Source organism: Stenella coeruleoalba, assembly GCF_951394435.1.
Source record: "Stenella coeruleoalba genome assembly, chromosome: 20".
In the NCBI taxonomy this organism is placed as follows: domain Eukaryota; kingdom Metazoa; phylum Chordata; class Mammalia; order Artiodactyla; family Delphinidae; genus Stenella; species Stenella coeruleoalba.
This window is the reverse complement of record NC_137166.1, coordinates 32,651,641-32,723,729: the sequence shown is the minus strand read 5'-3', so window position 1 is coordinate 32,723,729 and position 72,089 is coordinate 32,651,641.

The window sequence follows — 72,089 nt, the reverse complement described above, 5'->3', positions numbered from 1 at the left end:
GTCATGGGGGTGCGGGACCTCTGAGTTGCCACCCAGCCCTGGTCCTGCTGTCAGGCAGCGAAGCTAGCACGAGAGATCTTGGGTGTCTGACCCCTGAGTAAGATCACGCTTTCAAAGCCTGTGTTCCACTTTGCCACTCTGTCCCTGAGGGCTGCCTTGGAGGTCTGCCCTGGCATTCAGATGGCCATGTGTACCGTCACCGGCCCAGCCAGTTGTCTGTTGCCGTCAGCGGGGGACTAGGGCCTGGCAGTTTCGTGCCTTAAAAGTAGTTTTGTGCAACTCAGCTCCTCCCAGCCCCCTTTCTTTTGGAGCCTTCATGGCGCACAGGATTTCCAGGCACCGGAGCAAAAGAAGCTAGTTTGATTTAAGCACAGGAGGAATCGGGAGCTGGGAGTGGGAGGGTGTGTGTTTATATTTTCCGTGCATCCATTAGGGTGAGTGGCTGAGGGGTGGGGAGAAAGGGGGAGCGGAGGAGGGAGAAACTTCATTTATATGTTAATAGTTGCCAGCAACGGGGGCTAAACTGACAGAACTATTTCATGGGAAACTGACAAATTTTGTCAGCCGGGCTGTGCGGCCACATCTCAATGGGGCAATAATCTTGATTAGCAAAACAATTGGGGCCCTGGGTTCCCGCTCAGGTTACACCCGGCCAATGTGAGGAAGGCTGGTGCCTTCAAGCTTGAAGACATTTTCAAAAGCCACCGAGTTTAGGCAAATGAAGTGAACCGTTTGGGTGGGGGGAGGGAGGCGATGGACGAAAGGGGTTAATTCGATTGACCGAATCTTCATAGTCTTATAACAATCATTTACTTAGCCAGTAATTCCGCAAGAAACCAGCGGTGCTGACAGGAAATTGGAGTATCTGTTTGCCCCAGATGTGTGGGAATGTTAGCTGCTCCCTCCTGACCCTTGCCAACCTTGAAAAAAATCCACAACCCCCTTGGGACCCTAATTACCACGTGCAGAATATAAGTTGTTATCTAAAAATACACACACAACTCAACAGCCACGCACAGAGTCACTGCAGGCCCCTGCTGTTACCTCATCTTGACTCAGTTTGGGCTTTCATTTTTATTCTTCTGTTCTTTGTATTGCTAGTGAAAGCTGAAATATGATGAATTCATTTTGACCAGAGGGAAAATGGTATTGCCCCCCGCCTTCGATGAACACTGGAAAAGCTTGGGTGGCTTTATTTTCAGTGTGACCCCACTGGCCCTGTTTCTGTTTGTAAACATACACTCTGGAAGGGCTCTGGTTCCCCCGTCTGCCTTGACGCCGGGAGAATCCAAAAGAGGAGGATATCCTTGCTCAGGGGTGCGTGAGAGGGACAGAGGCAGGTTTCACACCTCTCCAGTGGGGAGCCTTCATAACTTGTTAGACTCATCTTGCTGCCTTGCGTGGTTCAGGCTTCATGGAAGAAGAGTTGTTCAGTGAGATCTAATTAATTCATTTATTTTCAACTTTCTATTTCGAAATAATCACAGACTCCCAAGAAGTTGCAAAAATAGTACAGGGAGGTCAGCTGGGCCCAGGACCCAGCTTCCCCTCATGGTGACATCTACAATGCATTATGAAAACCAGGAAATTATTGGCATAATGCGATTAACTAGACCACAGACTTTACTCAGATGTCACCATTTTTTGCATCCACTAATTTTCTTTTTTGGTATGTCTTTGTGGATCATCGTGTGACACATTTATTTATTTTTTAATCTAACAAATAAAGCAATCCTGAAATTTCAAAATTGGAGAGGCTGTAACAATCATTTCACCCACTACCTCCTCCAGTCCTACCCCACCCTCCCAGCAATCAATTCTATACCCACTCTGATCCTGGAGTTCCCTCTGAAAACAAATTGCCTTTAGAACACCAAACCACTGCTTGCACACTGCACATGACAGGAGGCTCATTACTTATTGAGGCCACTAGACCTTTCTTGTTTGAAAGTTCACAGGAAGAGCTAAAATTCTTCTGTCTCTAATGGCCCCTCAATGGCTCTAGTTCCACCACCTGACTCTGGATTATGTCAGTCTAATCCAGTGGTTATCAACCTTGGTTGTACCTTCAAATCACCTGTGGAGTGTCTAGACATCCCAGCACAGACTGAACCCTAGAACAATTATATCAGACTCTCTGGAGGTGGGACCCAGGCAACAGCATTGTTTTTAAAGCTTCCCAGCTGATTCTCATATGCAGGGGAAGACTGCCTCGTGCCAATCCTCAAGAAGTTGAAGCTATCCCCCACCCCCACTTAAATAGGGTTGCCAGATAAAATATAGGGTACCCAGTTTATTTGCATTTCAGATTAAAAGATGAATAACTTTTTAGTATAAGTATGTCCAAACATTATGTGGGACATATTTATACTAAAATATATTTGCATCTGAAATTTAAATTTAACCGAGTGTCCCATATTTTTATTTGTTCAATCTGACGACGCTACATACAAACCTTTTCCTCTCCAGGCTCTTCCTTACTTCAGCAGCTGATATGTTTCTAAAACCCTTCAGCAGCCTGTCACCCTCTGCAGTAGTGCACTGGGGTATCGAATTCCTTTTTGAGAGTGGCTCTGGTGACTGGTCTCTTAGTTCTGGACTCCTAGATCTTGGTACTTGGGGGCTGGTCTTGGACTTTACTGCTCAATGCATCCTCTGTGCTCTTCTTTCTGTGGTCCTAGCTCTGGGTCTTTCTGAGTCCCAGATGTAGGAGAGTGAAGTAGTTTGGACAGCCTCAGATATGGGTTAAGGACATCTGATTCCATGTTCTTTGGATAGACCTGCACTGTAGTTTTCCCCTTATCCATATCAGAGCACATGTCCTAAGCCATGACTACTCAAAGTGTAGTTCTAGGATAAGAATCATTGGCATCACTTGGGAGCTTATTAGTAGAAGGCCTGAAACATTTTTCCCCTCCCTCTTAAGTTTAGTCTCTGGGGGTCTGCAAATTAAACTTACAATATAGAGAAAAACATACAAATTTATTAATATGCACAGCATGTCCATGTGAGAGAACTCAGTGTTGAGTAATTCAAAGGGGTGGTGAGAATTTGGGGCCTAAATACCTAATTTAACAGAGAAAAGGGAAGAGGGTGGAAAGATAAATGGACCCTTAGGAGAAGAGACAGGAGATATGATAGACTTGTGATAGTACCAGTTTGGGTGTGATGCTGATATTTCCTCTCAAAGAAGGCTAGAATCGCTTCTAGAGAGGGGATTTATGGTAACTGAGTTCTTTTGAGAAAGGCTCTGCTTTTAGGAAGATAAAGGATTTCAGGAACTCATCTTTAAAAGCATCGTCCAACATACCATAATTCCTCTTACTTAAAGGGTCTCCATCAGTCTTAAATACATGGGTTTTCACGTGGTATAGACTCTGTGAGCCTGTGTAGGCCTCTTGGAAGAGATGGGCATTCTCACTGTCACTCATCCAGGGAGATCCTAGGATGGAAAAAAAGGAATCGCAGAGGAATCCCCAGGAGCAGGAACTCTAGTCTGTCTTTGGCCTTGATCTGGCTGGTATGGACTATTTTGGCGAGCTCTGACAAGGTACTGGATGGTGCTCCTTGGGGAGAAACACCCAGGATGGTCCCTGGCCCCTGGAAGCAGGTCAGAGGAGCTGCCCAAAGTGAGAACTTGCCAAACTGAACAAGCCATGCAAACTTATTCCATGGTTCTCTGTGTTTGTTCCTCCCACCTCATCTTAATGCTATGAGGGATTAAGGGAAGGGTTGGTGCTCCCAGTGGGTGGACAGCAGTAGTGATCAGTGGCACCCCTTTCACCTCACCATGGGCCAGAGTGGGGGTTACACTAGCACCCGGGGGCAGCCACAGGGAAAGGTGGTTCTCAGGCCTAAGAGTCACAGCCGCCAAGTTTCACTCTCCATTCTCACGTGGAGATGCTTCCTTCAATACTAACTTGAAAAACCCAAGTTTTATTTTGTTACGGAAGGTGACAATTTCCGTTTTGAAGGCTCTTCAAAACTTTCAAAGTTAACTCCTGGGAAATACAGATTTGAAGTTATCTTCTATATTTCCCCAGAAGCTGAAGTCAGCCATCTGAAATAGGAAGGTCCCTAAAGTACACGTGCATGTAATTTGCATTCATATTCTTAACCTCTTCTGACTTTAAGGTGAAGAAGATGGTACAACATTCTTTCCAAAATATATGATCCGTCTTTTTTCATTAGCAAAGGCCAGAAAGCTTCACTGTTTCGTATTCAAGGACAAACATTGCACATTGCAAATTGTCAGATTAATGTATTAGTTCAACATATTTTTTGGTTTTGCTTTGCTTTTTACTTTATCAGATTCTAATATGTTAATGCTGGAAGAGGTCTAAGAAGCTGTGTAACTCAGGGATGACAAAAAGTTTTCACCTTTTGGTCCAACTATGGTAGAAGGAGGAGTGTGTTGAGAGAAATGTGAGGCTAGAGAGAAACACAGTGATTGATTAGTGATGTCTGCATGGGGAAGAGGTGTGGGATGGGCAACACTATGCCAGGCATTGGCCAAAGAAGGGTAGGGTCCGTCTCTCATTTCACAGATGAGGGACTGGAGTGCTAGGAAAGGAAAATAATTTAAGATCACATGGGAAGTCATTGGCACAGCCAGCATGTTGATCTCTTGACTTCAACTCCAATTCTCTTGCCGTCATACAACTGAATTCCTCTAATATTCACCAATGTTCATTGAACCTACAGATTAATTGCTAAAACCCTGATTCTCTTGATACCTCATAATCACAACCTTGTTTTATCTATTCAAATATAACCAGGGAATAACTTTCAACTGTCAGTACACTACCTACATAAGCTAAGTAGTCAAAACTTTTTGAATGGATTAAGAAGATGATCTTGGTAATAATATTAAGATGACACACCAAACAGGGCCATGGGGTAAATGTTTGTTAACACAGTTATAACAATGATTTTTAAAGTTACAAATTAATAATGAATGATTTAAAATTATTTTGTTTAATATGCAAAAGGACACTCTGCACCCAAACAAGCTGACTTGAAATTGCATGCCACTAATCACAAAGGAAAGGGGACCAGATAACGAAATAGAAATAAAACAGTACAAATCTATCTCCATTTCTAGGAAAACAGCTCAAAGAGCAGGCCCCAAGAGAGGCAGATGAACAGTAAGATGTTTGTTCAGTATTTTTTTTTAATTAAAAAAAACCCCTGCTGTTTGCATGTGGCACAGAGTGAGGATTGTGTAGGGAAGAATTATCAATATATGGTGATGTCTCGATTACTTAGTTATTTTTATTAATTATTTATGATTATTGTTTATTTTATTAATGAGTCCTCTGGGCACAGAACTTCTTTTAACAAAGCTGGTTCTCCAAGGGCTGAAGGCAATTCCAGCTGCTTTCGCACTGGGTCCCTCTTATTTCCTTGTTTTTTTTTTTTGGTTTTTTTTTTTGCTGTTGTTGTTGTTTTTGCGGTATGCGGGCCTCTCACTGCTGTGGCCTCTCCCATCGTGGAGCACAGGCTCCAGATGCACAGACCCAGCGGCCATGGCCCACGGGCCCAGCCGCTCCGTGGCATGTGGGATCTTCCCTGACATGTGGGATCTTCCCTGACCGGGGCACGAACCTGCGTCCCCTGAATCGGCAGGCGGACTCTCAACCACTGCGCCACCAGGGAAACCCTTATTTCATTTTATAATAAGAAACGTTTTATCTTGGTACAACGTTGCTCAGCTGAAAACTACCTTTCTCAGCTTCCCTTGAAGCTAGGCTTGGCCACACCAGTAGGTTCTGGTCAACGGAAAATGAGTGGAAATGAGGTATGTGACTTCCATGTGGTGACACTAAAAGGAACGAGTGTTCTCTTTCCTTTCCCCTTCCCCCCTTTCTCTGGCTGAAGTGTAGCCGTGGTAACAGAAACCAGGATGGCAGCTGACAGCTATTGTCGTCACTGAGAAGGCAGCTGCATGTTGAGGTTGGCAGGACAATAGGAAAAGAGAGAAAGTTTGTGTCCCTGACATCACTGCGGTGTCATATCGGTTCTCGACCATCCAGAGAACTGCATTTGAGGGCTTTTATTGGCAGAAGCTGAACATGTCCTTGTTAGTAGGGCTGAGGAGAATCCAAGGCATCACCTTGGAGGCAGGTTTCTGTCAGGATCTCTGCACACAATGGCACACCCCACTCACAAACTCCCAATATTTTGGAAGCCATATTGGATCATGATCCACTTTCTTTTGGGTACCTTATGCCATACGAACTACAGGTTGAAAATCACGACTGACAAAGAGAACTGGGAGGCCGCCTCTCCACTATCATTAATCAGATCATTTCACTCCCTGGTTAAAGCACACTAGTGATGTCTCATTGCATTGGACCAAAGTTCAAATTCCTCACATAGCCTTCAAGGTCCCACATGATTTTGGCCCTGCCCACCTTCCCACCATCACCTCTATCATCTCCCTCTTATCCACCTTCTTTGCTTCAGGGCTGTGGCCTTTTTCATTTCACAAATGGAACTTGGCTATTTCTTCTATGTTGTCTTCCCTCCCTTAGATCTTTGTGTGGTTAGTTCTTTCTTCTCTTCAATGGCTGAGTTCAAGTGCCAACTTTTTAGGTAGCAAACCTATCTGGAGACCTATCTAGAATCTAAGTAAAGTCCCCATTCACTTCTCTTCCCATTATTTTGTTTCATTTTTAAAGCCATAGGGTTATCACCATTCATAATCATTGTTTGATCCATTTGCTTATCTCTGTCTCCTATGAGAATGTCAGCTCCAGGATAATGCGGACTCAGTATCCCAGTGCCAGTGAAAGCACCTGGTACACAGTAGGTACTCAATAAATACTCATTGACTAATTATAGAACGAACCCATATGAGGTCTGGACCATTGTTGTTCAAATTGTGCAGATGACGAAGTAGAGGGGCAAGTGTACAGAGCCCCTGAGGGGGGACACAGTATTTTCTTAGAGCCTGGCATGAGGGCATCTACCCACTCTGCCGCTTGCTCTGTAGACACTCAGACTTTGCCTTCTAGGAACTAACCTTCCAGATTCCTCAAGTTCAATGTCAGTAGTTCACCTACATTCCAGCCTCCATGAATGTCTATTAATTTACACTGTGAACCCACCAAAGGGGTATCTGATACATTTACATGCACAAATATAAAGGCAGACAGCTGTGGCCCACAATTTTGTTGTTTTGGCTTTTTTGCATCTGAGTGTGGAAAAAAATATGTTTTTGAACTCTGCTCTTGAGTCAGACTTGATTACAGCTGATGAATGACAAAGCAGTTCTGATCTTATCTGGAAAGTTTTTCCATGAAATACAAAGGGAAAAAGAAGCCAGAATAAAGATGTGAAATAAATATATTGACAGAATTCAAAGAAAAGATAATGGATTTGGTCATGTTCCCGTCATCACCGCTGTGTGTGTTGGGGGGAAGGTTGCCAGAGCTGTGTTTGGTTATAGATTAATAATTCCAGGTACAAATGGTTCAGAACAAATTAGAGAAAACATAAACTACGATATTCAACAAACTGAGGTTCAAAGGTTTCTGGAATTTGCTAAGTGTTCTTGGTCACACATTTTTGAAAAGTGATGACACAATATGGAGTGTTTGAACTTTGACACACAAATAGCAAGTGGATTTTTGCTTGAACCACATTGAAGAATTGGGCAACTATTACTAAAAAATGGTGGGGGGAACCAAATGGAAAAGTTTGAAAGAGCCAATTGCCAAGTTGTTAATAATCAAAGAATATTCTAATAATTCTACTGTAGAAAATGTCTTTTAGTTTATGTTCCTTATTGCACAGTGATTAAGAACCTGGCTTTGGGCTCACTCTATGGACCCCATCTGGCTCTGACACTTACTGGCTCTCTGGTCCCAGGAAAGTGACTAAGCTCATTTAGTAGAAATATTTTTTAAGTTCCATATCCTATGCCAGGCATTTTTAACTTCTCCCCAGATCCACTCTTACTTCTCTGATACATTCTTCACATTATAAAGTGTTATCTTTATAATAAAGATAAGATTATGTCACACCTCTTCTTAAAAACCCTTGCTGTCTATGCATAAACATGAAGATCAAAATTCTTACTATGACCCACAGGCTAAGCATGTCCTTGTTCTGCCTACTTCCCAGTCTGTTCCCATGATTCTCTCCTGCTTTTCTCTTTGCTCCAGCCACGCGGGACATCTCTGAGTTCCTCCAATATGCCGTACTTGTTCCTGCCCCAGGTTCTTTGCATCTGCTCTTCCATCTACCTGGAATTCCACTTACCTTTCTTAATTTATCTTTTTGAGTTCAGTTTAATTGTAAAGTCCTCAGCATATGTCCTTTGACCGCTTAGACTTTTCTGTACTACTTCTTTATTGCGTGTACTCAGGGGGATTCTGACAGTGAATTGTTTAATTGGTGATTATTGTCAGCTCTCCAACTAGACTGGGGTCACCTGAAGACAGGGTGGCATCTGACTTGTTTACTACCCCCCCAAGCACTCAACACAGAGCTTTGTACACACCGAGAACTCAATAACCACTCAGAGTGAGTAGGATGAAGACATCAAGTTCTGAGCTAGTCCATGTGTCCCCTGTAAGCACTGGGATGATACTACCTCCTTTATAGGTTCACAGTGAAGATTAAAAGAGAAAAAAATGTGTGAGTGTTTTGTTAACCATAAAGCACCACACATACCAGTAAGGCATGATTATGATTGTTAGATATCCTTTAGGATCATTTCAATTGCAAGTGACCAGAAATTTAACTTAAGTTGACTTATGTTAAAAAACAAAAAAAAATTTCGGGGGTACATATCACTGAATAGATGAGGCAATAAAGGGAGGATTCAGATGCTAAAATGGCATCATCAGAATTCTCTCTCTCTCTCTGTCTCCTTTCTGCTTTTCTCTTTTCTGTTTCCCTGTGTTCTGTCATAAGTCAGTCTCTCTAACTCTAACAGTCAGTGGCAGAAGATGCAGGTCATATTAAAATATACGAGTCTAGTATCCCCAGAAGAGAAAGGGCATCTCTCATCTATGGTGTCAGCAAAGGTCCATGAAAAGTTCTCTTTGGTTTATCATAATAGCATGACCTCTCTGTTGTGGACTGAATGTTTGTCCCCTCACAAATTCTTATAATGAAACACTATCCCCTTCCAATGTAATGGTATTAGGAGGTGGGGTCTTTAAGAAGTGATTAAGATTAGATGAGGTCATGAGGGTGAAGCCCTCATGAATAGGATTAGTGCCCTTATAAGCATCATGAGAAAGCTTGCTTCCAATCTCTGCTCTGGGCCATGTGCGGATACAAGAAGAAGTCAGCAGTCTGAAACTCAGAAGAGGGATCTCACTAGAACTTAACCATGCTGGCATCCTGATCTCAGACTTCCACCCTCCTGAACTGTGAGGAATACATGTCTGTTGTTTATAAGTCAACCAACCCATTTACGGCGTTTTGTTATAGTAGCCCGAATGACTAAGACACTCTCTGAACCAGTCTCTTTGGAGAAAGAGCTGTGCACTGATTGACTGGCCAGGTTCAGGTCGCTTGTCACCTTTGAAGCGTGGAGATGGGGTTATTCACCCTGAACTTCATGGACTATGAAGAAGGTAGTTTACTTGTACAAAAGAAAAGTGGTGTGTTATTAGCAAAAAGCTGAAATAAATGCAGATTGGAAAAAGCAGCAAGCATCTTCCATGGAGATAAACCAGTTTAAATGAAGGAATTCATGGCTCCCAACTCCTCACTCTAACCCTACAGTGTGAGTGGGCTGAGTTTGTCTTCTCTCCCATACGATGCAGAGTCAACGCAAATCATATTCCACAGGCATTTTCATGTTAAGATGACATGGTTTCCTTCTCACAGTCAGGAAGAAGGAGGCAGGGGAAGCATTTAGGAGAAAGCTAGTGGGTCATTCAGTCTTCTGTGCATTAAAGCAGGTAAGATCAGTTATTCTAATCTTATACATCTGAACCTTCATAACAAGTAAAGTAGACCCTGTAAGGAGAAAAGTGCCCAGAACTTAGGCTTGGGATTCCCAGGAAATAAGCATATTACATAGCTCATTAGTGTAAATAAAAGTAAGAAATATCATCAAGCATCACTTGAGAGTTGACTGTCACTCATTATCAGTGTGATACCATACAAGTATAGCCTATACAGACAGACAGCTGAGCTACTTCCTGTTCAATCTCCTTCTTCATGGGGACCTTGCAGTGATGGTCCTTGGGGTCTCTGGGACAGGAGGAAGTTGTGGCAATGAGATGTAAGAGAAAGTTCCTGGGTGGGGTTTCTGGACGTACAGCTGGTATCTTGTGATTAGGAAGATGAAACACGCACACACACACACACACACACACACACACACACACATACACAGTCTTTGTCTTAAAATCAGAGGATTTTTGCTTATTTGTTGCTTTAGTATTTCCAAGTGTAATTAGCTTTCAAATTAAAACACATAGATAATGGCTACCAGTGTGGTATATAATAAAACTGACTCACAAACTTCTGGCTCCTTTTCCATTTTTTTCAAATTGGTGAGTTTTTTAAAGAGTGTGGAGTAATAATCTAAAAGAAAAAAATCTTTGCCCATCCAAATCCTCTGTCTAATTTTGTAATGCATTAGATAACTTATCATTACTGCTGTTTGGATCCTGAATCTTTAAAAAAAAGTTTTATGGTGATTGGAGGAAGCTTTCCTAAGGAATTTTGTGAAATTTCTTGGAAGTTTACTTTGTTTTGGAAATTGCCAAGTTGTATTAAAATATCTATAAGGAGATGGTGCTTGTTGTTCCCCTTAGCAGTAATATGATTCCAGGCATTATATCTTCACTGTTGAAGTCAGAAGATAAAAGAGACCTTTAGTTTTAGTTGTAAAAATCGTATATTTGTTTGTTGCTGCTGAAGTGGCCAGTCTGCTGGGGGGTTGTGAAGGTACTTAACGATAGTCATCAACAGAACCTGAAGGTATTTCGTGTTTGGTTGGTGCTCTCACCAACCAAACCTCTCACCTAAGAGGCAAATTGAGGTTATGGAGAAGGATGACACATTGATCTTCTGAACTTAATTTGAGAAAGAGAAAGAGAATTTCATGGAAAGGACATTTTGCAGTGGAGGTACCTCCTACCTTATATTGTCTTTTCATATATTTGTTTCTGGAACAGAATCATAGAATACTAACCAGAGGGACATCGTTCTAGAAAAAGAAAAGTAGAACAGTGATGGTAAGGAACCATATAAAGGCTATCTAGTCCCAAGCCCTTATTTTATAGCAATGGTCCTGGAACCCAGATGGGAGAAATGGCCTGACCAAGCTATTTGGTGACAGAGCCTGGAGTAACACTCCAGTCCCTGAGATTTGCTGTTATTTAATCCCATCTGAATGGCTGTGATCAAAGGACATAGTTTCTCTCACACATAAAGAAATAACTTGACTTGAAAAAAAGTTAGTTAGGTGACTAGTGAACTATGTCTACCATGAAGCGGTATCCTTAGTCAACCGCTAAGGTCTGTGCCTGTGCGTGCCTTTATTTCTGCGTGACAAGTCCTCATTTGAATGCACAAGTGAACACACATACCCTGTGGAAAGATCATTAACTGAGCTGTGGTGGGGCTCCTACATAGTCAATCACACGTTTGTGTGTGTGCTGCTGGAAACCATGCTGATTATGAAAGTGCCCACTGCCCAGCATGGGGTTATGGGTTCTGAACACATGAGCTCCTTCTCTTAGATAGAGGTCCCCCCTTGCCTTTATCTGCATGGAAAAACAAAATCTATACCTGTAGACTGATTAATGGATACCATTTAACCATCCATCTATCTTCCTCAGATAAACGTAATTGTGTGTGTGTGTGTAGGTATCATGATAAAGAGTTACCATACTTACTTCCTTATCAGAGGGTTGTATTTATCAGGAATCTTGAAAAAACAAACAGGTGTTGAATTTTTTTTGTCCCCCGTTATGAACGACGGCATCAGATTTGGGTTTTGTAGGGTCTGGCAAATCACAATGCAAATTTTTACTCATCCTGACATTTAAATATGAGTGAAAGTATCAGTAAATTAAAATGGACAGAATGAACATTTCACAGAGGAACATTTACAGAGGAAAAGAAGTGTTAAAAAGGGAGTTGGTGGATCATGTGGAAAGAAGAGAACTGGTCCTATCTAAGTACTTGAGTCTCTGATTGTGTTTACTTTTGATTGATTTTTGTGCCATTCGAATTCTCCTTAAAGAGCAGCATGAGATCCCTTGCCCGTGTCCGTTCTACTACCCAAAGCCCTTCTCATTCTCAGCACCCATAGGGCAGTCCTGCTACTACAGGGAGGTTGGGCCCAAGCCACATAATTTTAGGATCTACTTTAAAAATCAGAGCTCAGGCTTAGAATTTCTGTCCAAATTCCAAAAGTTTAAAAAAAAAAAAAAACAAAATGATAACAACAAACAACCCCAAAGCAAATGTCTCGCTGCTCTTTGTGCTAATTTTGTACCAATATCAAACTTGTAACCTTCTGAATGTACAAAAAGGTTTTTATTTTAGATCCAAGGAACAAATGACCTCTTCAAATTCATAATGAGGTATGCATTGAACGGAACACAGCCCAAGGTGAGTCATTCATTAATCATAAACAAAACAGCCCCTGATCAAGGACACTTCAGAACACACTGTAAAAAGAGGCTAGGTTGCCCAATCTCTTTATTTAATATTAACTACATTATGTTTTTCATGTGAGTTCTGAGAAGGTGATTTTCTCACTTTCTTTGTAGCCAGCTCAGTGTGAATGGATAATTACTTCCCTTAATGTTGTTTCCCCTGAAGGTTAACCCTTGTTCAACAAGACACAATCCAATCTCACCTCTCATGGTGGGGCAGGGGGGCCCCATCTGTTGCTGAAGACTTTTAGCTGGAATCCTTCAAGCATAAAAACACCCGTCGACAGGAATATTTCACATGACACGAATAATATTTGTGATTAATAACTGCTAACCAGAGAAGCACAATCCAAAAAATACATTATTAGCTTATTACAGATATGTGATATGCTAATTATCTACAAAAGTTTCATTGGTGATGACTGTTTTGGCAGAAATTTGAGCAGGGGAAGTGGAAACTTAAACTTTTATATAAGTTGGAAACAAAGCATTGGGGCAATTGGACTCTAGAAGCCCTGGGAATTGTATTTGGTATTTAATTCTGTCTGATGAGAAGGAAATTAAATAATGAGAAACAAAATCAGTGTGAAGATGGAAACTTGAGTCAAGGAGAACTTGTCTTCAGAAGCTCTTCTTTACCTTTCTTGACAAAAGGCTCCTGGGGTTGAAATGGGCAGGTAATATGATAGGGTGTGGCAAGCTTCGCCTGGGTGCCTTTCAAGGGGAGTGTGTGTCACTGCTTCCCTTAGACCTAAAGGATTTGCTCCTGGATCCCAGCATTCCCAGTGGAGACCAATGCACTGCCAGCCATTTTCCCATTGCCCTGGCCTCACCCATGTCCCAACCAGATTCAACACTCGGTGTTAAATGAACAAAGGTAGCTTGGGCACCATCACTGAAGCATCATAGAACATACAGAGCATGTGATACAGGACCCAGGAGAAGGTCAAACACTTACTTGGTGAAGGAACCTGGAGTCAACCCCCTCATTTTACTGATGGAAAAGCTGAGTTCCAGAAAGGGTCACTAAGTTACCCCCAATCCCAAAGGGATGATAGAATTCTGGCTGTAGACTGTCTGCTGAAGGAACAGTGAAGTAGTACTACTCTGGACCTTCTGCTTAATCACAACTATTCTCAGTCTCACCTTCCAGAAATTTACAATCAAGAGAGACATTTTGATGTGGATGGCAAACAAAATATGTTGAAAACACTCCTCAGTTAGACTGTAAATTAGGAGGGACAGACTCTCTGGCATCCGGAGACCCCAACTCTGGCCCTCCTTCCTGCAATCTCACGGCCAGGATGATACTTCCTTCTGCTTCTCTCTCTACCATTGCCTAAAATGGATCAGTTTATCTCTGTATTCTAGATTCTGGAAGAAAAGAAATCAGGTCACATGCAGGGCAACTGCTCAGGGGCTGTGAACAAGACACCCTTACAGCTCCCCAGGTTGGATGTAGGTGGTCTGAGGTTCATGACACTGCTCCCTGGAAAACCACAGAATGTGCTTGAAGCCATGAGTTTGTCATAGCAAACCAAGGATTAATGCAAAGCCCTCCAATTTGCTGTACACCTGAAACTGACACAACATTGTAAGTCAACTATACTCCGATATAAAAATTTAAAACACTTTTTAAAAGCAGAGCCCTCCACCCATTGTGACTTAAGCCCCATGAAGACTGAGATCTTGGCTACCTCATTTGCCACTGTATCCCCAGGATCTAGAACTGGTCTGGCCCCAATTAGACACATATTTATTGAAAGAACCACTGATTTGAACATTTTTGGGCACCTACTGTGTGCAGGACTTGTAGGAGACAAAGCTATCACCCTTGCCCTCACTGGGTTCTCGGTGGAATATAGGCAGAAGACAGACCCAGTAAGTTCATCTTAAGAGAGTGGGTTCCTGGGTCAGGGTGCCCCGATTAGCTCCTTGACTGCCGTTGACTGGTTATGTGACCCTCGACAAGCTACCTAACATCTCCAGGTTCATTTCCTCAACTGTAAAAGGAGGTGAATAATAACCCTGACACACAGAGGGATGTGAAATCGTAGGTGGACGGATTCAGCGCAGAGCCAGTAGGTGCTGGATATAAGCTAGCTGTTGTTGTTGTTGTTATTATTACTGTTGTTTTCCTTCACACTCGCTTTAGCATTTCTGGGGAAGCATCCTGAGTGATACCTGGCATCCCCCAAAATTCTACAGATCTATCTCTATCTACCTCATAAGGGATTGTGATTCTATGACAGGGTGCAGAACTAATCAACCTTGCAAATGTTTCAAAAGTAAGAAAAAAAAGAAAGAAAAGTGTTATTGTTTCTTTTTTTCACCCCATTCCTTCAAATGTGCAACTTTCTGGCTCAAACTCTGCATGTAGTAGGTGTGTTCCAGAAATTTCAGCGAACCAAGATGCAAGCAGGACACTCAAGTTCAGTAAAAGAGCTTTTGTCGCCAGACACTTAGAGCAAGGAAATGGAGGCCAACCCTGGAGTTTTCTCTGCATCGAGGACAGCCAGAAATGCAGAGGAAGTCAGCTAAATGATTGCTTTAGTTGCTGCGAAAGCTGCGATCGTTGTTGCCTACACCAATGTGTGTGTTGTAGGCAGCTTTGATTGAAAAGTTAATCAGCAGCCTTGAGTTTCTATCAATAAAGAGGAGAGAAATTGATTTAAACACTTGATGAAAAAAATTTTAAAGCCCTAAACTCCTGAAAATGTAGAGATATTGAATTAAGAGAATGAAATATGGATTGGGACAGGTTTCCCTCAGAACAATAAAGTTTTCAAGAAGAAAGGGGTCTTGGGAGCACGAATTCAGTCTTGACGTGGGACTTGAGAAGGAAGATGGGTAAAAGAAGGATGAGAGATCTGCTGACGGGTAGGGTGTGTGTTGGTGGGTACAGGATGGACCCGCAGGCTGCCAGAGACTCTCTGGCACCCCCGCCTGCACCCCAAGACCATCTGAGGGCTCAGAGGATGTGCATGAGCTGCCCTTCTCCTGGACCAGTTCACATGAAAGTGTGAACAGCCCGAGATGAGCAACAGCTGGGCAGTCGGTAAAGGGGACGAGCTTGGTGGGCTCAGGTGGTCAGTCAGGGCTTACTTGAATGGGGCATTGAAAGTAGACATTTTAGAGTTGGAGGTACCGTTCAAGTCATCAGGCACAACACTTTAGCAGATGATGGGTAAAGGATGAACATGGGAGGTGGTAGAAAACCAATGTAATGGAGTGTTTTTCTCAATCTCCGTGAAGTCCTTAAAGTGGTTATACTAGCCTTAGTAAGCTGGTGGTGGTAGTGTAACAATAATAATAATAATGATGATGATGATGATACTAATAATAAGCGTTTATTAGGTGCTTACCAAAGCCAGGCCCTGTGCTGGGTATTTTTCATTTACCTAGTCCCTTATTTACTCTTCCCAACCATCTTGCGAGGGCATTAATTTAACTGTATTTCATTTTATAGATGAGAAAACTGAGTTTCAGGAGGGGAGAGTAACTTGTCCAGAGTCACAGAGCCAACAATGTATGGCACTAAGGTGGAAAGCTCATGCGTCCACTTGCCCTGCCTGGAGAATCTTCCAGTGCGTTACATATCTGCTCAGAAACAGAACAGGAAAACAAGTCTCTCACCGGTACCAAAGTTGATGCACTCAGTGATGCAAAATCATATCAAGGCTTTAGCGCACAGCTTAACACAATTAAGTCTTTGATACATCTTAACAGGGATTCGTTTTTGTTCATAAAATCTACAGCAGAGTCTAGAACGCAATAGGTACTCAAGACATATGGGACGTGTTATCATAAAAAAGAATGAAATAATGCCATTTGCAGCACCATAGATGGACCTGGAGATCATCATACTAAGTGAAATAAGTCAGACAAATATGATATTGCTTATATGGGGAATCTAAAAAAAAAATGATACAAATGAACTTATTTACAAAACCGAAACAGACTCACTGACTTAGAGAACAAACTTATGGTTACCAAGGGGGAATGGTCGGGGGGAAGGGATAGGTTGGGAGTTTGGGATTGACATGTACACACACACCACTATATTTAAAATAGATAACCAACATCAATATTCTGTAATAACCTAAATGGGAAAAGAATCTGAAAAAGAATAGATATATGTATATGTATAACTGAATCATGTTACTGCACACCTGAAACTAACACAACATTCTTAATCAGCTATGCTCCAGTATAAAATAAAAATTAAAAAGAAAGACTGATATTATTAACACATAAGCCTGATTCCCCATCACCTTCCCCTATAGAATCAATGTCTTTGCCACACTTGGCTTTGACAATGTACCTTTGGGACTCTGTGCCCTTGATCATGCTATTCCCTTAGCTGTGGGTGCCATTTCTTATTCTTCATTTTTTGCCCATTAAAACCTCTCATTCTGCAATGCCCAGCTCGAGAACTGCTTCTCCTTGGTGTTTGTCTTAACTCTCCTTTACTTTCTCACCTGCCCAGATAACCAGAATGCCTCCTACTTGGTGAAGCCTCCAGCTTTAATTACACCTTGATTAGCCTTTGTTAATTTTTCTTGCATCATTCTGAGGTGTAAACATGGTCATTCTCCCCAATTCAATTCTAAGCTCCTTGAAGTCTGGATGGTGTTTTCTCATAATTATACTCCTCATCCTTCACCCTACCCGGCCTCTGGGACTGTGCTTGGCACCTAGCAGGCACTCAATGATCAACCTGAATTGCAGATTAATTTTGGGAATTCCACCTTAAAATCCTAATGTTTTCTATAGAGGAGCTGTTCAATGAACTGTTATTGGATATTGAGTCCTTACCAGGAATATGCTGATCAGAAAATTAGATCCTCCCTTTAGAAGAGAGGGCTCTGATAGTTTGGGCTAGGGATGTGTTTTGAACAGGAATCATTGGCAGAAGGAGAGGGACAGGATTTTATTGATTGATTGATTGATTTTTGGCTGCATTGGGTCCTCATTGCTGCATGCGAGCGGGGGCTACACTTCGTTGTGGTGCGCGGGCTTCTTATTGTTGTGGCTTCTCTTGTTGCGGAGCACGGGCTCTAGGTGCACGGGCTCTAGGCGCGCGGGCTTCAGTAGTTGCAGAACGTGGGCTCAGTAGTTGTGGCTCGCAGGCTCTAGATCGCAGGCTCAGTAGTTGTGGCACACGGGCTTAGTTGCTCCGCGGCATGTGGGATCTTCCCGGGCCAGGGCTCAAACCCATGTCCCCTGCATTGGCAGGCGGATTCTTTTTTTTTTGCGGTACGCGGGCCTCTCACTGTTGTGGCCTCTCCCGTTGCAGAGCACAGGCTCCGGACGTGCAGGCTCAGCGGCCATGGCTCACGGGCCCAGCCGCTCCACGGCATGTGGAATCTTCCTGGACTGGGGCACGAACCCGTGTTCCCTGCATTGGCAGGCGGACTCTCGACCACTGCGCCACCAGGGAAGCCCTCATTTTTTTTTTGTTTTAATTTACTTATTTTTATTTTTGGCTGCATTGGGGCTTGAGAGCAATACTGTGGCTATCACAACAGGATTGTTGAGGAACCTGCCCCTGAAGAACTGTTATGATAGAAACTAGAACTAGGGCTGGGTAGGCATCTACCCAACTTGCTAGATGGTTATCCTGGGTAGGCTGGGGTGGAAGAGCCTGTCTGGGAACCTCCGTGGTAAATGTATCAAATTCCATTCCTCTTCCCCAGGGGGGCTGTCAGTGTCACGCATGCCATCAGGCGCTTCAACAACCCCCAAATCACTGCATTACAGCAGCACCTTTTGATTGACTCATCAACTACCAACAGGAAAGATATGCTTGTCATCGCGTGTGGAGCAGCAATTAGCAATGGGAAGAAACTCAGAGCCTAGGAGTTTGAATTTTGGTGTGGAGGATAAAGCCAAAAACAAGCTCTCCAGTCAAACACCCCAAACACAGCCAAACACTACGGGGCTCACAGATAGGAATGAAATAGAGTGTGAGCACAATCTGTTGGAATATTAATATTAATACCATAATGAACAGATACTCACTGAGTACTTACCAGTGTTAGGTGGTGTTGTACATATACTGAGAATTTAATTTAATTTAATCCTCAAAACAGCCCAATGGATAAGGAAATAATATTTTCATTTTACAGATAAAGAAAAGGAAGTTCAGACAAGTCAAGCCTCTTGCCCAGAGTCAGACAGCAAGGAAGAGGTGAGGCCGGGACTTGGAGACAAAGTCTTTCTGATCCTAACATGTCAGCATCTAAACATTTTGATTTGCTCTTTGGGGGAGCAGGCTTAGCCAGGATCTGATTACACTAAGAGGATTCAAGTTTGAGGACAGATAAAACTTACCCAGTGAATCCTTACTTTCAAAGTATATATTGTTCCTTTTTTCCCTCCCAGATAGAGTACCTGCCTCTTTTCTCTATAGTTAAGCATGCAAATGACCATCTGTATAACATTCTGTTTCAAACTGCTAGGCACTGGGTAATTACAGTTTATCCACCGGCCATATTTAATTTTTCCAATGTGTTTTTCTTCATTTCCTCCCTTCTGGGACCTTTCTTGGGCTATTCTTTTTTTTCCAAAATAGGAAAATTCTTAGTCATTAATCTAGCATTAAATCATTGAATTATTATTATAGATATTATTTCTTTAACTGGAAGATTTGAAGCATTAAAAAAGATTTTGAAAAAAATGAACAGCAAATCCACAACCATGCTGATATAATTCTATTCATTTCTTGAATTTTTTCTTGGGCAATTTGACTAAAGAGCTAGATTTTCATGTCGGCATTATACACAAACTTTTTTGGTATATCTTCCATAGATTTATGTAATTTTAATTTATTAACATTAAGAATTCCATTGCAATGACTTTCCCAAATGATTGTCCGTTTCCTTGCATACTGAGGTTGGGTCAACTTTTCAGATATTGTAGCTAACACAGTAATATCTTTCACAAACCCTTCTCTTTGATTTCTTAAAGTAGTAATTTCTTTTCCCGGACTACTTTCATATGTCCTTCCCATTTAATTTTAAAAAGTTGGTAAAGAACACTTTAATTTGCTGATAAACTATTTTAAACAATGTTGGGGTTCTTTTTGCTAAGCTCAGCACCACTGGACACCAAGGTGACATGATCCTCAGGTCACTATTGCTCTTGCCCAAGGGATGCCGGTTAACTACAAAAGGCCGGTTTAAAAAAAAAAAAAAAAGGCAGGTACATGACTCTTTTTTGAAGTGTCCATTGACAGATGAATGGATAAAGAAGATGTGGCACATATATACAATGGAATAATACTCAGCCATGAAAAGAAACGAAATTGAGTTATTTGTAGTGAGGTGGATGGACCTAGAGTCTGTCATACAGAGTGAAGTAAGTCAGAAAGAGAAAAACAAATACCATATGCTAACACATATATATGGAATTTAAAAAAAAAAGTTTGAAGAGCCTAGGGGTAAGACGGGAGTAAAGACACAGACCTACTAGAGCATGGACTTGAGGATATGGGGAGCGGGAAGGGTAAGCTGGGACAAAGTGAGAGAGTGGCATGGACATATATATACTACCAAATGTAAAATAGCTAGTGGGAAGCAGCCACGTAGCACAGGGAGATCAGCTCGGTGCTTTGTGACCACCTAGAGGGGTGGGATAGGGAGGGCGGGAGGGAGGGAGATGCAAGAGGGAAGAGATATGGGGACATATGTACATGTATAACTGATTCACTTTGTTATAAAGCAGAAACTAACACACCATTGTAAAGCAATTATACTCCAATAAAGATGTTAAATAAAAGAATATATCAGAACAAATTTGGCAGAAATTGCCAAAAGATTGCTGTAAATAATAAAAGAATTGATTAAAATAAAATTAAAATAAAAAAATAAAATAAAATAAAAAAGGCAGGAATCCCTGCTGGGCACTCGATGATCCCAGCTTGTCTGTGAGACGGTCTATAGGGCACGTATTGCCTGTGTCTACTGCCAAGGACTCTATGCCAGGCACTGTGCCAAGTGGTTTACAGTCGTCCCTTGGTGTCCGAGGGAGATTTGTTCCAGGACCCACCTCAGACACCAAAATCCACAGATGCTCAAGTTCCTTATATAAGATGCTATAGCATGAGCATATAACCTACACACAACTTCCCAGATCCTTTAAATCATCTCTAGATGACTTATAATGCTTAATGCAGTGTAACTACTATGTAAATTGTTGTAAATACAATGTAAATGCTATGTAAAGAGTTGCCACAAGAGTGGCAAATTCAAGCTTTGCTTTGGGGAACTTTCAGGAATTTTTTTCAAATATTTTCTACCTGTGATTAGTTGAATTCGTGGATGCGGAACCCATAGACAGGGAGGTCTGACTGTCTATTCGTTAACGCTTAGCACAGCGCTCTATGTAGTTGGTCCACAGTTGATATTTGTTGAATGATTGTTTGGTCTCCTTTCATCCTCAGAATACCTTCAAAGGCCAATCTAACGATGAGTCCCGTTTTAAAGGTGCAAGTGCCAAGGCTTGGAGCAATTGGGTAACTTGCTAAAGTCACTTGGTTAGTAAATGGTGATGCTAATTTGGACAGGTGCTGCCTGACCCCAGCATCTTTCTCTCTTTCTTAAGAAACAAAATACTATAGGTTGCTGCCTTTACCATGCTGCTGTGCTGCCCATGGTGGGAGTACATCTGTATATTTTTTCCTTTTTTATCTCATTTCTGGAAATCCTTATAAGAATCCAAAATAACCCCAAAGTCAAGGTTTTATTCTATTTTTGCCTCAAGTCTTTAAAAACAGACCGAGAGACCAGGTATATTAAACTGCCTGGTGTCTCTCATCGATATCTAGGAGGAAAGCCTGGCATAACCAAATACTTCAGAAGCTCCAGTCTGTGCCAGGCACAGGGCTAGGCATGAGGGACACAGAAAGGTGGAAGATCTCCTATCAAGCTCACTAATGAATGCAGGGCAGAATCAAGCACATAGTAAGTGGGCAATAGTTACAGAGCACAAAGGGTACACAAAAGAGAAGATGCTGAGATGTGGGTGACAGGATGGGGTTGGAGGGGAGCTAATTTTGATAGGTTGACCAGTTGCTGCTTAACTTCCTTGCAGGGGTGAAATCCTTATAGAAACCTCACTCAGATTTTTGGCATACTTGAAGGCGGTGATTCTCTTTCACTTTTTCAGTTTAAATGCTACAGTAACGAGTAACCTCTCAAATATTCATTGACCCTAAGGCTGGCTTAAGACCTGACCAAGTCAGTGTTTCATGCCCTTACTTTTAGATCAGAGTTTTTCAACCTCAGGGCTATTGAAATTTGGGGACCAGATAACCCTTTTTGTGAGAAGCTGTCCTGTCTATGTAGGGTGTTTAGCAGCGTATCTGGCCTCTACCCACTAGCTGTAAGTAGCACTACCCCCCATCATGACAACAAAAGTGTGTCCAGACATTGCTGAATGTCCCCAGGGTGGCAAAATTACCCCCGGTTGAAAACCACTGCTCTAAGTGTATAGATCATAACATTTTTGATGTCATGGATAATTTCCAAAATTTGACAAAAATTCAGGAAATAATAATTGCTACTAAGTGATCTTTATGTGCTGGATGTTCTATTAAGTGCTTTATGCCCATTATCTCATTTAATTTTTACAACACCCATATGAAGAAGGTATTGTTGCCACCTACTTAGGGGGGGCTAGGATCACAGTCAGTTAATGGCAGAGTCCAGGATTGAACCTCTGTGATCTCCACAACCATGGATGGAGAAACATAGCTCTGGTTCTCCAGCACGATGACGGGCATGGTCTGTCGTCATCGAGTCATCTAAATCAGCACATCTCACACTTTAAAGTGCACATGGATCACCAGGCATCTTGCTTAAATCCTGATTCTGTAGGCCTGAGGTGGGACCTAAGATTCTGCATTTGCAAGAAGCTTCCAGGTGACGCTAGCGTGACTGGTCCATGGACCACACATTGAGTACCAAGGGCCTAGAGCAGCAGATCTTAAGCCTTTCTGGATTACAGATTCAGCCAAGAATCTGGAAAGTTATGGACCTCTGCCCAGAAAGCTGCAATCATGCCCATACATTTCCTAAAATCCCAGCTGAGATCCCTAGCTCGTTCTAGAATCATACCTTAACCCTTGCCAAACAGGTGGATCTCACCTGTTTCAGCAGATTTCTGATAAAGCAGAATTCCAGATACCATTTTGGCTACTCCTTTCTACCCACCATCTCAAAACACTGGCAGTGTGAACGTGCTTGTAACACCTGCATTGCATCTTTCTCATCGTAGTGCAACTCCTTACCTCTCCATTGCCCTTTGTAGAGCTAGAGGGTAGCCATCTATCCTTCTCAAAGCATCCGCCTCAAATCCAACCATTCCTTTCTTATTTTGCCTCATCTTAGAAAATTCTTCAAGTCCTGCATGGCATCTTTCCATAATAATGCTTCCTTCCCACCCATTCCCCCCCCCACCCCCCGCCTTCCATTAACAATGATCTACGTAACGCATATGCCATGTGATACAGTTATCAGAAAGTGATGTTACCTGAACATACACATACAAAACAATATGAGAAGATACTTTTCTAAAAGAACAGATAACCTTAAACATTAATAAGTGGAAAATCTGTGAAATCAAAGCATTTTTTTCTTTTTTTATATAATAGCTTTTCATTCTTTTTATGATTTTGTCTTTGAAAGCTCTTTCTGCAGATGACAGATGATATTGTTCTTCCAGCCTGCTTCAGACAGAATTAAGGGAGGAAGGGAAAAAAAAAAACTATTGTAGAGTCTCTCCACTCTGCAACACGATTTTTATAATTAATATATACAACTGAGCAGAGAAAGGTACGTTATAATGAAATGCAATTAAGAGGTGTTTGTTCTTTTCCCACACAGGATGACTATAATTTCCTTGACTGTTTAGAAGTCAACCATTATCATTATATTTTGCACATATCTTTTCTTTTTTTTTTTGCTCCTGAATTTGTTTATTTTCAATAAAAAGCAAACATGGATTTAGAGCATTTAATATTCAGATAACATCATCTTTTAATTATAGTACGTGGTGACCATTAAATCTAACACCTTTTATGGTATTTCTTGCATTGGCATGCCTTCCAATTTTTAATTAATGGACCTTTAAAAAAAGCTCCAAATAAAACTGTAATTTCAATTTACCAAAAAAAGCTTGGGTTGGATGACAACAGTATGTTTTCCTTCCATGTGGAAAGGAACCAATCTGATTTTACAGTTATCTGTCATCTTGGACTTTTAATTATAAACTCTCTTGTACAACCTGACATTCAGTCATGCACGCTGGGCTGCCCTCTCTACTTGCACCCCATTTTCTTTTTCTTTGGTCACAATCTTCCCCAACTTGAATGGAAAAATAAGGATTGGGAGGATACAGCAGTCACTTGTTGGGGGAGTTGGTGTGTGACGGGGTGAGACGAGGCACCTATCTGGAGCCCGCTCCTGATTCTGCCTGGTTATTTTCTTCTCTGAAGTGTTCGGCCGATTTTCCACCAGCCTCAAGGCCAGAATTCAGTTGGAATTGCTGAGCTTGAGTGCTGAGAAACTCACCTTTGACAGTGCAGACCCCCAACGCGGGAGCCAAGAACTAGCATCTCACACAATAGATGCTTGATAAAAACTTGTGGCTTCAAGGAAGCCAGTAGCTTTAATGAGAAGAACAGGAATAAACACAATTACAGAGCAGGCCCTCTGACACTAAATGTTAAGGCATAATTTTTACTCGACATCTTTTAAGTATCTCGGAACCTAAAATTAAAGATGGTGGTGCATTTGCTCTTATTGAATGTACTGTCTTTTTGAGGTTTGTTTAAAGCACACATAGCAAAGAACAGTTATTGTCTTTAAAGAGCCATGCTTAATACTTCAGAAGCTGCTCTCGGGGAAACGGGATTGCTGCTGAGTTCACAAATATGTTTTTTTCTCCAGGTTTAGCCAATTGGGAGATGTAGGAAGAGCATACAAGGCAGCAAATGTTTCTTTTTTTTTTTTTTTTTTTTTTTGCGGTACACGGGCCTCTCACTGTTGTGGCCTCTCCCGTTGCGGAGCACAGGCTCCGGACGCGCAGGCTCAGCGGCCATGGCTCACGGGCCCAGCCGCTCCGCGGCATGTGGGATCTTCCCGGACCGGGGCACAAACCTGCGTTCCCTGCATCGGCAGGCGGACTCTCAACCACTGCGCCACCAGGGAAGCCCGTTTCTTTCTTTTTATTCTATAGACATGTAATGCTTCATTAAAATGGCAGTAACAGTCACTAAAAAACCTCAGACAGCTCTTTCAGCCTATGAGTAGAAGTAAAATATATAGAGAGCAAGATTTAAAGGAATAGAAAACAGTTACTTGGATGCCAAGTAAGCACCTTCTTCCACTAACCCAGCTGTTGGCAGGTCAACTTAAGGAGCCTTTTATGTGCCAGGTAAAGCACAAAAAGACACAAAGTTGAATAAAACAATCATTTCTGCTTTGAGAAGTTCTTTGACAGAAACGTGCAAAGCAGATAAAGTTCCAGCAAGACAGTGGAACAGACCTCCCACACCTGGTAGACGCTGAGACCCTGGGCTCACAGACCCATCTGCTTCTTTTTCAGACTTGCTTCTGCAAGCCTCCTTCTGGCTCCTATATTAATATTGACTTGGCTTCTGCTTGATTCTTATTGATTACTGGTAAAACAGTTCCTTTCAAATCTAAAAAATAAAGTCAAACTCATAGAAACAGGGGGTAGAAAAGGGACGACAAGGGGCTTGGGGGTGGGGAAAATGGGGAGAGGTTGGTAAAAGGGTAATAAACTTTCCCTTATAAGATGAATAACGTCTGAGGATCTTATGTATAACCTGATGACTATAGTTGATAACACTGTATTGGGTAATTAATATTGCTAAGAGAGTAGAACTTCAATGTTCTCACCCAAAAAAAAGGTAAATATGTGAGGTGACGGATGTGCTAACTAACTCACTGGCAATTCTTTCACAATGTATGGGTGAAATTCAAATCATCATGATCTATGATTTGAATCAAATATCAAATCATCATGTTTACACTTTAAATATCTTACCATTTTATTTGTCCATTATACCTCCGTAAAGCTGAAAAAAAATAAAACAGTTCCTTTCATGAAAGAAAGCTGCTTGTGAATCCTGGGGGTGGGGAGATTTCAGACTCTTTTTTCCTTATACCCCTTATTCCCTGATCGTTTCCAACCAATATAGAAAACAAAAAAGATGTAAAAATGAGCTGCACTGGTTCCCCTGCCCTGTACAACTTTTGCTTCCCACCCAGTGAAATTTCCTCCCAAACAATAAGCAAAGTTTTCCTCAGAAGCTAAGTTAGGCCTTAATTAGCCTTCCCTCCTTGCTTTTCTGCTTTTTATGAAAAGTTAGCATGAAACAACTTCTTTGCTCAGCTCTGAATTTTTACAACCTGCCAGGCCAGGTGTTTTTTGTTTTGTTTTTTAAAATTCTGGCTGTTGCAAAACCGAGTCTGAACCCAAAAGATTTTACAGGTATTTGTGTGGTGGTCTTTCCCTTAGGCTTTGCAATTTGTTTCTCTTGGTCTGTCTGCCTGGCTCTGTTCCTATCCTGCCAAGAGGGTGTGGGTCATGTGACATACCGAGGTCCCTGCCAGCTCTGGGTCCTCACACAGAGTGGCTGTGTGAATACTCAAGTGTTTGTGGTAATGGTTTCACAACATATACGTGTGTTAAATCATCATGTTGTACACCTTAAATTTACATGTGTTTTATATCAATAGAGCTGGAAAATATACTTTTTTTTAAACATCTTTATTAGAGTATAATTGCTTTACAATGGTGTGTTCGTTTCTGCTTTATAACCAAGTGAATCAGTTATACATATACATATATCCCCATATCTCTTCCCTCTTGCGTCTCCCTCCCTCCCACCCTCCCTATCCCACCCCTCTAGGTGGTCACAAAGCACCGAGCATAGTTTTTAAAAAACAAGTTTGTGGTTGCATTAGAATGGGGTAGAGGTGGGAGAAAGGGACAGGAGGATATGTGGGGGAGTGATGGATATGTTCATTACCTTGATAGTGGTAATGGTTTCAAAGATGTGTTTGTATGTCAAAATTTATCAAATTGTGTACTTTAAATACGTTCAATTTATTGCAAGCCAATTATACCGAATAAAATTGGGTTTTTGTTGTTTTTTTGTGTTTTTTTTTGTTTCCAGCTTTTTAAAAATGTTTTATGGAAGTATAATTGATTTACAATGTTGTGTTAATTTCTGCTGTACAGCAAAGTGATTCCATTATACCTATGTATACATTCTTGGGTTCTTTTTTAAAAGAGTGTTTGAGGGCCATGCCCTTTTACTTTCCTTTCGTTCAGTGATGGAGCAATGATTCAGGGACTCAGTTTGGGTTCTGACTTGCCCACTAATTTTCCAAGTGACTTTCAGAGGGGCTCTCTCCCCTTGATGGCCAGGTGCAACAGAGGACTTGGTACAGTGGTCATAAAGAGATAGTGAGACAGCACTTCCCTAAGAAGGGAGTGTGGCATAGTGGTTAAGAATCCAAATTTGTGCTCTGCTCTCTCAGCAGCTGTAGACCTTTGAGCCAAGTATGCAACCCCTTGAAGCCTCAGTGCCCTCATCTTTAAAAATAGGGATAATAATGCTTCCTTCTTTACAGGGTTGTTATGAAGATCAAATAAAAGTTTTTAGTACTAAACCTATGACATAGTACTTACTAGGTCAGTAAATGTTGGCAAGTATTAGGTTTGTACTCTGTGTGTGTGTGTATGTGTATGTGTGCATATGTATATTATGTGTGTGCGCGCGTATGTGTACACGCGTGTACGTGTATGTGTATGCATATGTGCGTGTATGTGCGTGACGTGTGTATGCATGTGCATGTTTTTAATGTTTACAATTTATTCTTAAGTGGTACAGCAAAAATTATATTTTATAGAACATGAAGCAAATATACAAAGTGTAAATGGATGTTCATTATAGAATGCGTTCTATGTTTTTGTCAGAAATTTTTCATAATAAAGTTGGTAAATATTTTCTAGGCAGTTTGCTCTTTGTTATCCTTTTAACGTCTATGTGATTGGTAAAACCTTTCACACCACCCCCTGATGTTTCACCAGCTATACTCTTCATATTCTCACACTCACTAAATCCTTAGTGTTACTTTGCAGCTCTAATTTTCCGGTAGAACTTAAGCGATGAAGTCTGCATTTGATCTTTGTATGTTCTTTATATACTTATGGATTTTATCAAAGATGAATTTCCTGAAATACGATAAGTGATGAATGGCTTTCTAAATTTGTTACCTTCATTATGTCTTTATATTAAGAAACTCACTAAGTATAATGTTGATAATAATAAAAAGAATCATATCCATTATTCATTCAAAGGAGTTTTTTGGCCAGGTAGTTTTTGCAAAATTGTACATGCATGTGTGTTTGTATGTGTGTATATGGGTGTGTGTGTCTGTATGTGTGTATATGGGTGTGTGTGTCTGTATGTGTGTATATGGGTGTGTGTGTCTGTATGTGTGTATATGGGTGTGTGTGTCTGTATGTGTGTATATGGGTGTGTGTGTCTGTATGTGTGTATATGGGTGTGTGTGTCTGTATGTGTGTATATGGGTGTGTATGTCTGTATGTGTGTGTATGTGTGTGTATGGATGTGTGTGTATGTGAAATACAAAGCTTGACTAAGAGCAAGTGATTTCTGGATTAAGTGTCACGTGTTAAATACTGAGCCTCAGAGGGCAACATAAACTTTTAAAAACATCACCGTCAGGCTCATCAACCCAAATTCACAGCTCCCTCTCTCAAATGATTTTTTTTTCTCTTCTTGATCAGCATATTATTATTTAAAACTCCATTCTGACTTTTCCTTACCAATTATTCCAGGAACATCTCAAGAGTTTCTTTGTGGTTTGAATTAGGCTCCCCGTTTCCTAATGCTACTGATCTCAGTGACCATCAGGTAAGAATTTGCTCTCTCATCAGGGTGGGAAGCCTGTGTAGTTGAACAGGGCCCTGCTCCTAGAGGGGCCCTGAATTTGGTTTAATGCCCTGCTGTTGTTGTCTTGAAATTCATAGTCATTTTTGAACAGGGAGTTCTACATTTTCATTTTGTACTGGGCCACGCAATTCCATAGCCAGTCTGGTCTCTATTCCATGCAAACTGGACTTTGGCTTCTGATGGCTGCGGGTCTTTTGAGAGAAACCACACAGGATACTCTGCTTGTTCTCAGAGCCTCCTTACTTCCTGTTCCTGGAGTAGGTTGTTTACTTTCAATTGAGCGAAGCTTAGAAAATGGACAATGGGTGATCTCCTTTCTGGACCTTGTAGGCAAATGCTTTACTATTTTATTTGTAAGGAAAAGGCCCACCATCTTTTTAAACCAACTGCACACACACACTTTACCGCAGTCAACTTCTCTTTGCTGTCTGATAGCAAGACCCACTGATGGCAGGGATGCCTGTAACATTGTTGTGGGTAATTTGATAAAGCTTGCTTTCCACGGTCCTGTGAGCTGTAGGCACCTAATGCCCTCTCAGACCTTTGGGATCACTTGCCCTGCAGTTAGAACATCAGCCCCTGAGATGTGCTCCCTAAGCTCCCAGAAAACATAGCCCTGGGTCACCTTTGTGGACCTGCCCCATGGTGATATATTAACCAGAGCCCCTTGGGAACTCAAAAATCCCTTCTCCCAGCTCCTATGCACTATCAGAATGCTCTTGTCAATTCCACATATTTGCCCTGCATCGTTTTGGTTTCTCTCCTATTTCTCCTTTTAATGTCAGGCTATGCCCAGTGATTGACAATTATAATTATTCCTCAGAGAGCCTCATATTAATAACAGCCATTGATCTAACTCAGATGATTCCAAGCATCTTTATTTCCCAACCTCAAATGTGAGACATTAGCTCCTCCAAGCTTGAATTCTGCAGCTTACAAAAAAGAACTAAGACCAGGTTTCCAAATAATAGGTAAGCTTCTTCTCCATAGCAGCCCCAATATGGAGCTCCCTCTCCTCAGTAGACTTTTTTTCTCTTCTTGATCAACATATTATTATTTTCAAAAATCCATTTTGACTTTCCCTTGCCAGAAAAGGCTCTCCATGCTCTATGCTGCACAGCAGGAAGCTCTTTTCGGCTCTCTCAGATTGGTGGGTGGAGGAGACCACAATTATACCCCATTTCAATGACATGTCTGGGGTTGCAGTGACTCCAGACAAAGAAGCTGAAATGTATGAAAGTTTCTGTGTCTTCAAGACAGAACCTAAAAATACCTGCCTGAGATGCAGGTTGAGAGCTATTTTCAACAACAGGGCTCCAAGGTTTTCCCGCTGGGAGCTTGAGAGACTCTAAATTCTTTCCAGCGGGCTGTCTAGGGTACCTGGTGATCGGGGGGTGATGCACAAAGACCAACATTGAGGGTTAGAAGGCTCCCCAAGAGGCCCCTCTCTCCACCCTGCTGTACCTGCTGACAGGCTTCAGTGGGTCTGCTCCAGGACCCACTGCTCTCTATTGCAAAGAGCCAGGACACAGCCCACGCAGAGAGAAGGCTCCTTAGGACCCAGCATTGTTGCCATTGGTCCTATTTCAAGGAGACTGCACTGTCATGCGGAGAGGGAAGAAGGAAATGTGACCGGGCAGGAGAGGATCTCAGAGATTTTCCAGTTACTCCTTTCCCTGGTGCTTCAATTATTCCTAAAATAGTGCTTCACCCAATGGTTGTACATCCTTCATTATCATATTTCCCTTGGCGGGGGGCCCTTACCAGGACTCTGTCTTTGGTCACTGCCCTTTAAAAACACTCATCCTTGTTCTTGAGTCAAAATTGACCTGCCTCTGATGTCTAAGTATTGCAGCCACAGATAATTTGAGTTCATATTCTATATTTTTGTATTGTAAATACTTGGAAACAGTGCTCACGTGTTCCACAAAGCCTATCTTCAATGTCTCTGTTTCCTTTGACCTTCCTTTTGGTGACCTTGAGTCTAACTCCACCTAGCCTCCCTCCTCTAAAATATCTGCCCAAGGCTTTCTCAACTGTGGCATAGAGGTCATACCTTCCGATGGGAGCATCTGAGAAGCATTTGGGAACATTCTGCCAGTGTTAACGTGAGGGCGGGGTTTTCTCATGGGCATCAGTGCTGAACCCTTTGTACCTAAATTCTTTGAGATATCCAGGTATCAGCTCAGCTAACTTAGTCTGGTTTTGAAACGCTGAGTTTCACATCCATGCCTGGGCCATGCTCAGGAGCCTCTCTTAGCTCTTCGTAATGTGCCAGGTTAACCTCTTGGTTCCAGAAAAGCTCAGTCTGGGGATAGTAGTGATCTTCACAGAGTGAGGGAGAGAGTCTCCTGATTTGTTGAGTTGTTTGAGAAAAGAGAAACATTTATTAAGCAATAGATTGGAGAGAATCATACTCCTTTAGTTGCTTTCTTTATTTATTAAAAAGGATATAAAATATCTTCACGAACCACAGTGTAAAGAAGGGGAGATAATTGTACCAGAAAACTTGGGCTAGAGAAAGTGATACTGGTTTGCATAAAGATTATTTCCTCAATTTTTTTGTTATTTTTGTAAACTTTTCCTTTAAAAACTATTTTTTAATTCAAAAGTTTTCAAACCCTCAGGAAAGTTGAAAATACAATATAATAAATGACCGTATATCTTCATCTAGTTTCACCAAATGTTACCATCTTTCTGTACTTGGTACCTTTCTCTCTCCCTGCCCAAACTCCATCCAAAAATAGCTTGCAGACATCATGATACACCCCTGCCCACATTAAATACTTTATATGGTGCCACCTAAGAATAAGGACATCCTCCTCAACCAGAACACCATTATCATATCTAAGAAAATCATTAATTCAATAACATTATCCAACATACAGTCTATACTCAGGCTTTCTAAATTTTCCGAAAAAAGTTCTTTTGAGTTTTCTAAAAAAAATTTAAATCCAGAATTCAGTCAAATTCCCTGTATTTCATTGACCCTTATGTGTTTTTATCTCCCCAAAGCAAATAAGTCCCACCACTTAACTCTGTTCATCACGCCAGGTCCTTCAAAGAGTCCCAGACAGGGTCCTGATGAATACCCCACATTCTGGATTTGTTTGGCGATTGCCCTACAGTTATTTTCAGGTTAAATGTTTCTTGCAAGAACACAGATCTCTCCCAGAGCATCACACCAAGACTTTTTTGTTTTTGTTTTTGTGCCTGTCGTTTTTCGTTTTGCGTTTCTATTGTAGGCAACTCCTAATGCCCATTCTTTCCTGTTCTACCAGCAACAATGAGTCTGACACCCAAAACACAACACTCATTTAGAATATGAGAGAAGATGACTATTCATGGGCAATTGTGATAGAGTTAAGAAGATTTTGAAAAGAGGGTATATAAAGTGACTTCACGTGGGCTGTACAAAGTATGCATTTATAGAGTAACTCCAGATTATTTGGTCTGATTTTAGACGTGCTTGAGGGCAAAGGAAAAATGGATTTGTGGTATTTTACATATGAAATCAAAATGTCTTATAAAAATCCAATGGGTCTTAGAGATTGTGAGTAAAACTAAAATGTTAAGATTGACCAACTCTGCACATATAACTGTGACAACTGTTTGTCATTCGGGAATTCAGCTTCCCTTAACATCTCCTCAGTTCTTTAGGAGAGTCTCAGGGCAGGTGGTGTCAACCATGTGTTCTAGAATGAGTCTACACCTGGGTTTCTCTTCTGACCACCCCCCGGTCAAGCCTCAGCCACAGCTGTCCTTTGAGGACACTGCTCCTCTGAGCTTCCTGCCCTCACGCCTGCGCTGTCACCTGGTCTCTGAGTCAACCTAGGCAATGACCGGACCTCACAGAGTCTCGCAGGAAAACAGCTATTGGTTTTAACCATATCTACCTCAGGGCTCAAAATCAACCCTTTGGGGCAGGTGAGTATGGATGGGGGTGTAGAGCTAGTAGTAGTCACAAGCCAGATGCTTTGCTATTTTTCTCCACGTTCATTGTGTTCTCACTTTCATTGATTCCTGTATTCTGAGTTTCTCCTTTCTACTCTAGGACGTGATCTCCTCCTCAGTCAAAGCCTCCTAACAGAATCAAATCATGCACGTAGCTACTTGGAGAGCAGGGTCTCACCTCTCACCCAGATTGCAACACAGCCAACACAATCCCACCAAGGCCAGCAGTTTGTTACATGTACTTCATTAGAAGTCATTTATTTAGGATAGATATCCATCTCTCTATAGATACAAAAATAGATAAGATAGAGAGATATGTTAAAATTTATACTTAATATATAAATATACGTTTTAAAGTTCTATGGCCAAACGTGTTTGGGATTCATTGCATTGAATGCGGCTGAATACGTTGTGGATCCTTTAACATAATAATACGCCTTGTGACTCTCCAAGGAAGCACTATTATTGTGCTATTTCTCCCACTTACTGAAACAAGAAACCTTATTTCTTGGAGGAATTTGTGGAGCAGGTTCATTCCAAACCTCTTTGTTTTAGGAGCTGTACTCCTGTTTGTTTTAGGAGTTCTACTCGTAGAGAATCCCAGCACTGAGCTCTAGCTAGGAATAGGTATGTTTTAGTGCCTTGTGCCAACCAGTTGGTTTCTGAAGCTGAAAGAAGAATTAGCAGGAGAGTGAATTGTCTTGTATTTAGAGTTCAAAACAACCTCAGGGAGTGTTTACCCAGTAGGTTCTGCCCTACTTCCAAGACATTAGTAAAGAAAACTGTTTGTACTGCGTAAGTATGTTTTTATGTTGCGATCTTTCACCAAAGAGCCGAGGGAGATCTCTGTGGTTCTGTCAAAGACAGGACAAAATCACACTCTGTTTTATCCTTGGGGTCGTCATTCCTTTCTGGGCATTATCTAGGTGAGAGCCACAAGGCGAGTTCTACAGAGGCCGCGAAGGGATACAAGGCTCGTTCTCTTCTGGCAAGAGCAGAGCTTTAGAGTTCAGTGTTATAACTGAAGTGTAAATGGATAATTTGGGAATTACGACTTGTCGTTGCTCATCAGTCAACATTCTTTAAGCTTGCCACTAAGATAATTCTGAAAGTGCTAACTCCTGCCCCTCCGGTCTCTCCCTGACGATATCTGGGAGGATTTCTAGGAAGTCATACTCAGGTTATATGCAGGATTCTATCTCCAGGAAAACCTGGAGACGGTGGCCAGGGTATCGGTTGCACACAGTCTAAACATTCCCTGGAGTCTTAATTAACCACGTTTGCTTTCCTCTTGGCTTCAGGCTGAGTCAGACCAGCCATGACCGAAGTTACAGTCCTGTGTGATCACGTGATGTGTGACTACATCTTGGCCTGTGATACATGATCTTGCCTCTTGACCAGAAAGAGTTTGTAACATTTGTTTAAAGTGTATTTTGAGTCATTACTGCTGCATCAAAGTTAAGTGAATGAATGTCTCTTGCCATTGCCGTAGTGAGAGAGAGAGAGAGACAGACAGACAGACAGACAGAGAGACAGAGAGAGAAAGATCATTGCTCCATGGAGACTTCCAGATCCTCCCAAGCAGGACTGGTGGAAGCGGGCTTGCATAATATTATACATAGACCTCTGGGTGTTGACCGTATTGAGTCAGTCTTGGGTTTATATCATGACTCAACCCTAATCAATTAGCTTTGTGAACCTGGGTAAGCTGTTTAAACTACACTAGACTCTTTGCTGAGCCCTTACCTTGTACAGGCATGGCCCTGATCACTCTACATAAGTTAACTCATTGAATCCTTCCAACTATTGTATAGGCACTTCCTTAAGCCCATTTTACAACCAAGGCCAAGTAACTTGACCAGGGTTAGTACGTTATCACCTTGTGAAGGTGAAATGAGATAGCATCTCTCTTGGTCCATTGTAAGTACACCAAATTTTCACTTTCATTGATTACCTTCAAGGTAAAGTTTATATACTACTACTAGGTGCCAGACATTATTCTAAATGCTTTATATGTAATAACTTGTTCAGTGTTACAAGATAGGTACAGTTTTCATGCCCATTTAATAGATGAGGAAAGTGAGGCACAGAGAGACTGAGAGATCTGTCCACTGTCACAAGGCTATTTACTGGTGGAGGCTGGATTTGAATCTGGTCGGCCTCAGAGATTATACTCTTAATCTTTATACCAAATTATCACTTTCATTGTTGTGGGTTTGAGTATCTATCTGCACCCATTTCCCCATGAGTTTCTCGAGGACCAGAACTATTTCCTAGAGTGCTGGTGGTCCCTGCAAGCTGTCCCCCTTCCCCTACTGTCATTATAACCATTGCCCAGAGCTGGGAGGTTCTGGGTGAATTTCTTGTTGAATAAATGTACATGCTAAGAGGTTACCTATAATTTGATGAAGAAATTACTAGAAAACTTGTGAGGATGGTAAATGGCTGCACTTGAAATGACAACGCAAGTCAAGGAAGAATTGCTAAGTACCATTTCAGTGAAACAAACAATTCTAACTCGATTTTGAAGATGTCTTGTGTTCAGGGTTTCCGGGGCAAGAAAGTCCTGTTCTCTGCTAAATCTTAGATGTTTTCCTCTACAATGGGCAGAAGCCACTAGGTAACCTGGCTCCTCTATGAGTGGACCTGTTTGTACATCAACAAACACTTATTGACCTCTTACCATTAGCCAGATGCTGTGCCAGCCCTTTAGAAGGGTAATCTAATTTAATCCTTTTAACAACCATAGAAAGGTTGTTCTAACAGTAACCCCATTTTACAGATAGCCAACAGGCTCAAGGTCACACACTAGTGAGGACTGAATTCACATCTTCAGAACTAGAGCTCATCTAGCGAGAAATGCCCCTGTTTCAACAGGAGCCCTCCTGAGCATCGGTGCGGTGGAGCTCCGATCGGTGATGGCTTTAGTGGACCCTCAGGCTCTTGCCTGCCCTTCTCTTGGCATTTATCAGTTGTAGATGTCCAGGCCTCTGGTCTGCAGAGTGCAGCTGAGAAAAGGAATTTAGGGTAGAGGGCTAGCCCTGAGGGCTAGCTATTGTTTTTCTCTTAAAACTGTTCCTAACTGCAATACCTGGTGAAGCTGCAGAACATCTTAGAGTAAGTCCTGACATGGACTGAGAAAGTTGGATACTTAGTCTATATTTTCATAGACTTTATGACTTGATTCTAAAATCCTGCATATTATAGTTTTTCTTGGTTTCTCCTTGGCTTTTAATGCTGAAACATTTACCATCATGTTGAGATAGTAGTGTAGACCATGCCATAAAAATTGTCTCTGATGCCAACGGCAGAAAAAAATATTGCTGTCTTTTTATTGGAGAGGGAGGGGAAATTGGCATCAGATCGGAAGTTACCGCATGTTCAATATCAATGACTTGAGTTCCTTCCGGTTTGCTACTTCACAGATCCCTGGGCTCCATGAAATAGCATCAGAAACAATAAAACACAAGTAAAGAAAGCACAGGACAATAAAAAGACATCCAGAAAGATTTTCATAAATGCAACAGTACTTTAAAAAAAAGAAAGTAATTTCATGTCTACTCCAGGTAGACACATAAAATCTTATGAACAAGTTCAAAGTTTCATTCATGAGGCTTTCATGAAGATTCTTTTAAAAATTTAAAAAGGGAAGAGTTAGATGGAAGGAGTGGGAGAAAAAAGTGAGTATTTGGGCCATGTGATTTCAGGAATCAGGGAAAGGATTCCTTACGCTTTCCCTTGTTGGAAGTGTCATGAATCTTGCAGCTCCCAACGTTAGTGGAGTCTAGCCTTGTCACAGGGCTCATTAGTATTCATCATTAATTCATATTTTCAAAGCAACAAGGGAGAAAACAGTAGTGGGAAGAATAAGGAAGTGTCAAATCCTGGGAGTAACATTTCAGTGCAGTGTTGCAACGAAGGTTAGCGGAGGTTGTGCAGTTTTAAAAGCCGCTCCAAACACAGGCAAGAGGAGAAGGCACATATTCTTTTCCCCGTTGAATGCCAAACTCACTCTGCCAGGTCCCAGCCTCTCTTCCTATCTGGAGAGTTCTTTTCACTGGGTTTCCCCAACCCAGCCTCTCAGTCTACCTTTGAGAAGCCTCATTTGATAGTAATGAAACACATATGTCATATGCTGTGCGTAGGGATTTACGGGGATTATCTCATTTCACTCCACAACAATCCTAGGAGGTCACGCCCATCTTATCCCTATTTTATAGACAAGGTGACTGAGGACAAAAAGGGGAAGTGATTGCTCAGGGTTACCTGGCTGGTCAATTTTGTGTCTGGGATGCAAACCTAGGTAATCTGGCTCCAGAGCCCGTCCTTTAACAGGGGGCCATACACCATCACCGGGGTGCTGTTCCTCTAGCCACACTGGACCCTGCCCTTCTCCAGCCTTGCTTCCCCTGCAATCTTCCCTGGCTGGACAAGCGGTGGCTTTGTTTTCTGACAATCCAAGTACAGATTGATAAAAAACACCATATATTTAGGGTCAGCTTTCAATGAGCCTCCTAGCCTCACAGTGGAGGGGTGGAAAATAAATAAGCCCAGTGAGGGTTTTTTCCCTACAAAAATCATAGTTCTGTTCTCTCTCTTGATGACGGCTATTGGTCAGGCTCATGGAGAGGTTATATTTTCAGCTGCCTTTTTATTATATATGCCTTAATAGGATTCAGGTAACCTCTAGGTTTTGCCCACTTGAAACCTTTCTCCCTTTCTTCACCTTTTCATTCTCTTATTCTTCATTGAGTCACTCAGCAAACTTTGGCTGGGTGCCTACGCTGTGTCAGGCTCCAGGCTAAGAACTGGGAATGCAAGGATGACTAAAGGAAGGTCCCTGGACTCAGTGGGGGCGTCCCAGACACGGAAGTTGACAATTATGATAGAAAATCATAACTAACATTTATTGACACTATTTGCCACTCTGAGTACATTGGGTGTGTTTACGTTCTTAATCTTAGTTGCTCTTATGTCCATTTTACAGATGAGAAAATCAAGGCACAAAGAGGTTAAATGACTCGCCTATGGACTCACCACTAGTAAGTGGACAGTGAGGCTTGCAAACTTAGGAGTCTTGCTCCAGGGCCTGGGTTCCTCCCAGCCGTGCTTCACAGCTCAGTCACACAGTTATACTTAGAGAAGAGAGCGGTGGGCTCAGCCTGCGGGGATTAGGCACAGACGAGGCTGCTATTGGTAATGAGAAGCTAACCAGGCAGAGAAACACAGCACAAAACAGGCAGGGAATACATAGGCAAGGGCACTGGTGTCTGAGAAAACAAGGCAGGTGAATAATTGACAGAGTTTGAATAACAGGAGGGTGTGGAGGCAGGAGTCTGCATGAGAAAAGCTTGACAAAGTATATTGTCTTTTTTACAGAAAAGTGCCTGGGCTAACTCTTGTGGTCAATAGGGAGCTACCATAGGTCCCGTGCAGGGAGGTGCATGCACTGAACTCTGATTAGGGCATTATCTCCATGGTCCAAAGTGCAAATAAAACGAGATTTCCGAGAATTCTTTTGTTTTTAGTTTTTAGTTCTTTTAGTGTATTTTTTCTTGACTCTTTCCAGCGTGGCTGAGTCTACTGGGAGTAGTGAGGTCTAGTTGAGAAAAACAAATCTGGTTTGAGTTGTCAGTCTAAACGTTTTGCACAGAGCAGGCCCAGAGGGGTGAATGCAGATGGGCTGATAGATGAGGTTAATTGTGACCTGATCACAGGAAGTAGCCTGGAAGGTTCTAGGTCTCCCAATTTCTGTGATAGATGCTGCATTTTTAAAAAAATGTATTTCCTTCTCTTACAGACAGAGAACAGCCAGAAGAAAAACAAACGTGCTGAGTTGAAGAGCTGATGAGTTAGGATGCGGTTAATTGAGGCCATGCTGGAAAAATGGACAGTAGAGTGCTTAATTTGATCTCTGTGGGTCTATAGTTTTAGCTAACAGGTTTCTCTGTTGAACCAATTCTGATTGATTTGTAGTATGTGCATTGAAGCCTTCTGAGGCTGTGCCTGGGGTTCCTGAGAAGGACTGCAGCAATCCACTAGTAATGCCTGCCAAGGTTACAGATGGGTGTGGTAGCACATTTGCTAAATAATTTCTAAGTTCCTGATCAAGAAGGACTCTGAGGCAAGACAGCATATATTTGGTATTCTACTTTAACAGTACACCTAAATACGGAGCTAGTGGAGAGAGAAAAACGAGGTTGCATGGATGGTTCCCTAACCCAGGCCCCCAACCAAAGTCCATGCTCAACCCAGAACAGCACAATATGGCCACACTCAGATAACTGCACGACAGATACAGGATTGTGAGTGAATAGATATAAATGACACAGCCACTTGTGTATAAATCCAGAGGGACACAGATAAAACAGTTCTGGCCAGTAAGTATGGTTTGCTGAGCTACCGTTTAAATTTTTTATAATCTAATTTTAACCAGAACTGTGATATATCCAATTTGTTCTATGTAGCTTAAAATTTGCTTGCATCCGAAACAGGTAAAATTGCTTTAGGAAATCTCCTTATGGCTATTAGAAATCCAGGTTCTACTGTAAAAAGACGACAAGGATGGGCCCTACGTATCTGAGTTGAAATTAAACATTTTATTATTATTGTATACTTATAACAAAGGTAGACACACAGACTACACTTATGTGTTATGGGAAAACCTAAGATTTTCCCCAGTTCATTTTGTTATTCCCGAGGTCAATAGAGCTTAATGTCTAGGTGAATGGAAGACAAATTCTCAAAACATCACTTTGCATGTATTGTTTCTGGGTTTTTTTTTTTTTTTTTGTGCTATAATTTTTCCTCCCGAGAGGTTGTAATTTACACATCCACCTGAATTATGTATTAATACAATTACTACTATCTCCTTTTCTTGGGATTTTATATCGTGGTGGTGATAAAAAGATCAAACCTACAAACAAACAGAATACCTTTTGCCTCCTGGGAGACTGCAGGCAGGAGCCGTGGAGAGGAGAGATTTAATGGGAAAATGAACCTAGCAAAATATATTTTAACATAAAGTAATATAATAGGCGAATATATCAATGAGTACTCACTTTGAGCTTATTCCTGCCCATGGCGAAATAAGGAAGAAAGAGAGACAGTGGGGAGAGACAGAGAGAGAGAGCAAATTGGAAATACCAGGTTGAGTGTAATGAAGTTGTCAATATTTGACAGATTTTGACATACAAAAAAGACATTTCGTATGGTTCACTCTCACAGCACTGAGTGGCTGCAAAGTCCTTATCTCTAGGACACGTGTACGGGCCCATCAGCTTAAACTGGCACCGAGTCCAAACACTTCACGGCACCGACACTTCCATAATTGTGTAAAGATGATTGTACTGAGCACCTTTGAAAGCAGCTCCGGCTTCCCAAGGGGCATCTTGGTGCCTCGTGACCTCAAGAGAGAAAAACAAAAATCACAGGCAGAGAAGTAGCTGTTTAAACATCCTTTGATTTCCTCTCGTCATTTAGTAAATGCATTAAATTAAGCTGCAGATGTTTCGCTGTCAACACAGCGCTGTATTATGGTGTGTTATTTTCCTGATAGAAACATTTTATATACTGTAAATAAACACAGTTTTGTTAATTAGTTAATGAATTATTTTTTAATGCCCCATTAGGCTTGAGAAAAAAATAGCGCAAAGCTATTGAAAGTTCTCATTTTTAATAAACAGACCTTGTAGTAAATATGGAATGCTTAATATCTGCTGAAACGGCAGCTCTTGGAGGAGTGATTATGGCTCTGGCTCTGTCTTTTAAGTTATTCTGTGCTTAGAGTATCTTAGGCTTGGGGGTTAAGGTTGATTAGAAATATCCAGGATTTGGGATAGAATATCTGAACATAAATCTTGAAGGAAGGGAGAGATAGTAGGAATTTGCTCATTTATTTTGTCCTTTGTTTTTTCCTACAAGAAGGAGGTGCTTTAAACAAGTAGCAAAGAAATAGAGAATTCTGCACTTAGGATCCAAGTCAACCTGAGAAATGCCAGAACTTTAGCAACGAAAAAAACCCGTAAGCCTTCTTCATTCTTGAGGCGTGTCGTTCTCCCCAAACAAGGACGGAGGCTCTTTGCTTGTGGAGTCTCAGTCCAGCAGTAGATTGGAAAAATGTCCAAGCAGGGGACCCGAGTTCTCTCCCGGATGAGTTCATTTCAATAGTCACTGTGTTTCATCGGATGCAGCTGGTTACATTTTTAATAGGCAGATGGCTAATTTTACAGTTCCAAGCCAATCTCTCATTGGACAACATCCAGAAAGCCCGTGGTAGGGTAATGCCCGGCAGAAAGTTCAACAGGACACTTGGGGGGAACATATGCTAATGTCAGCCCTTTTACTTAAAGTCTTTAAAAAGAATATTCAGTGCTAAGCTGAGGGATTTTCACAGACTCAAGCCTAACACCAGATGGGTGGCCAGCTATGAAGTCTTTAGGGCCTAAGCAAATGCTCTTAACCAGGCTTGGACGGTCAGAGAATCAAACAGCATCAAACCAGTAATCGCTGAGTGATTTTTATTTTTTTAAATGACAAAGGTGTGTGCCTTTACAGAAATGACCTGGCTAACTAAAGCAATGCTTTGCTCTTAACTGAAGCCCATGGCGTCATTCAAGCTCTGTGGTCTTGCGGTTACTTCTGTATCCCCGCCTCCATTTTGGGTTCCCCTCTTCATCTGACTCTGGTGGAGTTTCTAATGTCCGTTTACCTCCCCCAGGTGACAGATGCCTCCCTTCAGGGTCGGGGAGAGGTCGGGGTATCTACTGCAGATCGAAAAGCATCCTTATTTTTAAACTGTTTGGAAGTCTTTCTCTCCAAAGCAATGGTTCTTTAGACATCTTAATTAAAAGGGAATTTGGTAATATCTCCCGTTTTACAGTGCATGTAATCAAGCATTTCTTATCCTCCGCAGAAGGACTTTGGTTCCGTCTTCACAAAAGGCTTTGAAATGTCCTAAAACAATCCCCCGCAGCTCGCTCAGGGTTGGGGGTAGGGGTGGGAGGGAGGCAAAAAAAAAAAAAAAAAAAACAAAGCGAAAAACAACAAACATTTTCTGGGAGGTGATAAAAGTCTTGGATGGAAAGTACCTTTATTTTATCCCATGTGATGAATTGCCATAGGGTGACTGGAAAACTATTTAAGAACCACAATGGCAAATGCCCTTGTTTAAATGCAGCAAATGTTGTTTACCTCTAAGCAAAATAAAAGATGAAGCTCAGAAGAAAGAGGGGATCAAAAGAGCTTTCTCCAAACAGATTTATAAAAGAGAGTGATTTTTAAATGATTTCAACTCCTACTTTATAAAAATATTTTATGAGGTACTTTTCTGAAAATAACATGCTTCTGAAGAGTTTTCCTCCCCAAATCACTTCCTGAAAATGGTGACATTACTTTTATCCAGTTCAAGTGGCTACACAGGACCTTATTTAAAACAATGCAAAGAAATACGACAAAGCCAGTAACTCCGCACGAGGAAACTAGGCTGGTTTTTTTTTTTTTGGCCAGAAAAATAAACTTCAAACCTCAAATTGAATCTATAAATGCTCTATCAAATTTTTCTTTCAAGAACCTGGAAAGCAGTTCGTTTTGTTTTACAGAACAAGTTTGAAAAGAGTTTTCTTGCAGAGTTTTTGTTTCATAATCAAAATAATTCAAGGGAAGTGACACGACTTTTCTTTAGAGATTTTTTTTTTTCTGGACAAAGTCTAGTAGAGGGAGAGAGAGAGAGAAAAAAAAATCTAGCCAATTCCAAGACTACCAGACAAAAGTTACACACAATGGGCAAAACCTCAAAGATAGTTATAAATTATTCTGTCACTAAATTAAAGTATTGGTGGAAGAAAAGTCTTAAAAATGTAAAATGAGTACTAGTCAAATATCTTCACCGATAATGGATTTATGGAAACTTCTCTCTGGTGTGAATACCCCCAAATACGTTTTAGTTTTTAATTTTTTTAATGTAGTTTAAAGAAACTTTGTGCCATTAAAAAAAAAAAAAAAAAAACTTTGAAAGGAAAAAAGCCAAAAGAAAAGCAGAAATTAGGGCAGTTTTTAAACTACAAGCCAACTGTTTGCTCGACTTTGCTTTATTTATTCGTTCTTAAGGTATTTAAAACTTGAGCATTAAAACTGCAGAATAATTTGCAAATGAATGCAGTTGGAGTTGTGAAAATATAACTCACAGCTGAATGTGGGTTATTCAGACAAATGGCTGCTTTGTTTGAGGAGGGGAAGTAAAGTTCTGTGTTAATTTATTACAAACTGCAGCATTTCATCCCTGATGTCCGGGCAACAATGTTTTTTATTTCAAGTAATTTATAAGCACTTCCCAGAGCACTTAGCAGTGATGTCCTTGGCTATTTTGCTCCCAGAAACGGAGTGTATATGTATTTACTGTGGGAATTTGTTTTTAATAAAACTGTTGTAAGGCATTTTTATTCCTTTGCTTTGTTACATTAAAAACATTCACTGCATAAGTGATGTATTTATTCCAAGTTGAAAGGCAGCAGATCAGAGCCGGCAACTGTATTAGGGGGTAGAGACTACAGACAAGAAATGTTTAAAGCAAACCAGATCATTTTCCAAGCAGCTGTAGGTGTCTTGTCTGCCTAGGTGTCTTAGGGAAGCAGCTGTTACATGATCAGGAGCCCTGTAAGTGTCCAAGTGTCCAGGAGGTCCCAGGACACAAACACCCAAGTCACACTTGAGAATTGAATAGAAAAAGGAAGACTAATGTGCAGTAAATGTGTATGTGTGTGTGTGTGTGTGCGTTACTGCCCCTGTGTAGGAACACACACACACATACAGCCAATGTTAGGGATCCTTAAAACTTTTCGTTAATTCTCCCTATTTCCTAGAATCAATTAACAACCCTAGAGATTCCAAAACTGACCTTTTATTTCAATTTTTAAGGACAGCCTACAGATCTTCAGGTTCCTATGTACATAGAGATGCCTACAATTTAAAAAAAATATCAGAATTACTCGGATGCTGTTCCGTAGGTTGAAACAGTGGCAAGGAACCTCGGAATCCTGTTTGGTTTTTGGTTTACGGCTTTGGTGAGAGAACTGGAGACAGAGAGCTAAGGCACAATTGGCTTGCCCCCAAGGTTAGAGGTAACTGTTGTGCTGATGGCAAGAGTCCTTCTGGAGATTCCAGCTCTCCAGGGGCCTTTAATCATTTCATTTTCTCAAGAAGGGATGAGTTAGTTGACATCATTGCCCATTTATCTGTCTATCTATCTATCTATCGATCTATCCATCTATTCGTCCATCCATGTATGTATCTGTGTATCTATCTACCTACCTACCTACCTATCAATCATACAGTTTTATCATCCTTGAAACTTCAACTGGAAGAAAATCATTTATGTTGGCCCTAATAGCTAAAGTTATAGGAAGGTGATAGATAATTTCCGTGTGTATATGTTTGTGACCTCAGAATTGTTGTATGTTTAACATGCATCACGTGATGCTTTTCATGTGAACCCAGGTGATGCAATCTTGGGCTCCAAAGGCAAAGATTCTACAGGCCTTGCAGCCTATCCAGGTACAGGAGCTATATAAATTGCACCCTCATAATTATCTAGACACATTTGAGAAGTTCTTTATAATTTGAAAATTGCTTTGACTTTTAGAAAGAAATTTGATGAGCAATTACTCTATAATAATAGATTTTTAAACTTCTTATTTAAAAAAATAACGAGAGAAGTGTTTGAACAAACTACCTCTTAGAGACTCTAGCTTTTTTTCCCCTCTGGCCATCAACTTTTCCAGAAGCGAGGAGTAAATGAAAATACAGATTACAGTGTTAATTAGCCATGGAAATCATATCTATTGTTTAAAGGAGCCACGAAAATAAGCAGAGATCTAGAGGCCAGAGCATTGAAAGAAACTAGAAAGCTTGTCTAGTAAGAATCAGACCTGTGTGCATTCGCACACAATATTTTTTTCTCATCCAATCACTGTTCCTCATGGAGAAGAACTGATCAATATTTTCTCCTTCTCCTTCTGTTTCTTTATTAAAAATCAACTTAGTTTCTAAAAGACAAGCTCCAGGAAGCTTTCCTGACTTTAACCTATATTCATCTTTCCATCTTTTAACTCCTAGGTTTCCTAGGCCTGGAAGCGTGTGTGTGTGTGTGTGTGTGTGTGTGTGTGTGTGCTTGTATGTATACACGTATAAACATTTTTAGGGCTCAAAAATTGGGATCACAGGACAATCATCCCCCTGGGCCTTGATTGTCTCACATGGAAAGTGAGCAGGTAAAAGTTGGGGGGTCGTGGGAGACAAATGGGCACCGCAAGTTCCTGCAGAACATGGATGTGGAACAGAGCTTGGCTCAGTGGGCTGGAGGCAGACCATCACATCCTCAAGTTTTTGTGGGGTCTGGCCCCAAACTCTTCCCTATGGGGTTTCTAACACCTTGGGTCCTTTGGGAATTAAAAAGGGAGTCATCTGTTTTTTCCTTAGTGAATAAATTGACTTCAGAGATGATTATAAGAAAATAATGCTCACGATTTTTTAAAGAGAGAAAGAAAGAAAACAGAAAAAGGTAACAACACATCAATTTGTGATGTAGCAACGACAGCTGAGAGTATGTAGCTGATGTTAGAAACAATTATCTATCAATCAAATGATCCTCGATTTAAAATTTGTCCAAACAGATATTTGCCACGTATGAGGAATTTCGGTGCTTCTGGAGGGAATATTAATCTCCTCAATGAACAGATCTCGGGTATTACTTTATCTGTGTTGAGATGATATTTTTTAACCCCCTTTTAAGCATGTCCATTATAATGGTTAATCAATACACCAGTGATTCCTTGAGCAGGAAACAACCTTATTTAGTCCCTAGAAGTTGAAGCCCAGGGTGGCTAAGAGACCAATCGATGGTCTTTCAGCTGAGCGGCCATATCACAGCACCATTCTGCCCACTAAATACTGTCGGCAGGAAGAAATAATGACATTAAAGGGACTTTCCATCTGAACATGGAAACCCTGACTCTTGAGATATGGGTCTTCTGCAACTGGTGTAGACTCTTCCTGTGTAGACTGGCAGGCTCTGGAGACCCATCACCTCAGCTCCTAGCCCCAGACCTGCAGCTCTGCCACCTAGGGCTGACTTCACCAAATTTGTTCCTCATTTGTAAAATTGAAATGATAATCATAGACCCATGTCATAGGAACATTGTGAGGATTAAATACATTACATGATATTTTCTGTGTCAATAAATCTTGCCACATAGAAAATGCCTTGGTATTATGAATCGCTATTATTTCAAGGCAGAGTCCAAGTTCATATATGTCCGTTGAATTGAGTAAAACCTAGGTTGAACGTTGACTTGTGGTCTTGCTCAGTAGTTAGATGCTTTCTCTGCCCACTTTTTCTCCTAATGTGTTTACATCACCAAACAAGGCAGGTAAGTTCTTTCCTCTCTTTTGCGCCTTGCTGGGTCTCTTGCTTCCTTGCTTTGTTTCTGTCTCTCCCTCTTCCTAAGTCTGTCTCTGTCTCCTTGAGTTGTCTTTAGACATCCTCATTATAGCTCTATCTGCCTTATTTGTATTCCTTTATTAGCATATGTTTTGCATGCCCCTCCCTTAACCAGTCTTAGGAAGCAGACTGCGTGGTGATAGGGAGGTCACTAGGGCAGGAGCTGGGAGGTATTGAAGGGGACACAGGGAGGTATTTAGTCTTCTCCAAGTCACTCTGGAGGAAATAGAGACCTTCAAATTTCAAAGCACTAAAGCTGGCCCTGTCAGCTTCTCAACAAGTTCAGGGAGCTCAACGTTGCCCAGAGGGATGGAAGAAAATCACTCATTTCAGGGGCTGATGCTTCTGCACGTCCATCAAACTCTGGGGTGGCAGGTGCTGGGTTGGAGGGCACACGTGGACCACGATTGAATCCTTGGGTACCTGAGAGTCTGAAAGTTGCTCTTTTGGGGTCTCTTCTCTGGCTTTTATCATAGTTTTCTCTCTTTTCCACCATTATCTATACTTGTCAAATTCATTCACATTCCGGTAAAAAGAGCTAATCCAGTTTACTGTGCTATCTCCCTGTGGGATTTGGGTCTTAACAAGGTATAAAAGATGGCTTCTAGATTGTAGGATAGGGTGACAAACTGACAGAACATGGGTCATAGCTGGCCCTTACATATCTTTGGTTCTGTCCACAGTGTGACAGCAAAAAACAAACTGCTGTTAAATATTAGTAGAATTCCCATAAATGTCTGCATGTCTAGCCTCCCTTGAAGAATCTAGGCCTGCCTTCCTTCATTTCTCTCTCACTGCATGTCTGTGAACTCTTAGGCCGTACACTCTCTTGTTTAACAAGGGTTCATTCTCAAACGTCCGCCATCTAAGCCCAAAGTATCTAAGCTTCTCCACTATTCTAGATAACTGGGGATTTCTAAAAACAGGCAGGTTGGTCCCAAATGACCCATAGGATATGGTGTAAATATGTTTGGACTTTTTATTTTCTATTTTTGTGTTTATTATAAAATGTGTATTTGTGTATATTGTTTAAGGAACTTATGGAGAAGTTAACATACCTATATTGGGATACATGTTTCAATATTTTTGAGGGATGGTATACAGAATCAATCATGGGGACCCTTGCTGCGACACTATGGTGTACTTTGGAACGGTTGTTCAAAGGTGAATGCATGCAAAACACATGTTAATTCATGAATAACAAATGAGCCAGATGGAGCTGTATCAAGGATGCCAGGAGAGACATAGCTCAAGGAAACAGAGACAAGCATCAAGAGAGGGAGAGCAAGGAGAAAGGAAAAAAAAAAGGACATGGGTACTGGTAAATACGAGCCTTAAACCCCTCCAGCTTTATCACTGATATTCTGAGTTATGGCAAAAGTACTACTGGACCACAGGGGAGATAGCGAACTCCCTTTCTGTAACACATTAGGAATCCTTGAAGCATTGATATGGAGCTGGGATGAAGCTTAGATGACATCCATTCCAACGTAGTGGGAAAATCAGTCCTTGAAAGTTTAAGCAACTTGCCCGGGGTCATTAGCAAGACTTCTTTGATGTTGAGCATGGCCCTTTCATGAAGTGATCAGTTATCACTGCATCTAGAAAAGAGGGTGCGGTTCTTGAAGACCACCAGTAAGAAATGTACCCTTTATTAGGACTCCATTCACACCATTTCTAAGAAAATAAAATTAGATTCCTTGCTCTTCTGCATCATGAATCCAGGCCATCTCCTATCTGGTCAATTGTCCTCAGGAAAGAAATGTTGAACCGGGTGAAATTCAAGGAAGAGATTGTGGCACAATGCGTAAGACAAGGGGTCAAATGAACTTAGGGTCAAATTCCAGGTCTGTCTGTTAGTCAGGGTGTGGACTAAGTTTAAGAAGTCAATCAATATTCCCATCTGTGAAATGGAGATAATTAGAGTACTCACATCCTCAGGCTCTTGGCAAGATTAAATGAGGGCCTATAGGTCAAGTATGAAGCGCAGGGCCTGGCATGTAAAAAGGGCCCAATAAATGGTAGGTATTATGAAATGCAAATTCGTTTCATAACGTCAGCTCTCAGCTGTCCACGTGTGGATCACTGTTGGGAACTGGTGGGGGCTGAGGCTTCACCCAGAATATCTTCTTTGGTTTCTGATGTGATAACAGTTGCCCTCCTTCATGCCAAGAGCGATTCACTCAAGGTCCCCCAGGTCTTTTACACATGAGTGAAATGACAGTGAAATGACAGTTTGACAAGACCGGTAGCTGAGTCCAGGAAGAGAGTCCCGTCCCCACAGACAACACAAGACTAATGACCGAGGATTAACCGAGCAGGGCTACTGCTCATGAATGCGCTGAAGCAGGGGAGAGAGTCTCTAGACCTTGAATTATCTGTAAATTTCATCAGGAAAGAAGTCGCGCTTTCTTGTGGGAAGAGAAACTGGATGGTCTGCGGACACGGTACACTCTTGGCTCTGACCAGAGCAGCTAGCCCTGGGTTTATGAGAACTTTGGGGGGAGGTGGCTCAAGGAATTTGCTTGAGTTCTGCTGTAGAAAGACCTCTCACCTCCTCTTTTTTTTCTGTCCTGTCTTTTCCCCAGTTCCTCTTCCCTCTGGCCCCCAGGCTATTTGCTGGGTAGGCCAAGGGCTCCAGGTTGACCCTGAACCCCCCAAAAAGGAAGGGCAGAAGCACCGCCTTTGAAATCTCAGCCCTCCGTATGCTCTCGGAGGCTTCCTTCCCTGGTGGCTCCTTTCTTTGGGTACCATTATCTCCCTGCAGGGGACAGACTGGAAGCACCATCTTCCAAGAATGGCGGCATCCTCCACGCTCCAGCTCCAGTCCGGATACTCTGAAGCAGCTTTCTCTGCCCTTCATGTGAGTCATCCCCGGACGTTTATCTTGCCCCCCTCCCCCCGCGAGTCTGGCTTCCTGGGTACTTGTTCTGTGCAAAGGAATGAGCCCAAAAGCCAGTGGTGAGGGAGGTCTGGTGGGGGAGGGCACTTTATCTCCCGGATCTAATACTCCCGCAGGGAAGGGGTCAGTACAGGGGTACTGACAGGGGTGGGCAATCCCGGCTCAGAAAGTCAATGCTGGGCCTCATGCGTCCCTGCAACCTGGTGCTGCCCTGTGCTTTCCCAGACGCTGGGCTTCCTTCCTGATGCCGTTCCGGGAAGGGCGCCGGCTCCCTTTCCTTAGCGTGGCTCCCTTTATCAGTCTGGAATAGGAACTTCTAAAACCCCATTAACTAGTAATCACACAGGGCCAGTGAGAGAGCCTCCACCACCCCAGGAATATCCAATTAGCAAATCATGATCTGGCCCTCCAGTGAAAGAAGTCAGCCCCATTATCTGTGATGTCCCCAATTAGAGTGTTTATTCATGAAAGACTGCACTGAGCTGGCTGGCCTCAGCTCCTTCCTTCCCAAAGCCCAGCCGGATTAAGCATCCCTTCCCGCCCTCACTCCCCAGCCCAGCCTCGGCAGCCCCCCGGGCCTCCCGCACCGTCTGCCCCGATCACGAGGACTTCTGCTAGCAGCAGAATGGAAGAGTCAAATTCTTCAGGTCTGGTCATGCCTGACTTGAGTTCCACGTCTTGTGTTCCTTTTGGGGGTGGAAAAAAATAAATGAGTTGAGCCCCGAGCGTGGCTGTGATTTAGTTAGGCTTTATCAATCTCACTTTAGCAGTAAATCTGGCATTTATCAGACACTGAGAACGCCTCAGGTGATGGGGTCTCACTCCTGCCCCTTCCTGCTCTCTCTCCTCATTTGCCATCAGTTATGTTTTAACTGCATAAAAACGTGGAATAAAAATGCATCTAAAATAGTCCTCAGCAACCTGGCGGTGCAGCACCCCTTCCATTTTACAAGTGAAGAAACATAATAGTATTCGGTTTGGTTGTTTTATAAAGCTCTCCATTTTTACGTAGCCAACAATAGAACCCCACATTTAAAATGCCCAAATACATACGGTGATCATGAAGTTAAAAAAAACAAACAAAAAAATCCAACACAGTATTGGTTAGAAAGGTGATCTTAGCAAAGCCTCCGTATTGTGGAAAAACTGAATAAAGGAAAAAATATTTGGTTGCATGTGTAAGAACAGCAATGACTACATTCCGCTTGCTGGTTGGATACTATCTCAGCTCCGAAAGCGTTTTGAGGCAGGCCCTTATAGCATTTGATACAGTATGAATTTCCTTCCAATTTCAGGCCTCCGAAGTCAAATCTTTTTCTCACTAGAAGGGAAATTATCTTCCTAACTAGCTCTTCTGCTCAGACAAGTTGCTTGGGGATTTTAGGGAGCGTTACTCCCAACCGAAACTTGTGTCAGGCTGCTGTGAAAACACAATCTGTCTGTTTATATTTCTAGAGCCAAACACGGTGTTTTCTATAATTCTGATTAGCATCTACTTGGCCCCTTCCTTGAAGTATCCTCTGTGGAAATGTTCCAGATAGAAATCTGTGAGCTCCTACAGTTAGCGGTGGCCCCTATCAGCTCCGGAGCTGATTGTCAAAATTGCAGGGATTTTGCAAACTGGCTTTTAAACACAACTGTGACTAACATTTACATGATATAAACTTACAATTCAATGAATCACATTAAAAACGAAGGTAATAATACTCAAAACTTATCTCAGTATTTTACTGCTTTTGACTGGTTTGATACAAAGTTATATCAGAATTACCTATGTCTGCTGTCTGCTTGGAGGAAGTACCATGGGACAGTGTGCTACCAAACATCTCTGAGCAGCTCCTCCTCTTGAAGTCAGCCATTGGGGGGAATATTTTCACCATGGAAATCAGAAGTGTGACAAGTCAGAATCCCCCTACCCGGACCCCCAAAGCCAGTTGTTAAACATTTACCAGCAGGTCACTGGATACAATACCATCTGTCTAGTAGAGTCTGCAAACTTCAGAAAATTCCCAAGTGTGAAGTTCACACAGTAACCCTTCCCTTACCTGCCATTGCTGGGCAAGTGTCTGGTCTTTATAAGTGGATTTTATATACAGCTGAAAGTAATCCATTCAGTATCAGGTCTTTTATTATTGCACTTCTGCTAATTTTTAGTGGACATCTTTCTAAATTACATCACATATAATCTGCTGTCTTTCACACAGAAATTCTGCCAATATTTCAGTATTTCCTTGAGATTGGAGTGTGAGTACAACCATCACTTCTTTTTCTATTGTAATGATATCCTCAGGGGACATGAAGGTACATATTCGTTTCCCTGATACTAAATGACCTAGACAGCTATGAGATTTTAGTTGTTCTTTCTGCTTTGATTGCTTTTCTGGATGAGTGAAGAGATGTCAGCTGTCACTCTTGTTTTTAATTACACAAATAGTACCATACTTAAATACATACTCATAGTAAATGATTCAAACAATACATTGATTGAAAAATGTTCCCCTCAAGCCATTTTCTATTCCAGGTTCAGAAATAACCTCTGTCATATTTTGATATATTTCCTCCATGATATTTAGTATATATCTAAACATGTATACATGTTATTCTACATAATAATAAATTAATATATTACATATACATCAATGGGAATCGCAATTCATATTATTCGGCAGCAAGATTTTTTCACTTATATCTCACATTTTTTCCAAGTTAGTATATATAAATCTTTATCATTCATTATATCTGCAGGGTATCACAGCCTTTCCCTAGTGATGGGCATTTAGGCTGTTTCATGATTTTAGTTTGTTACAAATGAAGGAATATCTCCAACCCTTGTTCACATATCTTTGTGCACATGCATATGTGTTTATGTAGGATAACTTTCAAGAAGTAGAACTTCTAAGTCATGCGGTAGTTGTCATTTCTTGCTCCTTTCCTTTCTCCTCATAATTTTTTATATCAGTGAAAGTTATTAATATCGTGCCCATGAGTAAATAGACTTTGGGTAAAATTCTGGTATGAATAAAAACTTGCTTTCAATAATCAGGCATAAGGACTTTAGTGGATATCTGAGGTTGCTCAGCAGCTGTCCTCTTGATAAGCGAGCTGATATAGAAGACTTTTGTTTGAAGAAGATTAGTGAGGCAGGCACTCAGCACTTGTGTGCATCCTCAGGGTCTTACTCTTCCAGAACATTCCAGCTGTCTTCCAAGTGTGCTCTGCTTCTCCAGGCTTTCTCTGTCATCTCAGAAAGCCATTTTGCCTTGGAGGTAGACCCAAAGTGCTGGGAAATTAACAGCTCCCAGAAGCAGCTCTCAAACAATGACTGGAGCTGGTGTATAAATACCCCAGCTCCCTCACAATTACAGTGGGATCATTCTGAGGCCTGTGCTTACACCATTTCTCAGACTTTCCCCATGGATTGAGCTGCAGTTGCCACAGTGTTAGCCAGCTCTTTGAGACACACTCTGTTGGCCACCTTCCATTCCCTAGCTCACTTCCCCATTTCTCTACTAGGATTTGTTGCACCTCCCAAATAAGTGATCAGCTTTTGATCTCTGGGTTGTTTCTGCGGGGGAGTCTGAACTAAGACAGCTTGTCTTCTCAGTACGGTGGTCATGGCAACTTCAATCCCAGGATGAGATGCTGCTAAGCAAAGATGATGCTTCACCTCACTTGTTGCAAGAGATAAGTACCTTCTTTATGAACTCTCAAGTTACGTCTGGCTACTCTTGTACAGAACTTTGGGACCTGTGACTTGACTGGCAGGATGCTGATTGGGATAAAAGTGTGTTGCATTTAATAGACATTCTCCTATGGAGAAAATACGAATAGTTTCACACTGTCTTTCTGCCCAATGCACTTGATACGGAAGGCCCACATTTGCTTGAGAGCATTGGGCCAACAGCTGGAGTTTGGGGGACTTGGATGGTACTGAATCACTCTGCATAATATTGTGAAGCACTGGGGTTTCGTTGACCAGGAAGCCAAAATCCAGGCAGCATGGCTTCCTCATAAGACAATGTTTCCCAATCTGAGGCTGAGGCCTGGCATGGAGAAGCCCATCACATCATCCCTTCCCAAGGTCAAAATGCCCGAGGGCTGCTCACTGCACGTTTAAGGGAGGGCTTGAGAGTTGCTTCAGAATCATCAGAGAAGCTTGTAGCTTCTTGGAGCCAATAAAGCCTTTGGTTAAAGCTGTCCCCTTTCCAGTCTGGAGCTGGGGCCAACTGGTGGTGACTGTCAACTTCTCTATCATCAAAACTGGAATTCTTTTTCTCATGAGCATCCACTTATTTCTCTTACTATAAACAACGGTTATCTTTCCCTGAGAAATGGACCCCAACTTAATAATAACAGTAATAGCAAAACTTTATTAAAACAGTGCCAGACATCACACTTTGTGATTCACAGACATTACTCTATTGCGTCGTTAGAATAGCACTCAGATAAGATGGATAAGATCATGATTATTCCCACCCAAATGAGAAAAGTGAGGCACAGGGAGCTTTAGTAACTAGTCCAAGGCCACCCAACCAGTAAGTGGCAAAGCTGGGATTTTGCTCCAGGATGACTAACTTCAGAGCTTAACTCTTAATCTCTCTAAGTGCATGACTCTTGGGATCAGACCATTCTTATTTTAAAGGCTTATTTAGTTATGTGACCTTGAGCAAGTCATCTCAAGGCTCTGAGCTTGAGTTTCTCCAGTGAGGGTGACGATATTTACCTCAAGGGGGTTGCAAGAATTGCAGGAACAGTAAGTGCACTGACACAGCAGGCTGCAGAGGGAGCATCCTATAAGATGTGGTGATTACTATTATTATTGTTGCTGTTGCTGTCTCACACTCCACTTGCACACAAGCACTCTATATGTTATTTGTACCGAACTCCTTGTTCCTCCCTAAACCCTGTGGGCTGTTCGTCAGTGTTCTTCTGCCTGAAATGCCCTTTACTTTCTTCTCCCTCTGGCCATCTCCTGCCAGTGCTTTGAGGCCCAGTATAAACATCACCCTCTCTGGGGAAACTTTGCAAATTCCCTTTGAGTCCTTTCTTCATCAGTGATTCCACCCTGCAGGGGAGTAGCTGGCTGATTAAAAGCCTAAGGTCTGCAGACAGACTGTCGAGCTTCAAAGAGTGACTCCACCTCTTTATAGGTAAGTGATGTGGAACAAGTTCCTCTACATGTAAAACAAGAGAAGTTATAGTATCTGTCTCATAAGATCGTTGTGAGGATTAAATGAGAGTAAGTATGTAAAAAGCTTAGCATGGGATTGGGAACATAATAAGTTCTCAGTAAATCTTATTTATATTATTTTAGCATTAGGAACATACCTGTTATATCATATAACACTTGATGTGGTGATGATAATGGTGATGATGATATAGTGGGGTCTTTATTCCCACCAGACCACAAACTTCTTCAAGGTAATAGAGTCCATTCGAGTTTTTGGTTTCTGTGCTTACTCTAATGCCTGGTAGATCGTCAATTTGATGTTGGATGGCTAGACGGATGAGCGAGTGGATGGGTAGATGGTTAAATGGATGGTTGGACAATTGCTACCTGGCTAGGTGGATGGATCAAGGGGCTGGGTCACCTCTGCTACCTGAGATACATTGATTTTCACATCAAGAGAAGGGTCAAGAAGCAGGCTTCCAAATTCTTTCATTTGAAGCAGAGATTACATAGGAGAAAACAAGACAAAATAAAACCAACCACTAAGAATGCTAGTGGTTCCACTTTTATCCACATAGGGTAAAGATTTGACTTAAATTGCCTCCAAGACCCCTTTCATTTCCAAACGTTTGCATTTACCACCCCTCCCCCCCCCCCACCATCTGCAATACATGGAAATACCAACGTGTCATTCTGCCCATACTGAGCAATCTGATTTACCATCTGGGCATCAGGAGTGTCTCAGACAAATCTGGCTGTCCTAGGGCCTGTATCTAGGTAAAGGAAAAGACAGTAGGATCTGGGCTTGAGACCGTCTTCCTGATTCTTCTTAGTGGGGAAACTCTGGGTTGAGAATCCAACAGTTTTACAAATATGACTAACCTTTGCTGTGGTGTGAAGTCACTTGAGTTAGGGTTCTTAACTCTAGATCTTTCTCCTTGAGGGCTCTCTTAGTCATCAAACTCTACCCACCAGGCCATGCCTACACTCTCAGAGGAGTCCAGATCCCCGATACTTAGATTCAATGGGGAGAACTCTTCAGAATTCTTTTGGGTGAGAATCACTTCCATCCCCCTCTCATGATTACACTATGCCATCACTGAGCCTCTCCCTCTTTGCCAGCAGTTAAGAACCAGGAAAAGAACCCACACTGACAAATGGTTCCCCACATGTGAGTTGCTGCTCTCCATAGACACCACCTTACCTTCCAACGCTACGTCACTAGAGTGATCATAGTGAGAACCAATTGTAGGGACTTTGCCTCTGATCAATTACCGAAGCCTGGATTCGGTTCCAACTTATTTATTGAGTCTTTATTTATTTATTTATTGTATCTCAGCACATTTGTGGGACAAATGGAAGAAGTGGGGATAGACATTGTGCCCTCAGTTAACCTTTATAGGGAAAACAAGGAAAAAGAAGGAGGAGAAAGAGGAAATGGAGGAGGAGGAGGAAAGAAGACTCTTGTCCTCTAAGATCTTATCCTCTAACCAGGTTGACAAGACCAATGCCCATGGGATGATCAAAGAACTGAAGATAGTTGGGAATAGGTTACTTTATCAGGTGACTCAGAGGAGAGGTCTATGCAAGCCCTGGAAAAGGAGATACCAGGATTGGCTACAGGGGCTGGGAGAGGCTCCTTGGGAAGGAGAATCTCATTTTCCAAATCTTTCGTTTGATGGTGCTGACCTATGGAGATATCCAGCAACTTGCCTCAGGTCATTCAGCTGGTTGGGGGAGAAAGTAACTAGAACACCAGTGCAGCTATACTCAGCCCAGTTCACTCTTCACAAGGCAGTAGCTTTCTCCCTCCCTCCCTCCCTCCCTCCCTCTCTCCCACCTTCTTTCTTTCCTTCCATTAGCTGTTCAACAAATGTTCTGGCTAACAGAGTTACTGTGTCCTCTATGTATAAGCAAACTCTCTTTAAGGCATGAGGAGACATTGGTAACTGCTTTGTGGTCTAGAGCTCTGGCTTTGGAAAGCACTAGGCTTTGGTTCAAACCATTGTCCGACCAGCAAGCAGCTGTGTGTCCTAGTTTAGTTATTAACTCTGTTAATCTGAAGAATCCTCCCTCATCCAGAGGGGTCATCAAAATACCTACCTTGGAAAGTTTTTTGATGATCAAAATGAGACAATTCATATAGAACATATGAAAGCCTGGCAGTCTGTAACTTCTCAGTAAATATTCACTACTCTTTGTAGTTTTAGTATCACAAAATACCCAATAAAACAAAACTGGCTGAACATATAGATTTACCTTTTCTATGTCAAAGGTACACACTAGGATCATCCTGACAAACTTCAACTGTCTTGTTTTTAAGGAATTCAGAGGGACTGGAGGATCAACATTTCTGCTCTAAAACCAAACCCAACCCAAACCATTGACTATCAAGCTTTCCTTTATACAGAACCTGTATAGAGAAGAATAAAAGAAAAGCCGGGGCAGTGATGCCTGACTCAGAGGCTTGATGCCTGGGTGAGGCCAGACTGATTTCCATGGTCTGGATGATGGGGGGACCTCTCAGGTTCTGGGAAGCCAAGGTTTGGGGAGTGGTGCTTGGGATGGAGCCACTGTCTGAGACCTGAGATGAGGCTCTCAGGACCAGGTCCCCATTTCTCGTCTTGCTGGTGAGATAGATGCCCTGGGGCCATCTAATTCACTTGAGTTTCCTCTAAAAAGGCTTTCATTAATGCCCAGCATCCTTCTACTGCTTTAGAAAGTCATCCTCCATCCATTTCTAAATTAAGAAGAGCCTTGCCACTCTGAGACCTCAAGTGTTTGCTTTTTCTGCCCTGAAAACCTGCAGTCTTATTTTAAAACTAGAGGAGAATCCGGTACTTGCTTCATGGTTTTAAACTTTCCTGCCCCTCTAACTGGCTCTTTCTTTTCCTCAGGCAGACAGGGCTGATCTTGCCTTGCACGTGGGGAAAGACCAGGCCACTTCTTTGTTTACTCCTTGGGACAAACAGCATCCCATCCATCCACCTGTGCTCTCCCTGTGGCCCCTGAGGTCTCAGAGTCTCATGGCCTGTCCACTTTGCCCTAGGAAACAAAAGACACACTTTATTGAAACGTCATATGTCAGCCCGCGTCCTTCAGTTCTATTAAAATCCCTTCTTTTTTCTTTCTTTCTTAAAAAAAAAAAAAAAATTATGGGGAAAAAGGAGAAGAAAAGGATTGGGGAAAGCAGTCCACAAAACCCCCAGCAAACCCAAGCCTACTTTGGGGAGTTGAAACATCTGCACGTTCTCAGCAGTTTGAAAGGAAACAAAAAATTGCCAAGTGGTATAAAATTTGAAGAAAAATTACCCAAAGGAGAAATGGACGTTAACCACGCTTCAATTCCCCACTATGGGTTGACATTTGAAGTACTTTCTTCTCTCCTCTTTCTTTCTGATTCACAGTGTGTCTAAAGAGGTGAATTGGGCACACAAAACCCAACCTCCTCTTGCCAGGGTGGGTATGAAATATGAAGGCGAGACGATTGTCTGGGCTCAGTGCATTGGAATAACATTGGTTAAATTATGGATAGTTTTTGAATAGTGTCACTTTTTTTTTCTCTGCAGATGGTTGTTCACACAAGGAGCCGGGTCTGCATAATTGTATCACTAATCAGCAGTAAGGCAATTAGTTGTGTAAGTGTGCTATAATCATTCTAACAGAAGAGATGACGAAAAGACAAAAAAAAGGAGGGGGGGGACCAAAATGTCTTTTCTGAATCCATCAACTGACAGCCATAATTAGATATATATAATTGAAAATTCCACAGTAGGGGGGCCAGCTTATACAAATGAATTTTCTCTGCTGCCCTTACGCATTTTTGTCTCTGGCTGAACATCCCCCTAGGAAAAGGCAGAAATCTCGTCATTCCGAGAGTGCATACTGTACCGGGTATTCAGTCCGACCAATGATGTCAGAATAACAATTTTTTTTTTCTTTTTTTTTTTTTTTTTTGTGTGGGGAGGGCACAGGCTGGGAGACTGGGAGGTTAGTCTGCTGTAAAGACAAGTGCTCAGCGTGGGCTGATATGAATTGCGTTGCTGTGAATTATGTCATCGTCACTGTTATTTTGAACCTGTTCTTAGCTGGCACCCTAATGTCCCTCTTTTGGTTCATAATGGGAAATTCGGGCAGGGATGACTAACCCATTAGGCACAATGTCTGGGGTCCACCACAGTTTTAGGGGCTCATGAGCATGTTTGAATTTTAATTTCTTTTGGGTTTGGGATTAACACATTCACACTATTACATATAAAATAGGTAAACAACAAGGGCCTACTGTATAGCACAGGGAACTATATTCAGTATCTTGTAATAACCTAAAATGGAAAAGAATCTAAAAGAAAATATATATATGTATAACTGAATCACTTTGCTGTACACCTGAAGCTAACACAACATAGTAAGTTATACCTCAATAAAAAAAAAAGAAAATCAAATGAATATAATAATAAAGAGTGTATACAAATGAATCCAGCCTGGATTATAATTTTCTTCACACCAATGCGGTTGTAAAATATAATTTTTAATATGTTTTTATGGAGGAAGTGTCCCACAAAGTACCCAGAGCCCACAAAAGTCATAATGTGGCACTGATCCTGGGCTAGGTGGAATTTTCTATGGAAAGGAGAAAAAGTGGAGTTTGAAGGAGCTTCCTTATCACAGAATATCCCCTCCTCAGTTTTTATAGGAAAGAGGGGACTTGATTTAACCAAAGCCTGATTATCAAAACCTATAATTCCATTTGGGTTAAAAATTCTTAAGTGCCTATGAATTTGTGGAAACCGTGCAGAAAAGCTTAGCACCGAATTAATCAGACTATAGGCCTCCCGTCAGCCTAAAAATCTGCTTTTTAAACTGAAAGCGCATTCTCCCAACCTCTCCCTCTCTTTGAATCCACCAACTCTCCTATAATTTAATTGGACAAATCTTAACTGTGATTTTTTCCCTCCCAAAGAGGGGGCACATTGCGGCCCAAGCTTGTTAATTAAGTTCCTTACGTGCCCCCAGCTGTGCAATAAGTTTTCAAAGCAACACAACTGCAAATTTTTTTTTCTTTTTTTTACCATTTGGTGGCTAGTTTTCAATCATGCATTATTTCCCCCTCCTTGTTTTGAGGATGGGAAAAGTAGGAATAATCTCTGGGAGAATTCCCATGCATTGTAGAATCTTGGACAGACAGTCAAATTGGACGTGCCATTAAGTGGTGTCTAATTGGAGCTTGTTTAGGGAGGGGAGTCACAAGGGATGATTCTTCAGGCGCACAGGCAGCTCGGGGCACACACATGCTTGTGTAGAAAGAACTCCATGAAAAATACCCAGGAAAGCAAACCTTCCCAACAGGGCCGGAGGGTGAGGTCCTCCCTATTGGCAGCTGGGGCTTTGGGGAAAGGGGAAGGAGCGAGGCCAGCAGAGAGGCCCTGAGGACAGGAGAGATGGTCACTAGTGTGTTTCTGGTTTCCCCTTCCCACCGTTATTAAGCCAAAATGAACTATTTCTTGAGCAGTTACACTCAGCAGAGCCATTTGCAAGGAACACTGGGGAGGCAGAGATGAAGGGAAGAAGAGGCCTCCATCCAGACCAGATCTACAGTCTGGGGGTGAGAAGGTCAAAGGAGAAGCAATTCAAAGTGACTGTGGCTCAGAGTGAACTCAGAGTCAGAGAGGTGACTTCCCAGGTTTGCTAGGATGCGGTCAGAGGAAGACTGCAAAACGTCAGGGAACTTGGTTCTTGAGGATAGGGTGAGGGAAGCAAGGAGAGGCTGCAAAGACCATTTGGGTTGACATAACCCTCTTGGGTTGGGACTCTGAGTGGAGATCAATAGCTCACTTTTATGGAGGTCTCTCAGTATGCCAGGTAACTTTGAAGTGTTTCACATGTATTTACACGTTTAGAGAAGCATAACACCCTTCTGAGGCCCAGTGTGATAGTCCATATTCCTTGTCTTTACCATCTCAACTAAACTGGCAGAGGTGGGTTTGAAGTGGAAGGAAAAATGGGGTCGTGAGTTTGCTGTTAGCTTGTTTCTCCACAAAGTACCTGCACTTTAAAGTAACATTTTATTTAAGAACAAATGATATCCAGCTTAAAAGGGTGAGGACCTTTGTTAAAAGGAATTTCCTTTATTCATACTATGCTTCACCCATATTTCAGTTCTCTTTCCAGGCAACTCACCATCGTCCTTGTAATTGGGCGTGGCACTGGATTTGCTTTGGCCAATGGCATGTACGTGGAAATGATGCCAGTCAAGTGGCAGCTTTAAGAGCCAATGCATAACTTACCCCTTTCTGTAATCCCCTGCAGAAGTGACTGTGTTAAGATGGGGACTCTCTCACCCCCGTCCCTGGGCTTCCATGATGTGCAGAATGCCCCAGCAGAGTCTACCTCCCAACCCCGCCCACCAACCCATGTTGGACATGTGGCTTGAAAAAGAAGAAGCTTTCCTGTGTAAACCAGCGAGATCTGTTTGTTACTGCAGTATCACTGTAGCCCGACTGATAGCATTACTTAGAGTATGTAGCTGAATGGTGGCCTGGGGACCAGATCAGGCCTGCAGAAATGTTTTGTTTGGCCATGTTTTCTAAAAAACTAGTTGCCAGTATTAAATACCAGGAAAGCACACATTAAAATATGACAACACTAGACTGGCACTCCTGTGTAGTCACAGCCACCCGGGCTGCAGGCCCCAGCGCTCCCCAGGGTTTGGTACCAGGAAGTCATGTACATCATCTCCTGTCCCCTGTAGGCCAAGATCTTCCCACACCTGGAGGACAAAAAGAGCTTGTCTTGGTTCTCCTTTCTCTTTGCTTCTTCTGTATGCCCCCGAAAAGGCAATGATCAGACTTGCTTTGTCTGGTTTATTCATCTTTAAAGCATGCCTTCTCCTACACCTCCTGGGCCATTAGCATTTCCCCCCCCATGACTCAAGATCTATTTGTTGCTTTTCTCTCACTCTCATGACTTAACAAAAGGCACCTTCGTCGCCATTCTCGTACTATAATAAGAGAGAAGCCATAGATGCTTCCGGTCAGAATGGTCATCACCAAAAATTCTACAAATAATAAATGCTGGAGAGGACGTGGAGAAAAAGGAACCCTCTTAACACTGTTGGTGAGAATGTAAATTGGTGCAGCCATTATGGAGAACAATATGGAGGTTCCTTAAAAACTAACCTAGAGCTATCATCTGATCCAGCAATCCCACTGCTGGGCATATATCTGGAAAAGATGAAAACCCTAATTCGGAAAGACACATGCACCCCAGTGTTCAAAGCAGCACTATTTACAATAGCCAAGACATGGAAACGACCCCAGTGCCCACCAACAGATGACTGGTTTAAGAAGATGTGGTAGATAGATAGATAGATAGATGATAGATAGATAGATAGATAGATAGATAGATAGATAGATGGAGGTACAATGGAATATTCCTCAGCCATAAAAAAGAATGAAATATTGCCATTTGCAGCAACATGGTTGGACTTAGAGATTATCATGCTAAGTGAGGTAAGTCAGACAAAGACAAATATTTGATACCACTTATATGTGCAATCTAAGAAATAATATAAATGAATCTACATACAAAACAGAAAGACTCCTAGACATATAGACCAAAATTATGGTTACCAAAGGGGAAGGGAGGTAGGTGGTAGGAATAAGTTAGGAGTACGGGATTAACAGATACAAGCTACTATACATAAACAGATAAGCAACAAGGACCTACTGTATAGCACAGGGAACTATATTCAATACCTTGTAATAACCTATAATGAAAACAATCTGAAATATATATATATATAACTGAATCGCTTTGTTGTACACTTGAAACTAACACAATATTACAAGTCAACTGTACTTCAATTTAAAAAAGAGAGAGAGAGAAGCCATAGGTGTTTACCAAAATCTGGGATGAAAGTAATTACCGAAGGTGGACCCTGCCCACCCGCGGGATGAGGAGAGAGAAGATGAGAAACAGGCTACCACACGCTCAGTGTCTGACGACTAATATCCTTCCAGCCTTTGGGTCCTTCAGTGAGCAGATTTCTCTCGTTTCCCTGAAAGCCATCAGCATGGAGGTTCTTCCACTCTCAGCATCCTCTTCTGTTTCCAAGATGTGGGACTCGCTTAGGGCAAAGTCATGAAAAACAGAGTAAGATTTTTTCTCCAGAGTCCCTGGCCTGGTCTTCCTTCCTTGCCCCACAATGGTATTCCAAAGCCCTCCTTCCTTCCCTCTTTCCTTGCCCCCATCCTGCTGACTGAACTTGCTCTTGGTCTAGCACATCGTTGTAGGCAATCTGTGTCCCTGGGTTTCCTCTTCCAGGGCTCTTGGCCTTTTACATCCTCTTTGAAAGTTCCACCCCCATTAAAGGGTTATCCATTTTGAAGTATCACAACACAGCCTTATTTTCATGATAGAACTCCTTCCAGGGAATGGAAAATAATGTCTGGTCGGTGCACACTGGTTTCCCCTTTGGAGAATCGATTCCTCCCTTTCTGAGATGCCAGCTCAGTCCTATCTCCCTGGGACACCAACCCACCCAAGCATGTGTGCTCCTGAGGCCCCGGACTTGGTCCGGCATTTGTGTTGTTTCCCTGTACCTTCCTTTTGGCCCTGTCCTTCTGAGCCATCTTGCAAACTCCCCTGCTTAGAAATTCCAGGTCTGTCACCCTAAGAGTGGTGGCTAGAGGCATGGCTAATAGTGCAGGGTTTTATCCTGGTCCCGCCTCGGAATAGTTGCGTGATTTGGGGCGGTGACTTCAGTTTTGGTGTCTCTGATTTTTCATTTGTAAAGTGGAGATAAGAGCAGAGCTGGCCTCGGAAGGGTGTTATGCTGTTCTAACTGTGTAAATACACGAGAGACACTTCGGGGTTACCTGGCATATTGGGAGAGCGCCGTGAAAGTGAGCTATTGATCTCAACTGCAAGAGTCCCAACCCAGAAAGGTTATGTCAACCCAAAGGGTCTCTGTGGCCTCTCTTTGCTTCCCTCACTCTTTCCTCAAGAGCTGAGTCTTCCTCTGACAGCATCCTAGCAAACCCGGGAAGTCACCTCTCTGACTCTGAGTTCACTCTGGGCCAAAGTCACTTTGAATTGCTTCTCCTCTGACCTTCTCACCCCCAGACTGTAGATCTGGTCTGGATGGAGGCCTCTTCTTCCCTTCATCTCTGCCTCCCCAGCGTTCCTTGCAAATGGCTCTGCTGTGTGTAACTGCTCAAGAAATAGTTCGTTTTGGCTTAATAATGTTGGCTCTAGCTCTTTCCTAGGAGGGTGGGGACATTTTAACCTTTGGCTCCCAAGAGGCTATGGGTACTGGCTTCTGTGTCCACAGAGTTACTTGGCTATTCTTCATTTGGTCTCCCATCCAAGGGATGGTAATGAGTGGGCCATACATTGATGTGGTCCACCATCTGGCAAGGCCCGGCAGCCCCTTTTCAGTTTAAGGAACTACGAGAATTGAGCCCACGTCAGTCTTCTGGAGGTGGGAGCTCCCATCTCCAAATTTTGAAATGTGTGCTCTTTCCTCCTCCAACCTCCAAGCTTTTCTATGCCATGCTGGCTCTCCAGCAAAGCCCTTAGCCGTGTGCTTCGTTGGGGCTATTTTTTTAGCTTTCATTAAGCCACGTGCATTCCTGCTTATGTAATCATCCAAGAACTATATGAACAAGACTGAGAATCACCACTGACATGCTGCTTGGTACTTATTAGCTTTATAACTGATGGCCAGGCTTCAGGATTATGACAGCTTGGCTGCCCCACAATTGCTCCGTTTAATATAGCTGATTTCTCAAGACGCAAATGCCTCTGCTGGCTTTGTCTTTCGAAGTCAGTGGTATGGAGGCAAGAATGAGCTAAGTTGTAGGGTTAAAAGAAACAGCTAAGTTCTAAATGCCCCATCCTGGGCCTCTTTGGCTAAAGGTCAAAACTTGGTTCCCAGCAGGCAGAATTTGGGAATCCTGCACAACGCTTTTATGAGTCATTAAACGCAAACACTTTTAAGCAACGCCTATCTTCTCTAGTTTGTCACAGTCTCTACCATTCCCTTTTGTTTTACATCTGGTCTTATCCATTCATTTCTTTTGATCTGCTTGGTCCCTGAAGATAACTAAAACACATAAGGCTTCCTCTGTAAATATGAAGACTCCTCATCGGGACACAGAACCATGGAGTTGAGAACTGAAAGAGAGTTTGACATTTGCGTTGTAGTCCCACATTTCCAATGGGGGACTCTGAAGTCCAAGAGACATGTCACGAAACCATCCCGAGCCCACACGTAGCTGGTGGCAGTGTCTTAGGTGTTCACAGTCTCAAAATGAAGAAATTCTCATTCATCTAGAAAAGCCCACTTGTACCAAAGCACTAGCGAGCGTTGTATATGTTGCGTTGCATATGTTACAGAAGTTTTGTTTTGTTTTTTTTCTCACGGTACGCGGGCCTCTCACTGTTGTGGCCTCTTCCGTTGCGGAGCACAGGCTCTGGACGCGCAGGCTCAGCGGCCATGGCTCACGGGCCCAGCCGCTCCGCAGCATGTGGAATCTTCCCGGACCGGGGCACGAACCCGTGTCCCCTGCATCGGCAGGCGGACTCTCAACCACTGCGCCACCAGGGAAGCCCCTACGGAAGCTTTTGAAATGGAGAGAGAAGGGTTTTAGGTCTCGGTGTACCACAGTCTTGCTCTTAAGAAGACCCCCAAGATACATCTTTTCCTCCCAGTCTCACTCCTCTGCCCACTGGCTATGAAGTCTCTCTCCTGCCCACTCCACTGATCACCAGCTTCTCAAACCCTTGTCTCCAAGCTCCTCAGCTGAGCTTATCAGTCCTCTTATGCTGAGCTCCTCAGCTGTTCCTCAGTTATTTCACTTAATGTTATCATTTAATGCTATTTTTGTCACTTAATGTTATTTTCAAGTGTGAGGAGAGATATTTTGTTTGTGCTCAGCACAGTTGAGCTACAGGGCCTAACTCCATAAATGGCAATGGAGGGTTGTAAATAACAGTAAGAATTTGTTTTTGTTTCTCTAAAAACGTATGGTCTCTAATCCTCACTACAACTCAGCAATGAGATAGATATTATCTGTACCCCATAAAGAAAAGAGCAGAGATCAGAGAGGTCAAAGCACTTGCCTTAGGTCACACAGCTTGTAAGTGTTGCAGACAGGATTTACTCCGTCCTTGCTCAACTAGTCCTTGCCATCTGGAGGCATTGGAAAGCAGGTAGTGGAACTGAGTTCATTGACCTGCTGGCATCAATTCTAGATTACTCTCCCCTTCAATCTTTACTGTGATCTAATGACTCAGATGGTAATTTTGGTTAAACACCCTCTTCTTAAATAGAATTTATCTGCAAGATGCTTTTCCAGACTTAGAAAGAAACTCCTAATGATGTTACCTCCCCACTTTTTCTTTCTCCTCCTCCTCTGAGCCTTATTATAATTCAGGCCTATGCATTGCAACTGACAGTGGTCTCTTCTCTTTACTTCTTTAATTATTACTGTCATTTTTAATCCACTGGAAAGTTGAGAGGGAGATTGAATGTCCCAACGACAGACATATTATTGTGAAACTCCAATTGTGACAAATTCACAAACTTGAAAAAAATAGCTTTTCTTTGCTGTCCTATTAGCTCAGAGAACGTTAGGGGTCTTTTCATTTGGGGGGGCTAATTCAGAGCCATTTTTGGTTATTATACACAAGATGTTTCTCAGCTGAGTGGTCAGATTGTTAAGTGTCTTCACCATGGAGTGTTCCAGTAATTCAATCCCTCTGGATGGCCTGGAGTGTCTCCAATGTTTTGATTGCAAATACAGGAGGGAAACTGCTGTCCTGAACAGTCTCCCCTTAAATCTTCTTATGGATTAATTTGCTGTGTGGCCTGAAATAGGTCAAAAGGTTTTGGCTCAGGAGTAGAATTCTAGAAATAATCACCCGATAGACACTCTAAATCAATCATAATTAATGTACTTGCCTGGTCCTGTCAGCTGATTGCTGCTAGAGGGTGAAATAAAGAGACCCTTTCTCATACGATATGAAAAGAGATCAAATCTGTCATTTCATCTCATAATCGAGCCAAATGAGAAAAGAGAGGGGTCAAAGTTCACTGGGTGACCTTATGCAAACCCAATAATGCATAATTCATTTCCCTTTTATGGAATTTATAAGCTGCTGTAAACGAACAGGACAGAATCCTCTGCCCTCCACGGCTTCTACCAAACCGTTCTTGCTTCTTGTGAAATGCCTGCCGAGCCGCCCAAACTTTTCAGGAGCCTCTTCTGGCTGAAACTAATCCCCAGGCCTTTGATACGGGCCGGCATTTAATTCATTCTCCCAAGCGTGCGAAGTTAATAACTGAATAAATCACTGGCAGCTCTCTCTGAATGATATAAAACCTGTAATTTATTTATTGAGTGTTACAAATACAGTTGAAACATGTTTTCATGCAAAATGCTTTCCCTCTTTTTAATATTATCAAAAGGGGAATATGGGCTTTGAGTTCTGGAAACAGAGGTTGAAAGACAGTGTGTTTGTCCATTCCATCCAGGTGTAGTGATGTTGGGAAATGGGCTCTCTTCCTAGCCTTGACGTCGTTTGGGACGAGAAGGGGTGGGAACAAGGGAAGGTGTGTTTCAGAAAATGCGGCTCCAGCCTCCCGAGCAGCTGTGCTTAAGTCACCAAGCCTTTGGACTGTGCTGGAACAAAACATTTATTTGAAATACACACGGATCATTCAGAGTTCTCGGCACGAGACTCCTTGATAGCAGGAAACCAGATGCCACTCCTTCTTTTTTAAGTCTGTGTCATCAGATGGCACAAAGTAGCTATTCGTTTTATTTATTTATTATTATTATTATTTTTTTGCGGTATGCAGGCCTCTCACTGTTGTGGCCTCTCCCGTTGCGGAGCACAGACTCCGGACGCGCAGGCTCAGCGGCCATGGCTCACGGGCCCAGCTACTCCGCGGCAGGTGGGATCTTCCCGGACCGGGGCACAAACGCATGTCCCCCGCATCGGCAGGCGACTCTCAACCACTGCGCCACCAGGGAAGCCTTATTCGTTTTATTTTTGTGGTGACTTCTGAAGGAATCATAGGCTTCTGTGTAGTGAAGTTAGCTCAAGATGCCTTCCGAATTTCTAGCAGCTATTGCTTGTTCCTTTGGTCGTTGCTACACCAGCCCTTTGGTCTGGATCAGCTGATGCAGGTGCTTCTCACGCTCTCTGGCACTCACTCTACCTACAAACATTTGTATGTTTGTTGTCAGATCCACACATCTTCCAGAACACCATCTGACACTTTCTATGCTGCTTTTGTGACATTTATTTCTCTGCAACCACTGCTAGGATGAGCTTTCTAAAATATAGATCTGATCTTGTCATTTCCTGCAATTGGAGACTTTGGTGTACAGGGAAGGGGCAAGAATAAATTGTCCCACTCCTTCCAGAGAATAGTTTGGCGTTAAGTAGCAAAATTGAAATTTTACACACTCCCCAAGCTCCACCTTTTGTCTTTTTGCTTAATTAACGGGTAATTTATTTTGTATATCAGTGAAGATATATGTACTTTATAATACATATGATCTGCATTTTAATCTTAGAAACAAATGAAAAGTTTATCAATAGGAGATCATTAAATATAATGTGGTCTTTCCAAAATAATCAGATACTCAGCAGGCATTAAACATGGTGTCATAAAACACGTGAAAAGATGTCCGTGACATGTTGATGAGTGAAAAAGCATGTCACAGTACAGCCTGTCTAAAAAAATTCCATTTTTTAAAAAAATATCCCTTTCAATAAATGAAGAGGAGAAAAATGAGTACTTTGGAGTTTATTACAGACCAAGGTCATGACACCAGGAGGGAATGGACAATGACACACGGCAATACAGAAAGCTGTTTTAAAACTAGGATGAGGGGCTTCCCTGGTGGTGCAGTGGTTGAGAGTCCGCCTGCCGATGCAGGGGACACAGGTTCGTGCCCCGGTCCGGGAGGATCCCACATGCCGTGGAGCGGCTGGGCCCGTGAGCCATGGCCACTGAGACTGCGCGTCCAGAGCCTGTGCTCCGCAACGAGAGAAGCCACAGCAGTGAGAGGCCTGCGTACCACAAAAAAAATAAAAATAAAAATAAATAAATAAAAGTAGGATGATATTCCAATGAGCTGGGGGTGAGTTATGGACTCAAAGTAAATGATGTTGCAATATTTGACAACTCATAAAGAATCCACAGAGAAAAACAACTATATAAAAATTCCAGATTTCAGATGTATCAAGATGGCAACATAGGAAGATGCTGAACTCATATCCTCCCATGGACACAAGAAATCTATAACTACAAATGGAATAATTCCCTCAAAAAGAACCCTGAAAACGGGACAAACAGAGCCTCCATAACAAAGTGTAAAAGGACAGCAGCAACATGAGTAGGAGAGGCAGTTATGGTCTCGCCATTCAAAAACCGCACCCCCTACCACGGTGATTTACTTTGGGAGGAATCACAGAGGTACAGATCTTTTCCCCAAGGAGCAAGAGATTCAAGTTCCACATCAGATACCCAAACCCCTAGAACGCGTACAGGAGAGACAAAACTCCAAAACACCTGGCTTTGAAAACCAAGGAGGAATATGTCCAGAAAAGCTATAGAACTGCAGGTAACAGAAAACCCACTCTTAAAGGGCTTGCATGCAGACTCACTTGCCCCAAAAACCAGTGCAAAAACACCAGATTAAAAAGCATACGGATCACAGGTGAACAGAAACCACTTACTAATCTTCAAGCATCTGCTGGAGAGGCAGAAACCAGTTGGGATGCTTCCTGTAGACTGAGACACTGGCTGGAGTCATTTCTGCAATCTCAGGTAACCTTGCTAATGCCAGCACTGGTGGGCACCATTTTGGAATTCTCCCTGTAACCTGTCAGTGACAGTGGGCACACTCTAGTGAGAGCCACCCCACTCTTGCCCCTCCACTGGGCTCTGCAGTCAGTTTGGGGTCAAGCCCCATGAACCAGTGCACAGCAGCACTGACCATGGCCCTGCCACAACAGGAGCTCACATAAGGGACACACCTGGAACACCAGGCCCTAGTGGCCAGGTGGGATTTCACGTCTGAGCCCTATAAGATATCTCCTAAATAAGCTCACTCCTTACAGACTGGAGAAAATAGTCGATTTACCTAATATATAGACAAAAACACAGAGAATTAGGCAAAATGAGGAGACAAAGGAATATGCTTCAATCAAAAGAACAAGATAAAACCTCAGAAAAAGAACTAAATGAAACAGAGATAAGCAGTCTACCCAATAAAGAGTTCAAAGTAATGGTCATACAGATGCTCACCGAACTTGGGAGAAGAATGGATGAACACAGTGAGAACTTCAAAAAAGAGATAAAAAATATAAGAAAATATCAAACAGAAATTAAAACTCAGCTGAGAAATATACTCAGGGGTTCAACAGCAGAATGGGTGAGGTAGAAGAGTGAATCAGTGAGCTGGAAGACAAAACTATGCAACTTACCCCCACGGAGCAGCAAAAAGAAAAAATAAATAACAATTTTAAAAAATGAAGATGTCTTAAGGGACTTTTGGGACAACACCAAGCATTATAGGGGTCCAAGGGGGAAGAGAGAGAGAAAAGGCCAGAAAAATTATTTGAAGAAATAGTGGCTGAAAACTTCTCTAATCTGGGGAAGGAAACAAATATCCAGGTCCAGGAAGCCCAGAGAGTTCCAAAGAAGATAAACTCAAAGAGACACACACCAAGACACATTATAATTAAAAGGGTAAAAGTTAAGGATACAGGTAAAATCGTAAAAGCAGCAAGAGAAAAACAACTTGTCATGTACAAGGGGAAACCCCATAAGGTTATCAGATTTTTCAATAGAAACTTTGCAGGCCAGAAGGGAGTGGCATGACATATTCAAAGCGTGAAGGGAAAAAAACAAAACAAACAAACAAACAAAAACCTCTAACCAAGATTCCCTATCCAGCAAGGTTATCATTCAGAATTGAAGGAGAGATCAAGAGTTTCCCAGATAAGCAAAAGCTAAAGGAGTTCATCACCACTAAAATGGTGAGAAATGTTACAGGGATTTCTTTAAGCTGGAAAAAGGGCACTAGTTAATAGTAAGAAAACATACAAAAGTAAAAATCTCAGTGGAAAAGGTAGATATAAGCACTTGTAAAGCAGGCATGAAGGTTAAAAGAAAAAAGTAGTAAAAATAACTAAAAGTACAAAAGTTAGCTAGGGATGCTAAAGTAGAAAGATATGAAATGTATCATCAAAAGTATAAAACATGGGAAGGGGAGTAAAAAGATAGAGCTTTGGAATGGGTTCAAATTTAAGTTGCTACCAACTTGAAACGGGCTACCAGTTACATAGGATGCTGAATGAGAATCTCATGGTAACTACAAGGAAAAAGCATTATTGAAAAGACAAGAAGTAACAAACTTTGGAGAGGATGCGGAGAAAGGGAACCCTGGTATGCTGTTGGTGGGACTGTAAATTGGTATAGCCACTATGAAAAACAGTACTGAGATTCCTTAAAAAATTAAAAATAGAACTACCATATGATTTGGCAGCTCCAATCTTGGGCATTTATCTGAAGAATATGAAAACACTAATTAGAAAAGATATATAAACCCCTATGTTCATTGTAGCATTATTTATAACAGCCAAGGTATAGAAACAAAGTAAGTGTCCATTGACAGATGAATGAACAAATAAGATGTGGTATGTCTACTCAATGGAATACTACTCAACCATAAAAAGGAATGAAATCCTGCCTTTTGCAACAACATGGATGGATCTTGAAGGTATTATGCTAAGTGAAATAAGTCAGACAAAGACAAATACTGTACGATTTCACCGATATATGGAATCTAAAAACAAAGCAAAACAAAGCAAATGAATAAACAAAAGCAAACTCATAGATTTTGAGATCAGATTAGTGGTTACCAGAGGGGAAGAGTGTTGGGGGAATGGGGGAATGGGTGAAGGGGTTCAACTTTATGATGGTGATGGTAACCAATTTATGGTGGTGATTACTTTGCAGTGTATATAGAGGTCGACTTATAACGCTATGCACCAGAAAATTAGATATAAAAAATTCCAGAGAAAAATATAAAATCTTAATATGAAAAGCATATGTATTCTGTGTATATTTTATATGCACGTGTATGCACACTGGTACATACACAAACACAGATAGGTTTGCCAGCATTGAAATGAAAATCTTCAATATGACGTGAAACACAAAAATGAAATGACAAGTGATAGACTGGGAAAATACATTTTCAATGAATATCATCGACAGATGACAGATAAAATCATAAGAAAAATACATTAACTCAATAGAGAAAAATGAACCACAAAGGCTATGCATTGTCACTTCATAGAAGAGGAAATTCAAAAGGCCAATCAGGGACTTCCCTGGTGGCGCAGTGGTTAAGAATCCACCTGCCAATGCAGGGGACATGGGTTTGAGCCCTGGTCCAGGAAGATCCCACATGCCGCAGAGCAACTAAGCTCGTGTGCCACAACTACTGAGCCTGCGCTCTAGAGCCCGCGGACCACAACTACTGAGCCCTCTTGCCATAACTACTGAAGCCTGTGCACCTAGAGCCTGTGATCTGCAACAAGAGAAGCCACCGCAATGAGAAGCCCATGCACCACAACGATGAGTAGCCCCGGCTCTTCGCAACTAGAGAAAGTCCACACGCAGCAGCGAAGACCCAATGCAGCCAAAAATAAATAAATTTAAAAAAAAAAAAAGGCCAATCAACACATGAAAAGAAGCTCAACACTCTTAATAAAACCGGAAGTGCAAATTTAAAAGCATTGAGTTATCATTTCACACTCATCCAAATGACAAAAATTATAAAGCCTGACAGTACCAAGTGGTGGTGAATATA